Source organism: Rosa rugosa, chromosome 3 (assembly GCF_958449725.1).
Source record: "Rosa rugosa chromosome 3, drRosRugo1.1, whole genome shotgun sequence".
Taxonomy (NCBI): Eukaryota; Viridiplantae; Streptophyta; class Magnoliopsida; order Rosales; family Rosaceae; genus Rosa; species Rosa rugosa.
In genome coordinates, this window is record NC_084822.1 from 35,425,892 (window position 1) to 35,497,980 (window position 72,089).

The 72,089-nt window shown below is 40.6% G+C and overlaps 2 protein-coding genes, 2 long non-coding RNA genes and 1 pseudogene across 8 annotated transcripts in view; 4 read left to right on the plus strand and 1 right to left on the minus strand.

Annotated features, from left to right (window-relative positions):
* The window catches only part of LOC133738660 (probable flavin-containing monooxygenase 1), a 2,179-nt gene extending 1,560 nt beyond the window's left edge, over window positions 1-619 (minus strand). The window contains exon 1 of the mRNA XM_062166238.1: window positions 82-619. Coding sequence (XP_062022222.1) covers window positions 82-519 — 438 coding nt within the window. The 5' untranslated portion in view covers window positions 520-619. The remainder of the gene's footprint in view (window positions 1-81) is intronic.
* Window positions 620-20,032: 19,413 nt separating this feature from the next.
* LOC133739824 (protein DETOXIFICATION 45, chloroplastic-like) lies at window positions 20,033-31,838 on the plus strand. 3 transcript variants are annotated; one of them, XR_009860832.1, is made up of 5 exons: window positions 20,033-20,183; window positions 30,981-31,052; window positions 31,163-31,279; window positions 31,367-31,466; window positions 31,567-31,835. XR_009860832.1 is itself a non-coding variant. In XM_062167631.1 (4 exons), exons 1-4 carry the CDS (start codon window positions 20,061-20,063, stop codon window positions 31,397-31,399), a joined length of 345 nt encoding a protein of 114 aa, XP_062023615.1. In that variant the 5' UTR covers window positions 20,033-20,060; the 3' UTR covers window positions 31,400-31,838. The 3 variants fall into 3 exon arrangements, 1 of the variants encoding a protein (XP_062023615.1); XR_009860833.1 differs by lacking the exon at window positions 20,033-20,183 and adding an exon at window positions 30,196-30,409 and having other exon boundaries at window positions 31,567-31,832; XM_062167631.1 differs by having other exon boundaries at window positions 31,367-31,838.
* Window positions 31,839-32,325: 487 nt separating this feature from the next.
* LOC133739825 (uncharacterized) lies at window positions 32,326-33,903 on the plus strand. Of its 2 annotated transcripts, XR_009860835.1 has the most exons (4): window positions 32,326-32,662; window positions 32,735-32,949; window positions 33,245-33,302; window positions 33,574-33,903. It is a non-coding gene; the product is annotated as an uncharacterized LOC133739825 (long non-coding RNA). The 2 variants fall into 2 exon arrangements; XR_009860834.1 differs by having other exon boundaries at window positions 32,328-32,949; window positions 33,574-33,885.
* Window positions 33,904-52,305: 18,402 nt separating this feature from the next.
* Window positions 52,306-55,161, plus strand: LOC133737639 (cytochrome P450 CYP736A12-like; annotated as a pseudogene).
* A 15,018-nt stretch (window positions 55,162-70,179) lies between these two features.
* Window positions 70,180-72,089, plus strand: part of LOC133740169 (uncharacterized) — a 5,334-nt gene continuing 3,424 nt past the window's right edge. Inside the window, exons 1-4 of one of the 2 annotated variants that reach the window (XR_009861052.1) lie at window positions 70,180-70,566; window positions 70,687-70,776; window positions 71,298-71,363; window positions 72,028-72,089. The exon at window positions 72,028-72,089 is cut by the window's right edge and continues 28 nt beyond it. This is a non-coding gene — a long non-coding RNA (uncharacterized LOC133740169). The remainder of the gene's footprint in view (window positions 70,567-70,686; window positions 70,777-71,297; window positions 71,364-72,027) is intronic. The other variant, XR_009861053.1, reaches the window with a different exon arrangement.

The following is a 72,089-nucleotide window of genomic DNA, read 5'->3' on the forward strand; positions in this document are numbered from 1 at the left end:
AAAATGTTGCAGTTTAACATCATATCATTCTTAAACTCAATTAAATATATACATGACATACATACATGAAGTGGTACATACCTCAGTTGAAGGGCTTTGTTTGTCTTCTACCATAACTTTCCATTTCCCTTTCGAGCTGAAAGGCTCACCGGTGCCGCCCCAGACACTCCATGATTGCATCTCATCCTCAGATGGGCCTTCATACTCTATACCACACACTTTAGTACTGAATTTGATGTGCCTGAGCAAGTCGAAATGTTGAGCGTATGATTGGATGTAATCCATAACTTGATGCTGGTTTGGAAAGTCCTCTGTCAATGAAGAAGGCCATGGAAAATCCGAGAATTGGTAGACTGCTTTAGGAGTTTGGAGCTTGGTACTCTTAATAGTTTTGGTCCATACCCCTCCGATGGTGCTCGAGGATTCGAACACGATGGGTTGAAAGTCCTTTGAAAGGGTGTACTTGCAGGCAAGAAGGCCACTGATCCCAGCTCCTATTATGGCCACCTTCTTCCCCATCAATTCTTATCTAAGCCGTTGCTATGTGTCTTGATTTGCTTGCTTTTTCATAGAGAGCTTTTGTATTTATATAAAAACAAGGGTGGATTGAACCGTTTGTGTTGTGTTGCAGTAGCAAGGCAAAAAACGAAAAAAAGGGAGGATTGATGGGTAGCTGGGGGATCACGTGCCTGCTCAATTGCCTTGTTAGAAACCACCAGCGAATGGCACGTGCATGGTGTTTTTGTGTGATCAAAATCCACATATGGAATGTATCCGTTCTCTCGTCTTACCGACCAAACAAAAGGGCAGGGGAAATTCAACGGTCGTCTTTATTTTTAATTCAAAGTTTGATTTGACATATGAATTAATTTTGAGGGTTTTGTTCATTTACCCCATTTTTAGAGATTTTTTTTTCCACTTACCTCATTAAGTTTTTTTAATTCCCTCTTACCTAAAACACTCTAAGGAAGTCTTCCCTAATACTCCATTAAGATTTTTTTTTTGTTTTTTAATTTTTTTAAATATCATTTTACCCTCACCCCTTTGAAACTTAGAGAGAGAGAGAGAAAATGGAAGAGAGAGAAACCATAGGAGATTCGCCGGAGCCCGGTCACATGTCGCCGGATTCCGGTCACTGGCCGCCTCCCACCGGAATTTGCTGAAAATCTCACCGGAAATGTTTTTTTGCCCGCAATAGACGTCTATTGCCCCGATAGTCTATTGCCCCTCAATAGACGACTATCAACCATGTATTGCCCCCCAATAGACTTCTATTGCCCCCCAATAGATGTCTATTGCCCCGATAGTCTATTGTCCCCTAATAGACGACTATCAGTCATGTATTGCCCCCCAATAGAAGACTATCAGCCATGTATTGCCCCCCCAATAGACTACTATTGGGGGCCAATAGGCGTCTATTGTCCCCCAATAGAACTTTCGGTTGTCAGAATATGAACTAATCTCTCAAAATTTAGACAAATAAAACTTTAATTAAAGAAAAAAATGAAGAATTTACATCATTTCAATAGACCTCTATTGGGGGGCAATAGTCGTCTATTGCCCCAATAAAACTTTCTATTTTTCCATTTTTCTTTCCCTTTGGCCTTCTGCCCCAATTTTACCACCAAAAAAAAAAAAAAACGAAACAAAGAAATTTATATGAGCACCCAATCTGATTTCAAGACCGTGAACGTGATCGTTGGGTTGCCGATAGGAATCAGACTCAGATCGGAATCGCTGCCGATCGGAATTGGAGGCGTTGGGTTGCTGGGCCTTGGCGATCGGAATCAGACTCAGATCGGAATCGAAATCGGGGCTGGACCTTTGGAATCGCAGCTGGGCCTTACAGTCAAGTGTCTTCGCTACAACCGGCGAAAGCTCCGATCTCTTCCTCCAAGCCCGGAGCCTCCATGACGCGGCAGTGTCGACGCCGTACTGGGAGAGGGAGAGAGAGAGAGAGCTGCCGGCATAGTGCGGGAGTGAAGAGAGAGAGCGTCGTCTGGAAAGAGAGGAGAGAGAGTTCCGGCGTGAGAGAGAGAAGAGAGTTCCAGTGAGAGAGGAGAGAGTTCCGGTGAGAGAGGAGAGAGAGTTCCGGCAGAGAGAGGAGAGAGAGTTCGCGTGAGAGAGAGGAGAGAGAGGTAAGAGATGAGTGGCATAAATTGTAATTTATTAATTAGGCTGAGGGTAAACTTGTCTTTTTATGTTAAATTGGGTAGCTGGGAATAAAGATCTGTTGCTGGGGTAAATGAGATAATTTTGTCCAATTTTAGGGCTTTGGGTCAAGGACCCTTAATTTTGATAGAGCAACAGTACCATACGGATCATAACCAATAAAATTGTGATTTCGCCTTTATCAAAGATATATATATATATATATATATATATATATATATATATATATATATATATATATATATATATGTGATTATTCATTTAGGAATACGATCATATTTTAATGTTACACTGTTTTTAGTCATCTGAGTGAGTTTTAACGACTTCATTGCCATTAATAACAGTGCCACTTCTCCTCGACTCAAAAAAAAAATTTAATTTTAGTTTTAGATAAAAATACCAAAAAATCAAAAGATATCAGCAAATCGATTATTATCAGTTTTATTTCAGGGCGGTAGCTAGACATATTGACATAGCTTATAGTATATAGACTAACAACAGTATCTGCGCTTTGCTGCAGGATGTGAATTGCAACCATGAAATATAATTAAGCCTAGGCAACTTTGTGTTTGCACTAAAGGCTTCTCGTTACTCCATAGTGTCTTTTCCTACTTCCTATTGTTCGTCACCTTCAATTAGTATAGAACTCCTTGGGGGTATAGATAACAAAATATTTTACATACATATACAAAGCCCACTCATGTTATAAGACAAATGCACTAAATACTCTGCCAAAGAAAGATGTGTCGGGAAAGCTCCCTCCTACCTAAACTTTTTCTATCCAATAAAAAAAAAAAAAAAAAAAAAGATGTGTCGGCACTTGAAAAGTACTATTTAGGAAAGCGATGGTGCAACTAATGCATAGGACGTCCAAGACCAGCCCATGCATATAACAAGAACGAAAACATATCGAATGCTGGGGCCTACCTACGCGATGAAATTCTCACTCCTAAGTCATACCCACTTTTTTTTAAAAGCTTTTAATTGGCTTTTCCGTGTACGTTACCCGCCGGCTCTCTGCTATTTGTTTGGCTGAATTAATTGTTCTAATAGTAATATTTGTCTTATAATTGATCTTTATTGGAGGTATTGACTTGCATTCTCCGGGTGCATCAAAATTGGTGAATAATGCACAATTGGAAAGTCAGACTCTTCTTTTTACCTCTGTATTTAGCGTCTTACAGTGCATTTTCTCTTAGGAGTGCTAGGCTCACACTCATGGCTCACACACGGGTGTGTGTGTGAATCAGATAGTGTGGGTCCTAATAGATTGAGTTGTCCTTCTCTGGAAAATTCCCGTTGTCCTTATCTGGAAAATTGTAGACACGGTACTAGAATTGTTTGGTAGGTGAAACTGTGGTAGGATAATCAGGAGGTATATATAGTCAGAGATATTCTGTAGAAAGTTAGCTCACCTTATTATTGGTGTCTATAATTGTTTTGTGGGGACTCCAATAGCTACATTGTAGACAGCTAAATCAAACAGGGTGTTTATTGCTGGTGATATGTACTGTCGCAAATAATTTGTGTGAACTTTATTGCTGGCTTCAAATTGATCAGGTTTTGTTTGATACAAAGATAGACTGCATTTGACTGTTTAACAGTTAGATCAGGTTGTGAGTCACCTCTTTGCAGTATCATTAGTTTCACTTACAAAATGACTGATGTTTCAAATGTGGATTTGGCAGCTTGTGCATCGTCACTGCGAAATGACTCGTTAGGTTCCCCGTTACTTGTTCCTAATAACACCTATGTCTTCACTGCTTAGGGCATCTCCAACGGTTGTAGTCAAAAGCCAAAATGGCTTTGGCTTTTCCGGAAGCCTTCTCCAACCATTCATTTAGCTTAGTCATTTTGACTTCTTAGTCAAAAGTGGAGTCATTTTGACGAAGGGAGCTGGAACGAAAGCCAAATTGGCTGAGGACGGAAGAGGCTGGGCCCCAGCTGCACATGCGTTTGCGTTGGAAGATAGAGGCAACGCGCATAGGGAGACTGACTCCCATAAACGCGCAAAAGGAAAAAATCACGTCCGGAGGGGGGAGAAACGCACCTTACACGCGCAATACCTTGGCCGACACTGGGCCCCTCCAGTGACAGAAGCCGTTGGGGGTTCCAACGGTCCTCAAACCGACGGACGAGATTCATGCATGGAGAGAGAGATTTAAAATGAAAGGCCGAGATTAATTGGTTCTAAAAATCAAAAAGTAAATATATATTTACTGAATATCTAATCTGACGGTTCAAAAAAATGTTTGGATTAAAATCAACGGTTTATAATAAAGTAAATGTGTTTTAAACCAAAAAAAAATTGAAAAAATAAAAGAAAATTTTCTAAAAAATCAGAAAAATGTTATATAAATATTTTTTTTAATCAATTAATGACGATATATTATATAACATAATTATGTATGATATATAAATTCATATTGTAGTTAATTAATTCTCTAAAATTATTAATTTATTAAATGACTTTGGCTTTTGACTAAACATGGTTGGAGATGGAAAAATTGAATGAATAGTGATGACACTAGGGGAGTCAAATTTTGCATATGGCTTTGGCTTATGACTAAATGGTTGGAGATGCTCTTACAATTGTGTGAAGTGCCAATGTTATTGTTGCAAACAACTGGACGTGAGTGCATCTCTAACTACTTTGTGTTTTTTTTTTTTTTTTGGAAATAAGGGCGGTGCGGCTGCCCTCACGCCTTTACTAATTAAACGGATGAATACATAGGGGGAGATATGATGCCTAAACCCCTCATTACAATACATATCAAGAGAAATTCCGGAATAATACCAGCAGTCTCTACAACTACAATGTATTCAAACATGCACCTGATAGCAAAGAGTGTCCAGAATTCTCTTCAAGTTTCAAGTAACTGTAATTTTTGTTTTGTGGCCAGATTACAATGCGAGCCATCAAATCTTAATTCTACTCTCTGGACGACATGCCCTTCGATGCAATGCCAAGATTCAAATCAATTATACATTGGCAACACCACATCTTCCTCCTCCTGCAATCAAACAACTTGTGCCTATAGGGGGTACAATAACCAAACCATTTTTACAGATCTGCTAGCTCAGTCCACCTGTTCAAGTAAGTGCACCCGTTCTTGTCGAATAAGTTTTCATGGGAATAAAAAAGAGGCTCTGCGCTCTCATTTCTGGTTGCCACTTTCTCGTTTTGCGTTGTTTGTTAGCATTGCTATAGAGGTTTTGCAGTTATGCTCTGTTTTCGAATGTATTACCGTTCTGTTTCCGAGAGGGAGTTTATAGACATTTATTTATTGTGTATAGTATTTGTTAACGTTAGTGACCGAGAGGTCTCTAGTTAGCTTTAGAGAGAGAGAGAGAGTGACACAAGATGTATAGTGGTTCATCTCCCGCCTTAGCGGGAAACTACGTCCACTTGAATGTTTATACTAGTGTGTTGAGCCTTGCGGCCCAAGGGGATTACAAAAGATGTAATGGGATTGGTTGTAATGGAATGGTGTTTAAGTGGGAGGAGGCATTCCTTTTATAGGTGAAGGAAGCCATCTCCTTTACATGATTTTCGATGTGGGACAAGCAACCACCATCTCTAGTCTAGAAAGCCTATTTGTGAGGGCATGTTGACGAGGCCGGAAAGGTGGCTTCCCGGCGACGGATTTGCGACTTCCGGATACCGTAGCGTAGCTTGAACATAGGGCTTCACGATGCATGTCTCGGTTGGGCCTCACCATGGCTTGTGGGTGTCTCAAAATGGGTGTCACTTATGCTTGGTGATGTAGAGAACTAGCTTGCTAATGTAGGTATGAACAGTATTCCTGTGTGAGCGTAAGTTTGAACATCAGGAAGTTGACCACAACCTTGCATCTGAGAGAACAGCTTTTCTGCTTCTTTTATTCTCCCCGCTTTGCCAAAACCATCGATAAGAGTGTTATAAGTAATGGTATTAGGAACAAGCTCCATAATGTGAATAGTATTTGGTGTTTGGTATCGGAAATTATCATTTTAATGTGTAAAGTTCCTTCATTTTTTTTTTTTTTTTGTGGTAATAATGTTTGAATGTGTGGAATTGGGTATGATGTTATGAATTATGATTGTTGAATTCTTAATATTGGGAAATTCTGACATGTTATTTTGAATTTGCTAAGTGATTTTGAAGAAATTTCAAGAATTGATGAAAATGACGGCGACCCAATTTAGAGGTGGTGCACCTTCTACCGGGTTCAGGAACAGAACCAGTGACTACAGTTCAGTAACTAAGAAAGAAGGGTGTATTCATTGCGCCAAACGGAAGCTAAGTTTGTGGCACTACGTAATAGAAAGGATTTGAGCAATGTCAGTGCTGTGGGGGTTAGCAATCTGTCATCTAAGCATAGATCACATTACTCGCGGCTAGTTACTCATCGCAGAAGGACCCGTTTTCCGGTGGTGGCTAATCAATTGAGTTCGGAGTTTGGTGTGGGTTGCTCTGAGGTTGAGGAAAAGGTGATTCTTAAGGAAATGCTTGCATTCCTAACTATTGATCGTGATGAACTGTAAGACCTTAACTTTTGTTATGTGTAGATTTTTGCTTGATTCTCTTTCCTGAAAATGCTGCTTTTATCATTTTGCTTCTATTTTATTTTTCTTCTTTGATGCTTTCAATTTATTAGTTTGCTTCACTTTTTCTAATATATTGTTATTATGCACAATTTGGACATAAGGTTGGCATACATTAAGGACTGAATTACTCTTTCCCATACAAAGAAATTTTTATTCTTCTTTCAAATTCACTAGATGCATCTGTAAAATCTCTGATTTTTTTTTTTTTTGTAGGGAATGGTAAATATGAGCTTGATATATTTTGAAAATTTATCGATTTTGAAATTTTTTCTCTAATTTAGTGGAAGCCTCTCCCTCACTTTATCTGCCAGTTGCTCTTTTCCACTTCCCCTCCGTTCTGATATTATCTGGGCATGGAAGCTAGTTTTATATGAAGTTGATCTGGAAACCATTACTAGCAAAAGCTTTTGGGGGTCGGTCTACTTCAGATAGTTTCTGAAATCCTCAAGTAGTGTTAGGTGATACAGGATTTGGACTTTGCTGCCTTCTTATGACATCCTTGGTTTGCTTGTTTTATGTGTATGATTCTTTTGTATGTCTCTTGTTTCCCCCTCCATGAATCACAGTGAGTTGAGTGACATTCCTGTCCCTGAAGCATATTCTCCAAATGTGAAACGCGAGCTACTGATGCTTTCCTTACCTGCAATTGATCCCATAGCAATGCTGATGGAGACTGCTTATATTGGTAGACTGGGTATGCTTCACTCCTTGAAACAAGTTTGAATCTAAACTTATATTAGTTCGGAGCTCTCACTGTTTTGTTTTTCTTTTTGCGTATAATTTTTTTTTTCCTTCTTCTTCTTTCTGCTGTTTAAGTGTGGACTCGATCTTGACCTGTATCATATAGCAATCTAGATGAAATTTATATTGTTCGAACAAACCTTATGCACTTCATTAGGACACATTTATAAGTGATTAGCTATTGTAGTATGGAACTATCTTGACGATCAAAATCTAAATGATAGTCTAATTAGTTGTCTATTATAAATCCAATTGTCAAGTTAGACAAACGAGATGGGAAATTTTTTGAGTTTCTAATACACCAATTAGCTTGTAAACTAAAGAGATATATTGCTATGACAAGGGAGAGAGGTTGCAAATGTAGTAGTTTAGTGAAACTATAAATATATTGACACACATAATACATATAGGATCATTAGGATGGATGTAGAGAACTAGAGAAGGCGTCCGAAAAGAAAACTTTTGTTGACTTTTCCTTGTAAGACACCATGCTCATGTAATTTAGTAATTGTAACAGTTCATTACTTTAACTCAACATTTCTTTACCATCCTGCGGCAATTCGGCAAAGAAACCAACCAAAACAAAAGGCATTTGATCATATAAAATGTGTAAATACTGTATGTTGAATAAAATTAATTAATAAGACACAAGCAAAACCATTAAACAACTTCCGATTTAATTTGCAACAATTATTCTTGGTGGAGGTCTCCATTACTGCTGTTGGGAAGGTTTCGAAGAAAAAAGACCGTCCTCGTAGTCATTGGAATAAACCCAAGGCTACAAAGGGGGTAGCTGTGGAGAAGCTAGAGGTGAACAACCTCTTCCAAGGGCTAGGGTAGCAGCCCTACATTATCTTAGGCAGAAGCTTTGTTGTGATGTTTGCTGAGATGTACATTAAGATGGTCTTAGGTGTGGATGTTTCATGTCAGTTGTTTTGTTTGGGATGGTGTATGTCTGCGGTCTTTTCTTTTTCTGCTTTTGTTTTATATTTTTATTTTAGCTAGTTTGGTTTTTTGCTTTTGGATTTGAATAATTTTATGTGGGTTTTGAGAAATAATTTGAAGAATCTACCTTAACAGAGAGACGTTGTCGACTTGTAATGAAACCTAATTCCGTTTCTCTAAAAAAAATACCTCAAACTACCCCTTTTACGGACCTTCCATTCAGAACAAGACTATAGCTAACCATACTAATCTTTTGCGCCACATACACTACATATTACTTTAAAAACAAAAATAGATAACAAATAATTTAAATTGATCACATTATTGTCTACAAAGTCAAAGTATTACAGGAAAAGATAGAAAAGAAGAGCAATGAGTCCAATATTTAGGTATACATATATTCCAACATTTTGGCAAAGATCTGGATCAGTTTGGGCATCATGTAACTTTGCCTAGCTTGGTCATGACTCATGCATGACTCATGCTAGGCCTCATCAAAAAGCCCGCGGATCAAGTGGGCCGATGGAGGCCCGCCGGCCCTGAGGGCTAAAAGCCCGGCCCGGCCCGTTAAAAAGCCCGCAAAGCCCGCCTCGGGTGGGTAGTGGGCCGGCCCGCAAAAGCTCGGCCCGGCCCGTAGGCCCGGCCCGCCAAAGGCCCGCTAGGCCCGGCCCGTAAAAGCCCATAAAATATTTTATATATATATATATATGTGTGTGTGTGTGTGTGTGTGTGTGTTTATATATATATATATGTAGATATGTGTGTGTGTGTGTTTATAAATATATACACACACACATATAGATATATATTTGTGTGTGTTTATATATATATATGTGTGTGTGTGTGTGTGTGTTATATAGATATATCTATATATGTGTGTGTGTTTATAAATATATATATATATATATATATATATATATATCATGTATGTGTGTGTGTTTATATATATATAGAGATATATATATATATGTGTGTGTGTGTGTGTGTGGAAGTTCTTATACTTCTATATAAAATATGTGCATATATATATATATATATATATATATATATATTCTAAATATCGGTTGACCAATTCGATCGGATTCGAAAATATGGTGAAATTGGCTAAATTTTTTACCACACTCATAATTTATTGTAATAAACTCATCCAACGGTCGGTTTTTCCATTGTCTTTGAATTGATAGGGGTTGCTCTTAGGAGTGTATGATATATAAATATAGGTTTATAAGAGTAACTACGTTTGACCTAGTTGATCGAATTCGAAACGATAACCAAATTTGCTAGATTTTTTACAACCACCATAAAATATTACAATCTCTCAATCGAGCGGTTGGTTTCTCCAAATTCATCTTCCACTTCATGGTTGTTTTAGAATGGACCTCAACAATTTAAATGCAATGTATAAGTCATACAACTTTAGGAGACAAATTAGTATAGGCCAACGTATTTGTAATTAAAAATTAAAATTTTTATCTTATGTCCACACACATCCATCGATGAATTATTTACAAGCGTGATGTAAAAAAATAAACAAGTTTTGCGTTCATCACGCCATCGGTCAACCAAGAAAACATGCAAGTGACTACAGTTGACCAATCCGATCGAGTTCGAAACTATGGTGAAATTGACTAAATTTTTAACCACACTCATAATTTATTGTAATAATCACATCCAATGGTCGGTTTTCCCATTTTCTTTGAATTGATAGGGGTTGCTCTTTGGAGCGTGTGATATATAAATATAGGTTTAGAAGAGTAACTAGGTTTGACCTAGTTGATCGAATTCGAAACGAAAACCAAATTGGCTGTATTTTTTACAACCACCATAAAATATTACAATCTCTCAATCGAGCGGTTGGTTTCTCCAAATTCATCTTCCACTTCATGGTTGTTTTAGAATGAACCTCAACAATTTAAATGCAATGTGTAAGTCATACAACTTTAGGAAGAAAATTGGTATAGGCCAATGTGTTTGTAATTAAAATTAATTTTTTTTATCTTATGTCCATGCACATCCATCGATGGAATATATACAAACGTGATGTGAAAAAATAAGCACGTTTCGCGGTTGTCACGCCATCGGTCAACCAAGAAAACATATAAGTGACTACGGTTGACCAATCCGATCGAATTCGAAAATATGGTGAAATTAGCTAAATTTTTTATCACACTCATAATTTATTGTAATAAACTCATCCAACGGTCGGTTTTTTCATTTTCTTTGAATTGATAGGGGTTGCTCTTTGGAGTGTATGATATATAAATATAGGTTTATAAGAGTAACTACATTTGACCTAGTTGATCGAATACGAAACGATAACCAAATTGGCTAGATTTTTTACAACCACCATAAAATATTACAATCTCTCAATCGAGCGGTTGGTTTCTCCAAATTCATCTTCCACTTCACGGTTGTTTTAGAATGGACCTCAACAATTTAAATGTAATGTATAAGTCATACAACTTTAGGAGACAAATTAGTATAGGCCAACGTATTTGTAATTAAAAATTGAAATTTTTATCTTATGTCCACACACATCCATCGATGAAATATTTACAAACGTGATGTAAAAAAATAAGCAAGTTTTGCGTTCATCACGCCATCGGTCAACCAAGAAAACATGCAAGTGACTACAATTGACCAATCCGATCGGGTTTGAAACTATGGTGAAATTGACTAAATTTTTAACCACACTCTTATTTTATTGTAATAATCACATCCAACGGTCAGTTTTCTCATTTTCTTTGAATTGCTATATGTTGCTCTTTGGAGTGTATGATGTATAAATATAGATTTATAAAAAATTAGTGCCTTTAAAAATTTATTTATCAATAAATTAGTATCTATATATAAATAAAGATTTTTTTTTGGTACAATATAGAATTATAGATATGTTATCTTTGATTGTATTTGATCATTATCCAATGAATTTCCAAAGCTTGATTAAAAAAAAAAATATTTGTGTCTTTAAATATTTATTTATACATAAAGCCCGCAAGGCCCGGCTCAAAAAAGCCCGCAAGGCCAAGCCCGGCCCGGCCCGAAAAAGCCCGCAAAGCCCGCTTTATATGGACGGGCTTGGATCCGTCTATTTTTAATAAAGCCCGGCCCGGCCCGGCCCGCTATTATTTAAAAATATAACAAGGCCCGGCCCGGCCCAAGCCCGCTATGAATGGCCCGGCCCGGCCCGTTGATGACCCCTAACTCATGCATGCACGTTAATTGTATATATGGTATGGACTGTAGAATTGATTATGACACTTATAAAACCATGTGGTTATGTCCTTAAAGTAATATATACAAATTTGGACGCATTGCATTATTGATCTCAGTCTTTTGAGAGTTACATTTTTAAATCTCCGTAATAAGTAACCAAATGGCTGTTACCATCTTTGATAAGTGCACAGTTATGGGAAGCTGTCAGCTTTCTATCATATCTGCAAAGTGCAAACCCACTATTTATGTTCCCTTGACAAACTCTTTATAGTTCTGTCTCCATGTTGTTAATTTCTTTTTGCTTTTTCATCTTTCCTGTTAATTGATGTTTGTTTGTTCCATGTGCAGGTATTGGTATGCGTTCTTGTTTTTTTTTGGTCAAGGGGATCGATTAAGCTGCCCCAAAGCTAGCCCAATAGGCAGATAATAAAAACACTTAACCAGTCTGTTGGACAGGCCCAACCAGACAGAAACTAGAAAGGAAAATTAATTTCCTCCTGAGCTCCAAAAGAGCCAGAATCAGGAAATTAATCCTTAAAACAATGAAAACTAAAGCATAGGCCCGATAAGAGGCCCAGCCCACTACTGAAACCCTTGCTGTCCAACCCGCGCCACCAGCCACGAACCATCGTCGAAGTAAAGCCATAAGAAGAACAACCAGAAATTCTGTAATGGTGAACCGTTGCCATTCAACTCCTACAACACAAATCAAAATAGAACCAACAACCAAAAGGATGAGATCCCTCATAACAACATCGTTTCCTCCACCATCAAGACCAAGAAGAAGCCATGGCTGAACAGGATCAGAGATCCAAAGCAAAGAACCAGAACAAGAACAGTAACAATGGAGAATGGGGGTGAAAAACCCATGCGTGAGCACCCATACTCGCCTAGGTAAGTGACTTGCACTTTTAAATTGCAGCCATGAGATACCTGTTAGAGGTTGAGGATAGAGGGAAGAGATCTGATATGGGGTTGGTTGATTTTTGACCTGGAAACGTGAGGGATCTTCTGACAATGAGAAGAAAAATAAAGAAAAAACGAGGAACAAAATCCTCCCTTGCTGGACATAGCCAGGATATACACCACAGAGGGTACAAAATCACCACAAGGGTGAGAGAAAGCTCGAAAAGCTTGAGGAAGGAGATGATGAACAGTGTCGATGGAAGGACAGAGACTCAGAGTCCAAGCCGTAGCTAGAGTGTCCTCCCCCATCTCTTCAACCGTCAATCTAGATCAGGATGGATCAAGATCTGGGTGAGAGAGTGGGGGGAGGGGATTTGAAATTCAGATCTGGTTCCTAGAGAGAGAGAGGCTCTGGTTGCGGGGAGGATGAGAGAAACCCTCTGCAAGTTTGAAAACACTCTGTGACTAGCCTGGTATGCGTTCTTGTTACCAACACTAATATATTATTTTCGTTTGGGTGTAACTGGTGCAACAATTTCTACTATTATATCTCAGTATGTGATTCTTGATAGTTTTCTCATATTATACCCTTTTATTTTGGCTTTACTTGGCAAGTGAATGGTCTTGAATTTTTGGTTTCAGATACACCGTCACATTTTTAATGATCTGGTTTTTAAATAAGAAAGCAGTACTATTGCCTCCAAAGATTTGATCATTGTAATTTGGTGGATACATAAAATCTGGTAAGTTCTGTCACTCATGCTGATAAACCCTCCCCATGAAGTTTAGACATAAAACTCTTGCTGTATTATCTTGGCCATGACTCATATAGGTAGGTAAGAGAGCTGTTTTAGGGTTTAGGTTTGGGGCCATGGGTATATAAATTATGGAATTTGGTCTTCCCGGGGGCGAGGTAGGGGTTTTCGTATGGCATACACGAAGATGTTTTGGTTTTAGAAGGCTTGGTTTGTTGAGAGTCAAAAAGAACCAAGAAACAAAGGAATTTTAGGGTTTTCTAATATGTGTTATTAATCTTCTCCAAGAATGGAGTATATATACAAGATACAACTGTCTATGTCCTATTAGGAAACAAAACAGAAGAGAATATTCCTAATAATACACAAGATATACAACCATAATAATACACGGTATAACTCACGCCAACACTCCCCCTCAAGTTGGTGCATACAGATCATGGATGCCCAACTTGGCGAGTGAGTCATAAAAAAACTTTACTTGAGAGAGCCTTTGTGAGAATATCTGCCAACTATTCTTCAGTAGGAACGAAAGGAAACAAAATGACCTTTCTATCAAGGTTTTCTTTAATGAAATGTCGATCTACCTCCACATGTTTCGTACGATCATGCTGAACAAGGTTGTGAGCAATTTCAATTGCAGCCTTATTATCATAATAAAGCGGCACAGCCTTGTTCTGCTTGAACCCTAAATCTCTCAACAAATTTCTCAACCACAACATCTCACAAAGTTCTCGGGCCATTCCTCTATACTCTGCTTCTGCACTAGAACGAGCCACCACCTTCTGTTTCTTGCTCTTCCACGTAACCAAGTTACCACCTACAAATGTGAAGTAGCCCGAAGTAGACCGGCGATCTGTAATACTACCTGCCCAGTCTGCATCTGTGTATCCAGAAATATCTAGGTGACCGTATTTTGAAAAAATTAACTCCTTCCCTGGAGCAGACTTTAAATACCGCAAAATACGAAATACAGCACCCATATGAGCCTCACTGGGATTATGCATAAACTGACTCACCACACTAACTGCATAAGCTAAATCCGGTCTAGTGTGAGACAAATAAATCAACCGTTCGACTAACCTCTGGTATCTCGCTTTATTTGTAGGTACTTGATCCAAATACTCTGCTAATCGATGGTTCTATTCGATAGGAGTATCGGCAGGTTGACAGTTAAGCATACCTGTTTCTGCCAACAAGTCTAGAACATACTTTCTTTGACTCAACACAATACAATCCTTCCCACGAGCAACTTCAATTCCCAAGAAATATTTCAAGTTACCCAAATCTTTCATCTCAAATTCAGAAGATAACTGACCTTGTAACCTTTGAATCTCCTCCAAGTCATCACCTGTCACAACCATGTCATCAACATAAATAATCAAGGCAGTCACTTTACCATACTGGCGTTTGAGGAACAAGGTATGATCAGAATTGCTCTGCCGGTACCCAATTTTCTTCATGAACTTGGTAAACCGGCCAAACCAAGATCTGGGAGACTGCTTCAGACCATAAAGAGACTTCTTCAATTTGCACACCACTTGCTCTTTAGTGGAAGTACCATAGCCAGGAGGCAAATCCATATAAAACTCTTCATGCAGATCACCATGCAAGAATGCATTCTTAACATCAAACTGTTGCAAAGGCCAATCAATATTCGCAGCTAACGAAAGAAGTACCCGAATTGTGTTAATTTTGGCCACTGGTGCAAACGTCTCATCGTAATCCACCCCATACTTCTGAGTATAGCCTTTAGCTACTAATCTAGCCTTGTACCTGTCCACCGATCCATCCGAATTGTGCTTCACGGTAAACACCCACCGACAACCAACCGTCTTCTTTTCGGGCGGTAATGATACTAATTCCCACGTAAAATTCTTCTCAAGAGCATCCATTTCGACTGTCATTGTTTGCATCCACTTCTCATCCTGCATTGCATCCTGCACTTTACTAGGAAGAGACACAGAAGATAATTGATTCACAAAGGCAACATAAGGTTTAGACAGCCTATGGGTCGACACATAATTAGCAACAGGGTATTTAGTTTTTGCATTGAGTGTGGGTTCATAGCGTTTGGGGGGCTGACCACGGTTTCACCGACTAGGCACATGTTTGGTGGGAACACACTTTGACATAGAAGATGGATTAGACAAAAAAGGAGGAGAAGGTACCTCAGGTGACGTGGGGGCAAGTGAGACCTCTGAAGAAGAAGGGGGACTGTGCAAAGCAACTGAATCAAACCCACTGGTATCAACAACGGAATCGGAATCTGGAACTGCTGCATCTCCGGCCGACTGGATGGAATCTGGAAGCGAACTGCTGGATCGGGAACTGCTGCAGCTCCGTTTCGGATGCCTATCTTCTGCCGATCCCCCCAGGTCTAGATCCCCATCTCCGGGCGACCCAACTCCCGACGCGAACTGCCGTGCCCGATGCCCATCTCGGGCCGACCTGATATCCATATCCACAGTCGGCCCATCTCCAGACGACTGGACGTTCTCTCCCGGGTCGCAAGGTCCAAAGCAGACCCGAAGCTCCGTTCCCGGGTCGCGGGGTCCAAACCGGACCTGTTGTGGATCGGTGGACTGGGTAAGTGGTCGATCTGTGTTATGCGGTGGCCGGAGTTGTTAGGCTCCTGTTGGAGTGATGTGCTGCGTTTGTTAGAGGGGGGACCAATCAGTGGGCAGCTGTCCTTGGAGGTGGGACCCATCAGTGGGCAACTATCCTCTTTGTCACATTCAGTTCCCAAAGTCTCTGTGTCACGTTCAGTGCCCAAATACTCCAGACCATAGAACTCAGGCCTCCCATCTTGCCGACTGAACAAATCTTCATAGTAACAAGGCTTCTCCCCCTGACGATGAGTCACAGGAGGTGAAAAATAACAGGCATCTTCATTGAACGCAACGTTCATAGTGACATAAAATTTTTGTAGCCTTTCTGATGAGAACCATATCCCACAAACACACACTTAAGGGCTCTGGCATCCAATTTTGTCCTCTGATTCTTATACAGATGAACATAAGCAACACAACCAAAGACACGAGCAGGAAGGGTGTTAGATGATGGAATAGAAACGTTGTGAGACAAAACCTCAAGTGGGACATGACCTTGAAGAGAGGTAGATGGAAGACGGTTGATAAGATGAGAAGCACACAAAATAGCCTCTCCCCAAAGATACGTAGGCATGTTAGCACTGAGTAAAAGAGACCAAGCCATGTCGAGAAGATGACGGTTTTTCCGTTCAGACACCCCATATTGCTCGGGAGTTTGTGGACATGAGGTTTGATGTATTATGCCATGCTGTTGGAAATAATCATGAAAAGAATGATTGACAAACTCACCCCCGTTATCGGAACGAAAAACCTTAACATGAGCATCATATTGAGTACAAATAAGACTATGGAATGCTGTAAAAGCAGTGAAAACAGAATCTTGGGACTTAAGCAAAACAACCCAAGATAATCGAGTAAAGTCATCAATGAATAACACAAAATATCGCATTCCAGAAAGGGTAGAATGTTTAGAAGGACCCCACACATCTGAATGAATTAACTCAAAAGGCATAGTACTAGAATGAAAACTTGAAGGATAACTAGACCTATGACTCTTAGCCAAAGCACAAGTTTCACAATGTAGGTTAGACTCACTAACTCCAAAAAACAATGAAGGCATGGACTTCTTCATAACTCCAAAAGATGGATGACCCAACCGCTGGTGCCACAACCATAGTTCACTCAATCGGTCAGAACTCAACGTCAGGGCCAAAGGTGGTTCCGGTGCTTGTGTTGGCTCTGCGTACATGTAATCCAAGTGAAACAGTCTTCCCCTCAGGTCTCCCTTGCCCATGATCACCTTGGTGCACAGATTTTGAAAAATAACGTACATTGGGTAAAATGTTACAGAGCACTTATTTTGTGACCCCAACTGGGAGACAGATAAAAGATGATGAGACAACGAAGGTACATAAAGCACATCATGCAATACAATGGATGGTGTAACCTGAACATACCCAATACCTGAGACCGGAAAAGATGCACCATTCGCGTTAGACACATGAGATATAGAGGGGGATGACATAGACATAAAGAATGACTTATCATAGGTCATATGGTCAGACGCACCAGAATCAATTATCCAAGTATCACTACCAGTAAAGTCAGAAACATGTAAAGCAACACCAATTTTACCTCGAGTTTCCTTAGTCAAGGAAACATTACCCTTTGAGGGATCTTGTCCCTCAATGCTATAGAAGTCAGGTTCTGGCACTAATTGAATTGCAACTTTGCCTCTTTGACCACCACCGCGTCCTCCACGACCTCCAGAATTATTGCCTCCTCTCCAACCAGAGTTGCTGTAATTAAACATTCGTAGCTTAGGGCATTGATTCTTGAAATGTCCAGCTTCCTTGCAATAGTTACAAGTCATTTGGTTATAATTCTGATTCTGCTGATATCCCTGAGTCCGTGGTTGATACTGGTTCTGAGACGGAACTAGGGTAGATGGGGATGTAGCATGGATTGCCAAACTAGAAATTTCAGTATGAAGGTTCTGAGCGACAGCCTTGTTACCTTCATCTCTTCGGATATAAGCAAAAGCTTGCTCCAACGTAGGTGGAGTTGCAAGACGCAATAACTCATTCTTTGCCCCTTCAAAGTGAGGGTCCAAGCCAGCAAGAAAAATATGGACACGCATCTTGTCCTGCTCATTCCGATAGGAATTAATATCCGCTTCACAAGTCATAGGATTAGGGTTCCTCTGATCAAGTTCCTGCCAAATTGTCTTCAAATTTGCATAAAAGGTTGCAACAGGCTGTCCACTCTGAGTTATTTTGAAAGCTTTGACATTCAATTCATGAACACGAGCAAAATCACTCCCATCATAATATGTAGCAGCAACAGAATCCCAAATTGCTTTGGGAGAATCATAGTTAGCAAATAATCTCATCACCTCCGGAGTCATAGCTAGCTTTGAGAAGAATTTCCATCACATTATTATTTTCCGTATCCCATTCATCAGCTTTTGGACCTGCAATAGGTCTTGCTGCACTACTGGTAACATAACTCCACTTTCCAATCCCCTGAATATGGATCTTCATAAGTCTCTACCATAACTGATAATTGGTACGATCAAGTTTGACACCAAAACTGGAGTTATCTGTGACATTCTGAACAATTAGGACTTCATGGGCCACAGAACTTGTCTCTCCAGACTCACTTTTCCCGTTAGTGATCTTCAAGTCCACCATCTCTTTCTTCCGTAAATGCTAAATAAAGTTGTGACAATTGTAGCAACAGAGGGCACTGACCAATGAATATTCAAAGAAACAAATATTCAAAGAAACAAACTGTTGGCTTTATTAAAGATTATCTTCTCCAAGAAACCAAGGTGTCCAGCAACCAATCAATACAAGGAGGAGGTCAGCAACAATAACAATCAAGGCCAAAGAGGGGGACCACCAATCAACAGCCACGAACTAGATGGACAGATTAATTCCCAAAAGAACAAGGACCACCAATCTCAAACCAATCGAACCAAAAGAACCAGCAAACAAATCCAAAAAAGGCCGAGAGACAAAAGATCAAAGCAAACAAAGTTTCTCGCAGCGGAAACCGAATAGCACAACCGAGTCCGAATGGATCTCGACTCTGATACCAAGTCAAAAAGAACCAAGAAACAAAGGAATTTTAGGGTTTTCTAATATGTGTTATTAATCTTCTCCAAGAATGGAGTATATATACAAGATACAACTGTCCATGTCCTATTAGGAAACAAAATAGAAGAGAATGTTCCTAATAATACACAAGATATACAACCCTAATAATACACGGTATAACTCACGCCAACATTGAGTTCACCACAACCATCTGCAAATGTGAAAATGATCATAGCAGTCATTTTACTTTATCACCATACAATTTAGATGAGAAGAACTTTTGAACAAAATGCTTGAAGTAAAGAAGGAAATATAATTCAATAGAAGACTATGAGTTCATTCATGCAGAACAACCGAATTATATTCAAAGGTAATCCATGAACTGAGGGGTTGTCTAGAGTACTTGGATGTTTATCATACACTCATTTACATCTAATTGAACCAAAATTACAATTAAGTTGAACCAAATTTACAACATTAACAACAAAGTTATCACATTTGTTTTACAAATTTACATATAATTGAACCAAGTTACTACATCGACAACAATTTGTTTATAAACTTGTAAAAATATCGTAGGTGGAGTAATTACCTGTAGTAGAACTAAAATTACGCAAAAAATAACTCTATTTACCACAATGACAACAAAATTGTTGTCAGATCTGTAAATGAGTGTATCACATACATACAGGTACCGTAGAATTTCCCCATGAACTTATTCGTGCAAAGAAAAACTAAAAAATTTGAAATCTGTCTTTTCATTTATCCAGTATCAAAACTCATATAGGAAAATACCATCTTTTCCAGTGATGTTTCAATTATATCATTGGATGAATAGCAATACAGAATTATTATAGTAGTTGAATTCGATTGTGGATTGAGTAATCTGATTGTTATATTTTGATGTTTCACTTCTCATTGTATTGTGGTCGAAGTACATGTAAAACTGTTTCTTTTCTTCGTAAATAATCTTCTCGGTTACGTTCCTTTTTCAAAATTCTTTACCTAATTGCCTTAATTTGGAACTCTGGGATGAGATAGGTGGTTTTCTTCTGGGAAGAACTCTTGCTGTTCCCACGACCATGACATTAGGAACATCAATGGCTGCTCGTCAAGGTCCAGTAGCTATGGCTGCTCATCAGATATGTATACAAGTATGGTTGGTTGTATCCCTTCTAACTGATGCACTCGCTACCTCTGGTCAGGTATTAGCTTCGTATTCATCATCATAATTCGTTCTCATTTGATGTTATTGAGGAAAGAAATCCTTCGTGAGTTGGAGTCTTAGTTGTCATGATCTGCAGTATCACACTATCACCACAAGTTAATTAGAAGATTTGAATTACTATAATTAGTCCTACAATTGTGGAGTAGGAGACTTATACTTCTTGTATAAAAGCTTGTAAACTGTTTTGTATCAATTAAGAGAATTATTATATTCTTCACACTATCAAATTCTTTATGGTATCAGAGCAATCGCTCTTGAGTACCTAGAAACCTATAACACAAATACCCTATGGCTGGTGACAAAGAAGAGAAGTCCCTGGATTCACCAAGCAAGGGCTCAGAGACTTCCAAAACCTCAGCACCATGGGAGAATGTAAATCATCCCCTTTTCCTCCATCACTTGGATCAACCGGGGGCTGTTCTTGTCTCACAGCCGCTGGTGGAAGACAATTATACAAACTGGGTCCAGTCAATGACTATGGCACTCACAATCAAGAACAAGAAGGGCTTCGTAGATGGAACCCTCACAAAACCTACACATAACCCCGATGAACAGAGGCAGTGGGAACGCTGCAATACTCTTGTTAAAACCTGGCTACTAGGTGCGATGTCGAAAGAAATTTCAGGCAGTGTCATTCACTGCAGAGATGCAAGAGGTATGTGGTTAGAACTGAAGGAGCTAGCGCTTTTCTCACACTAACACTGTGTCCTTGTTCCAGATAGAAAACGTCATCCATGATTGTGAACAGGGTACAAACTCTGTCACATCATTTTTCACAAAGCTCAAGGCCTTATGGGATGAAAAAGATGCTCTGTGTGGTTTTCCTCCTTGCAACTGTGAGGCTGCTACTAAAGTTAAGGCCTACATCGAAACTCAGAAAACCATGATGTTTTTGATGGGGCTCAACGAGAGCTATGCGCAGACACGGAGCAATATTATCAGCATGGATCCTCTCCCATATTTGAACAAAGCCTATGCAGCAGTGTTACAGCATGAGAAATAGACAGCAGTGTCTAATGTGAAGCCGGCGTCCTCATCTGAAGCTTCGACTTTCTTTGTCAAAAGGACTGCACGTGATTTTCAAACAATAGAAGGAGAGGCCAAATTTTGTGAGAAGTGTAACATGACTAACCACAATACCAAGAACTATAGGGCACATCTCAAGTATACCTATTGTAATGGTAAGGGTCACACTTTCGAGTACTGCCGTAGACGGAAGAAGATCATGGGAGAAGGCCAAAGCAGTTCCAGAACCAATCATGTAGGGTTGATGAATGAGAGCAAAGAAGATATGCCGACCTTTCCATTGTCACAAAGTGAATGCCAGCAAATGATAGGGCTCTTGAGCAAAATTAAAACAGCAACTACCAATACCAACGATGGGCACCAGCTACTAGAGATGTTGAATTCGAAACAGCCCTCTGCCAATTTCGTTGGTAACATTCCTAACTATGAGGACTTGTCAGGTAAAGCTTTTTCCCTCTCTCACGATAATAAAGATGTGACATGGATTCTTGACAGTGGGGCTAGTGACCACTGTCACGCCCCTGATTTTTTACACAAATAAAAATCGATATATAATCTCATAATTATACATGCGTGAACGTCCAGTCATCAATATCAATTACCTGGAAACTTTTTCCCTTTAAACTACACACATATTGATGCCCTGAACCTACTATGTCAATATTGACCCACTCCACAGAGTCATATATTATATAAGCTTACGAATTAAATTGTCAACAACAAGATAAAACGTAAATGCTCCTCAGAGCTCACTACAAGCGGAAGTCTTTATAACAGTAAAGTCACAAAATTGGCTTCCTACCGTAATGCTGCCAGCACGCCACCTCAGGTTCAGCCACGATTACCCTGACCTGCAAGATTAACCCCTACACTGTTTGAATGGTGCACTGGGTTGCCACACAACAAACCAGGTAAGCTTTTGCAAGCCCGTATGAGTAAACTCAAAAATACAAAACATAAACACATTCTTAAGTCACCTCAACCTAACCACGATAAGCACATAACTCACAACTACAACCATCTGTTTCAAAATCTTCCATAACATGCTTACGTAGGTCAACTCGTGACTAAACTACATGCTCAGATTCTCAACCTAGCATCCCATTACACAAATTTCCCGTCAAACAAAACCTCCTCAGATAATGTTTGGAAATCCCTTGACGCACAACGACAAATCACAAGGATCACACTCGTTTCCTTCCCACCGGAAGCCTTTGTCATCAACATGACATCAAGGTGAAAACAATGAATCACCTTCCTATCCTCATACAGAGCACAATCGTCACCACTATGGTCTTCAAGATAAATCAAACCATCAATCAATAAAATCAAGAAGAAACAAGGCAATCACAATTCAAAACAAGCAAAACAAGTCATAGTAATCGTCATAACCCCACACTCTGACTTCCATAGGTAGCTCTGACTATCACAGCAGTCCTCTCGATCTTTGTTAACTTAATAACAATTCAACTCCGCTACCGAGCTGTCATCACACAGATTTCACCGATCATCACACAGATAGCCATCATCCTACTGATCATCACACAGATAGCGATCATCCAACTAATCATCACACAGATATCGCCAGTCATCACACAAATAACGATCATCCAACTAATCATAACACAAATATCGCCGGTCATCACACAGATATCGCCAGTTATCACACAAATAGCGATCATCCAACTAATCATCACACAGATAGCAATCATCACAAAGACTCATTGCTGGTCATCACACAGATAGCAATCATCACACAGACTTCACCGATTTTTCACACAGATATGCCTACACAAGCTTTACATGATAATCATCACAAAGATTCATCAAACTGATGTCATCAATTCATCACACAGATATTCCTACACAAGCTTTACCATATCTTAAATCTCACTTAAGACGGTCATATTAGACCCATGGTATCTCAACACATGATATTCTACAATCACAACTCAATACACAATTTCACCAATCATCACACAGATAGTAATCATCCAACTCATCACACAGGTTCCACCAATACATACATATATATATATACATATCACGCAATATATATATACATGGTCATCCACTCAGGAATGCCACTAATACCACTATAGTCACAGTTAATCCCATAACTCCAAGACAATATGGTAATTTGGCTCATAACGAATATCGTGAGATTTACTCACCTCTGAATCCCGCTACGTCTTCACACGCTAACCAAGACAAGAACAAATCGTCGCAATCCGCTCAACACAAGCCTGTCAAGTACCTAAACACATAAGGTCTCTACTTAGTAACAATTCACAAACGATTTAAGTCTGAAACCCCTGTTTTGAACTAAAATCCCCAATTTGACACCAATCGAGGCGAAACCACATCCGAGACCACCCAATGTCTCCGGAATACTTCTATGATCGATATGTCAAAACCACAAGTTGATCGAACGCTCGAATCCTCACGGATCGAAACATCGAACGGTCCGAAACAGTAAAAACCCTAGCATGCTCATACGATCTCCAAAAATTACATATTGTATATCGAAATGCTCGTATCGACAAGTAGATCGAAATCAGGAACAAAAACTATCCTGAGGTGGCCGGAAAACACTAACACTGTGGCGGCGCTGCCGCCAAACCAAACTCGGAATTAGGCAAAACTTCCAACACCAAAGTTCTTCATCTCAACCCCAATTTCAACTTTCATAACTACAACAAAGTGCAATTATAAACCAATCGATCGAATTTTACCTTAGAACAAATCGGACCGATTGAAACCCTAGAATTTCAATTCCAAAATTCGACCTCCACGAGTTGAATCGATGCAAGTCACTTTGGGAGAAGCATCCACGTCCTCAGGGCTCCAAAAGCCCTCAAGAACCACCGGCTATGGCGGCCGGAATCGCCGACTCCGATCAAGGTGATATGCAGCTCCTCCGCGGCCTCTTCTCGACCTTGCCATGCTCACCACAGCTCGACCCACAATGAAACACCTCCACAAACGTGTAGACGAGGTCGAGGCGAGCAAAATCCCCTTTTGAATCGAAGCAAACGGTGGCCGGAGGAGGGAGAACGACGCCGACGAAAATGGAGGCTGCACACGGGCTCGGGAGAGAAGAAGGCTCGGGTTTCCTTTTTGGGAAATATGGGCTCTTTTGCAATTTTCCCAAAAATTCGTCATTTTATACTAAAATGGAAAGTTTTTCCGAAGCCCATAACTTCTTCATACGAACTCCGATTGACGCGTTCCATATGTCCACGAACTCGTATCGACGCGCTCTACAACTCTCATAAAGGAAGTTTTTGGAGAATCCCAACGAATAAAAAGTCAAACTTCACACGACCTCCTAAACTGTGAGATTCGAATAATTATTCGTCCGAAACACTTCCGCTCTATCCACGAGCCACAAAACCGTCCAATAACCACCAATTAAATTCCGGAAAATCCTCGAAAAATAAATACAAATTTCCGGGGCATCACACATAGTTTGTAGTTATTCTTTCCTTACATCCCTCCAACCTGTGTCCAATCGAACAGTGAAGTTGCCTGATGGTACCACGTTACCGGTTTCCCACATAGGGACAGTGAAATTTTATCCACACTTTGTTCTTCACAACGTGCTTTGTGTCCCATTGTTTCACCTCAATCTCATATCTATCAGTAAACTTGCTTTTGACTCTCTTTACATCACCATATTTCTTAAGCAAGTTTGTTTTATACAGGACCTTCGCTCGGGGAGGATGATTGGGACGGGAGCTGAAAGTGAGGGACTATACTGTCTCAACATGCCAAGGAAAGGAACGTGCAATGTGGTGGAGACCAAGACACCTGACATATGGCATCAAAGACTCGGACACCCATCCAGTAGAGTATCATTGTTGTTTCCCTTCCTGCAAAATAAATCTTGCGATGCAAGTCATTGTTCTATTTTCCCTTTAGCTAAACAAACCAGAAGACCTTTTCCTTTGAGTATTTGATCTAGTAATTCTTGCTTTGATTTAATTCATGTGGACATATGGGGCAGCTATCACATCCCGTCTCTCTCTGGAGCACAATATTTCCAAACTATTGTAGATGATTACTCTAGGAGCACTTGGGTCTATCTCATGCATCACAAATCAGAAGCATGAGCTCTACTTATTCATTTCGTCAACTTAGTCGAAAATCAATTTGGTAAAAGAATAAAAATTGTTCGGAGTGACAATGGTCCAGAATTTAAGTGCATAGATTTTTATTCTTCCAAAGGCATTTTACATCAGACTAGTTGCATCAACACGCCACAACAAAATGGCGTAGTTGAGCGCAAACACAGACACTTGTTGAACGTTGCTCATGCACTTCTTTTTCAATCACATTTGCCAAAACCTTTTTGGGGTGATGCCATCCTCACCGCTGCATATTTGATAAATAGAACACCCACACCCCTTTTGCAAGGAAAAACACCTTTCGAAAAATTATTTTCCAAATCACCAACCTACTCGCACCTACGTGTTTTCGGTTGCCGTTGTTTTGTGTCTACTCATCCTATTCGTCCTAGCAAATTCGATCCACGTTCTACTGAATGTATCTTTCTAGGTTATCCTCATGGTCAAAAAGGGTATAAAGTCTATAGCTTGAAGGATAAGAAAGTAATGGTGTCCCGTGATGTAATCTTCTTTGAGACAGAGTTTCCTTATCAAGGTGTATCTTCTCCATCTTCGTCTCCTATTAATTCTCCATCAATCCCTCCAATCTTTCCTTCCTCATCCAACTTATTTCCCATTGATAACGACACATCCTTTACTTCCTTATCCAACTCACCACAATTAAATGACCCGTATCTCTCCTCAAATCTCTCAGAATCATCTATTAATCCTCATCCCATAACTTCCGCTGCTGATATTCCTACCAATCCCACAAATAACTCGGACTCTTCTGCTCCTACGTCTTCTTCCCCTTCTCCGTCCAACATTGAACCATTGGACTCATCTATATCCCAAACCACACTTCTACCAAACAATGCACCTCCTTCACTACTTCAGCCACGATGATCTACACGACTAACTAGAGCTCTGACCGCATTGCAAGGCTTTCACATTGAGACAACCCTTCCTTCACGCACTGCACCACCATCATCCTCGAGCGAGGTCAATCTGGCTAACCCCTCAGGTACTCCTCATTCCATTGCTCATGTTCTTTCTTATGACAGACTCTCTCCTCAACTAGAGCTTTCACTAATATCACCCTCGAGAAGGAACCCACATCTTTTTCTCAAGCTATTCTTGAACCACGCTGGAGAGAAGCTATGAACAAAGAGATTCAGGCACTTCAAGAGAACAAAACATGGAGCTTAGTTCCTTTGCCCTCTGACAAGAAACCAATCGGATGCAATTAGGTGTACAAGATTAAACACAATCCAGACGGCACAGTAGAGCTGTATAAAGCTCGTTTGGTTGCGAAGGGTTATAGCCAGGTTTCCAGGATTGATTACCATGAGACTTTCGCTCCAGTTGCCAAACTCACAACAGTTCGAGTATTGCTTAGCCTTGCGGCTTTACAGGATTGGTATCTCCATCAATTAGACGTCACTAACGCCTTCCTCAATGGCGACTTATATGAAGACGTCTGCATGAAGTTGCCTCCTGGTTTCGGACGAAAGGGGGAGAATAGGGTCTGCAAATTACACAAATCATTGTATGGCCTCAAGCAAGCATCAAGGCAATGGTTTTTGAAACTTTCTGCTGCCCTCAAAGCTGGAGGATTCAGTCAGTCCTGGTCAGATTATTCATTCTTCGTTCGAAACGTTGAAGGTAGGTTCATAGCCTTGCTAGTATATGTTGATGATGTTATAGTGGCAGAAAATAATTTGCAAGATATCACGGAGACAATTCAAAGAAATTTCTTGCAAGTCGGTTTAAGCTCAAAGACATGGGCCAATTGAGATAATTTCTTGGTATAGAGGTGGCGAGATCAAAACAAGGCATGGCCTTGTGCCAACGAAAGTATGCGCTAGAGGTTCTTGAGGATGCAGGCTTTCTAGGTGCCAAACCGTCGAAATTTCCTGTTGATCAAAACTTAGTGTTAACACAAGGTGAAGGAGTGGTGTTGAAGGACGCAGCTTAGTATCGTCGATTAGTTGGGAGACTCATATATTTAACAATCACGAGACCCGACCTTGTGTATGCAGTACATATCCTAAGTCAATTTATGGATAGACCACGACAACCTCACTTAGATGCAGCTTACAAGGTGTTAAGATATGTTAAGCAAACTCCAGGACAAGGAATCCTCTTGCCATCCACTGGTCAGCTGGAAATCAAGGCGTATTGTGATGCAGACTAGGCACGTTGCAAGGAAACAAGAAGATCGACTACAGGCTATTGCATTTTCTTAGGAAACGCACCCATCTCATGGAAAACCAAAAAGTAAGGAACAGTATCACGCTCCAGTGCAGAAGCGGAGTACAGGTCTATGGCAACAACATGTTGTGAGATTACATGGATTCAAAATTTGTTAAGGGATTTGAATGTTAAACATGCGCATGCAGTCAAGCTTTTCTGTGATAATCAGGCGGCAATACATATCGCATCAAATCCCGTTTTCCATGAGCGTACAAAACATATTGAGATTGATTGTCATGTTGTACGAGAAAAGGTACAGAGAGGACTTGTTAAAACCATGCACATTCAAACAAAGGAGCAGCCAGCTGACTTGTTCACCAAGCCATTGGGTTCGAAGCAATTTTCAGCACTTTTGAACAAGTTGGATGTAATTAACATACATTCCAACTTGAGGGGGAGTATTGAGGAAAGAAATCCTTCGTGAGTTAGAGTCTTAGTTGTCATGATCTGCAGTATCACCACAAGTTAATTAGAAGATTTGTATTACTATTTTTTTTTTTTTTGAGAAACTGTCAACTCAAATTAAACTAGGAGGAAAACTCCTTTGAAAGTACATCAATAATACAAGAAGGAGGCTCTGAGCCCCAAAATAAAGAACTAGAAGAAGAATGAGCAAAACTAGCTAAATTGTGAGCCACAACATTGGCTTGACGATAAGCATGAGTAAAATAAGAACCTTGCATCTGTTGAAGATGGAAGATAATGTCATCATACACACGACCAATGAAGGAAGTATGGGGGATGACTATATGCTTTGTAGCATGCAAAAGAGTAATAGAATCTGTCTCAAAAATCACAGGAGAAAGGCCTCGCTGAATAGCAAGTGAGACAGCCTCTCTCCCAGCCAAAGCTTCTACCTGCTCAGCAGAAGAAACATTAGAAACTGGAGCATAACAACCACCCAAGCACTGCCCCATATCATCTCGAATTATCACTCCAATCCCACCAGTACCAGTAGCCCCATGATAAGCTCCATCAAAATTTACTTTCACCCATCCTGCACTTGGTGGTTTCCAAGGTACAGCTCTTCCATTCCCCCCATTCTTATTTTTACGATGGTGTCGTTGGTACTCCTGAAGCCTGACAGAAAGAAGCATCACAAAATTGGCCACCACCGTATGCTTATTATCCCATACCCTTGCATTCCTTTCCCTCCATACTCCCCACAAAGTATGGACAAAAATTGCCCATAATTGAGAGGACAGATGAGAAGCACAATACCACAGCCAATCCACAAAATGGAACTGCATTGCTGCACTAGAATAGCCAACCCGTGCTAATCCAGGCACTGCTGCCAAAGTCTCCATCACAAAAGGACAAAACCTGCATAAATGCTCAGCTGTTTCATTCTCCACCCCACAAAGTATACATGTCCCTGACTCCAATGGAACCTGTTTCTCAATTAATCTCTCCACAGTTGGAAGACAATTATTCAACACCTTCCACAAGAAAAATTTAGCTGTACCTGGTAAATTAGCCGACCATAACTTCTTCCATGAATTACGTACCTGGTCAGGAACAACCTCAGCCCTAGCTTCCTCCATTAAAAGTCGGTAAGCACTTTTAACAGAGAAGAGACCCTTGGTATCAAAATGCCAAATCCAACGATCAGTTACTCGCCGGCTACTTAAAGGAATAGAAAGAATAGAAGGTATATCATCACCATGACAAAACTGATACACCAACTCCTCATTCCATTGCCCTTCCCTAGTCAACAAGTCACTAACATGCCAGCTCAGGTCCCTCCCACCCTGAATAGGTAAAAGTCGAAAAGGAGCAGCCTTTGGTACCCACGGGTCAGACAATAAAACATCCTTCCCATCCCCTATTTGCCATCTAGCTCCTTTTTCCAACACACTCCTTGCAGTAAAGATACTCCTCCACGAGAAAGAAGGTGTGGGATGACTCTCAGCTTCCCAGAAGGTAGAATTCGAGAAGTACCTTGCTTTATACATTCTTGCAATCAAAGATGTCGGATACTGCAGAATCCTCCACCCCTGTTTAGCCAACATAGCCATATTAAAAACATGTAAATCTCTAAACCCCATATCGCCCTCCTCCCTAGGCCGGCACAAAAATTGCCAAGACTTCCAATGAATTTTTCTCTTCTCTGTTGTACTTCCCCACCAAAACTTAGCACAAACCTGCTGAAGATCATCACAAATTTTTTTTGTTAATTGAAAACAGCTCATAGCGTACAATTGTGGAGTAGGAGACGTATACTTCTTGTATAAAAACTTGTAAACTGTTCTGTATCAATTAAGAGAATTATTAGGGTCCGTTCGGTATCATTTTGCGATACTGTTTTTTATTTTACTAATTCAAAAACTTATGTAATTTGCGTTCGGTACATTAAATTTGAAAAACAGGGAAAACAAATTTTAGGAAACAATTTAGGAACTATGAATAAATATGGGAAATGACTTTTTGACGTTTTCATTGTTTCCTGAAAACAACCCACCCCGAAATTAGAGAAAGTGATTTATTTATTTTTACCTTTAAGAACATAGATCCACAAAATCTTCTCCTCTCTATCGATCTTTCTCTCTTTCTCTCCCACAATTTCCATTGAGACTTATCTTCTCTTCTCATGATCTCATCTACTTTATCTGCTGTTTTAACTTTCTTCTTCCCTGTCTTTTTCAATCAATTGAAATTTGCAGAATCATGCAGTAGAGAAGAATGAAGGATTTAGAAAATCCCTCTTTCATGTGTCAGATCTAATTTATACGGATGATTTAGGGTGAAAGCTTTGTATTTATGCTTCAATATAATTGGATTATCTCACGGGTTAGAGGAATTAACAACTAAGGTTGGGACATTTGATTGAATTATCTTTTTGAACTAAAGATTCAAGAGCTTGCAATTTCATATGATATATTTTATAAACAAAATTGGGGGATTTGGTTCTTCTTGTTCAATCTCCTTCACAATACTCTGTACCGAACATGTATTTAGATCTTAAAAACTTGTAGTTTAATTCTCTGTTTTCATTCTACAATTCAGTATTTCAAAAAAAAAAAATAGTTTCATAAAACGTTACAGGACACACCCTTATATTCTTCACACTATCAAATTCTTTAGATGTAGTTCAATCATTGTTTTCCGCTTTTCACTTGATCCGAGTTTCACAGATCTAAATTGGGTAACGATTTAAAGTGCATTCCTGCCTACATTTACACATTTGGTTTTGGAGGAATAATTTAGGAGTCAAAGAGCTTATGGATTTAAGTATATTAAACAATCTAAACACCTCTAGGTTTTTTTTAGAACTCAGAAGCTTTTACTAGACTTTCCAAATATACTTTATGGGTCTTTCGTGAAAAATATGTGCCTTTGGTGCATATCACATCAAACTTATAAAGCTAAATTTCTATCTGTAGGCCCTGATTGCGAGTTATTCATCAAAAGGCGAATACAAAATTGTTAAAGAGATTACTGACTTCATGCTGAAGGTAAACTTTAATTGTATGGTTTATAACCTATTTAGTAGATGGATGCTCCCAGATTTTACTGATCTTATTTTATCGTTTATTCATGTTGCTTATTGTGGATGTTTTTCCAGATAGGATTGTTTATAGGTGTTTCATTGGCTGTAATTCTGGGAACATCTTTTGGTTCTATAGCGACCTTGTTCACCAAGGATGCTGCAGTATTGGAGATCCTTAGATCTGGGGTATTGGTATGTATGAAAATTTATGCTTAGTGATTTTACAGAAACTGCAGTTAGTCTTTTATAACAATGCTGATGTTGTCAAATTTGCCACAGTTTGTCAGTGCTAGTCAACCTTTGACTTCTTAATTTAGCTTATGTTTTCGATGGTCTCCATGATGGTGTTTTTGATTTTGCATATGCAGCTCGTGCCATGGTAAGCTGCTTGAAAGAAATCCAGAATTATTGGGCGCTGCAAATGATAGTTGTATACGTTTCTTTTTATTATCTTTTGACAATTTTTAGTTTTACAATAGATGGTCGTGGGTGCAATATCATCCGTCTTTCTGCTATATGCTCCTTCTGTTATCAGTCTTTCTGGGGTTTGGTTGGGTTTGACCTAAGAAGCACCGATACGGGTACGCGTACCCGGATATGATGCGATCGGATACGTGGAAACGGCAAATCTTAAATGTAATTGGATACGGGTACGTGAAGGATACGCCAATTATATATATATATATAGGGCCTCTCAGGTGCGGATATCCGCACTTTTTGCTTAGGTGCGGATTTCCGGTTTGTACCCACTTTCTGATCACATTTTCATATCTTAACCGTTCAGTTTTTAGGTCCTAATGTATAGATCACCTCTGCAAAATTTCAGCCAATTTGGTGATCGTTAAGGCATTCAAAACAGCAAATTACAACAATATATACGAACGGTTCCGGTTCGACAGATTCGGTTCGTTCGTGTAAATTGCAGTTTTGGATGCCTTAACCATCACCAAATTGGCTGAAATTTTGCAGAGATGATCTATACATTAGGACCTAAAAACTGAACGGTTAAGATGTGAATGTGTGATCGGAAAGTGGGGAAAAACCCAAAATCCGTACGTTTTTGCTTAGGTGCGGATATCCGCACCTGAGTAAGGTTCTATATATATATATATATATATATATATATATATATATATATATATATATAATTAGGAAAAAAATATGAAACATAAACATAATTTACCCAACAGCTGTTAGAACAAATATGACCCATAATCATAATTGACCCAGCAGCTGTTATCACACTCATAATTGACCCACAAATCCACAATCATAACTACTAGCACAGCTCCACACTCCCACAGCGAATAACAAATATGAGAAGAAGAGTAGAACAAACGTACACGAAGCGGCTAGAAATTGAAGCTCCAAGCTTCAAGGTCCAAGCGAATCGAAGATGAGGAGAAGTCTTGAGCAGAAAAGATTCCGACTTGCGAAGAAGAGCAGACGAGCAGAAAAGATCCGACGAAGCTAGAAGACCAGACGAGCAGCAGAGGAACTCCGAAGCGGCTGAGATTAAGTCTCTCTCTCGATCTGGGTCTGAGATTGTAACTCTCTCCCTCGATCTAAGATTAGGTGTCTCTCTCTCTCTCTCTCTCGATCTGAGTTTAGGACTCTTTTTTTATTTTTTATTTTCTATTTTTTCAGGGTAAAAAGTCAAGATTACCCCCACGTATCCGATTTATTTACATTCTTACGTATCCAAATAGGATATGGACGTATTCAAATAAGGATACGCGTTTCCGACGCGTTTCGTACCCGTATCCCGTATCGGTACCGGATACGGAGGCAATTTGACGTTTCCATGCATCATAGGGTTTGACTCTCTTCATGGGCTTGCGTGCTGTGGCTGGATTTGTTAGGTGACTTTCTAATACTATATCAAATTTTGGCTGTTATAATCTTTTAGATACCCGTCCTACCTTTTAACTAGGTTTCTCGTTTATGGCTCTGATGGAAATAAATTACCTGTTGCTAATTGTATGTCTACTACAGTATCAGCCTTTTGTCTGGGATAACCAGTATGCGCATTATCTATCTACTAATCAAAAATATTTGAATAAATTGATGACTCAAATGATTTATCCATTTATCATTGCAATTATTGCTTTTGTATTCTTTTACCTGGCCTCTTTTACATATCTTCTTTCCTTTCAGATTGCTTTCAAAATCAGGTCCATGGTGGTTCCTGCATAGGGACACTGAGACATCTCAGGTCAGTGCATTCATAAATTTTGTGTGTTTTAGGTGAGTCTCTAATGATCGCAAATGTATGCATGTCTTCAAGAATGGATTTCATGTTGGTCTATTGACTTTTTTTTCTTCTCAAATTATGCATGATGTGTCAATGAAGCTGTTGTCTCAGTTGCTTTCTTTTTTCATGGAATTCTTCTTACAAGCCTAAATTTTAGAGAGGGGGCTTTCTTATGGACATGTTTTGCAGATTTTAGAATGTCTGATCCTTTTGTTTTTTTTTTTTGGGTTAGCTTGTAACCAGCGGATATTAGCAAAATCTGGATTTGGTTGAATGACATCCTAGGCTGAGTACCTTTCATAAACTGGCGACAGGTTGCAGGTGTATTGCAGCTTTGGATTCCCTAGTCATATCAGCTGATTAAACAATTTTTGATTCATTGGCAACATCTGGCAATATTCTTTTATTGTATATATAAAAAGTAAGATCTTTATTAATTGTTTTAACTTTTATGTAATCATATCACTCGGTTCAGTAGAGTTTTCCCTATTCTTGCAACAAATTATCTTGCAACAAATTAGAGCATCTGGCAGGTGGTTCTATCTGTGTACACTGTATAAGATTGAGCCTAGGGTTTCCATTGAGCCAAGTTCACCGGAGGCCTTTGTGCCCGGGCACCACGTCAAACGGTGACCCAAGTCACCAAAATTCCACTGTTGTTCCTTCCACCGGGCCTAGGGCAAGAGAGCAGTAGGTGACCCAAGTCAAGAGCTCGGGCAGCATGGTGACTGAGTTCATGACCCAGGCCTCCACCGTGGCCCAAACAGTAGAGACGAGGATAGACGCGCCTGGCAATGGGGGTGAGCCGCAGTCTCTTGTCGTGTAGCGGATAGGAGGCTGCTCGTGCGTGGAAGCCCAGAAGCTGTCGGCTAGTGGCAAGTGGAGATATGACGTGGCAATTAGCCGTTGGGTGCTTTGCAATTTAAATGCAACGGTCCACAGATCTGGACCGTTGGTTCTAATTATATGAGGGATCTGATGGTATATAATTAAGGAGATATAAACCATTTGGTGCGGTGATTTAAAAAAAAAAAAAATTTATTAACGGTTACATTTACAACGATAACAAAAAAAATATAACCAAAATTTCCTATAAATACCTCACCTCCTATTTTACTTCTCACACCAAAAAAATCATCTTTCTTCCTCAAATTTTTTTGTTCATTCTCCTCATAGCTTTTATATTTTGAAATTTTTTGATTCCAATATGAGCGTACGAGGCAATACGATTGTCCAACCCGTAGCAGATCCAAGTATTGATGGGACACGTTGGCAGACTAATGAAGACATTCAATTGTGCAAGTCTTGGAGGGCTGTTAGCCAAGATCCGGCAAAGGGTACGGAACGAAGAAAAGATGATCTATGGATAGAGGTACGCCAACATGCACTATGCCGAACATTGAGATGGATATGTCCGATGATTGCAAGCTTTTCAAGGGAGGTGGAAAACCTTGAAAGTCGAACTTTTTGCTTGGCATTGTGCGTTAAGGCAAGCGAAAAGTTGGTACAAGAGTGGTGCAAATATGATTGATGAGGTATGAATTTGTAGTGTAACATGAATATTAATTTTTATGATTCTTTTAGTGTATATTAAAATTTAATTAGTTGATACATCTTACTTTAAATTATTAGTTGAAATATTTTGTTGATAATTATAGTTTAAATTATTAGTTGATATATTAAAATTTAGTTGATAATTATACTTCAAATTAGTACTTCATAATCATTCTTTAGACTTAAAATTATTAGTTTATACATTATACTCACCTTATACTTAAAGTTAGTAGGTGATGTAGGATGCTTACAAATTGATACATTGTACCTCGTTTATATTTGTACTAATAGATTTATATTTTTTTGTTTAAATTAACATAGCGACGTCAAGCACAAGATTTGTGGAGAGCTGCGATGACCAAATCGAAAGGAAAACAAAAAAAAAGGTGATTTCATTAGTTTAGAATGTTACGAGCTGATTGTTAAGGGGTTTCAACAATTTGGTGACATTCCAAACCATTCCTCTTCGACTGGAGGAACCTCCAGGGCAGGAACTGAACGGATGCACACACAACAATCCGTTCCTGATTCTCATGTCCAGTTGGACATAGATGCAGATGAGGTAAATGTCGATGCAATTCCCAATCATTCGGTGAGGCCTCAAGGAAAGAAGGCTGTCAAGGAAGCTATTCGGAAAGGAAAGAAAGCATCTAATGATTCCAGTCCTCTGACAGCCACTGTGGAGACTATAGCAACCAACCAAACATCAATGCTGTCTGCCAAGGAGAAACGTGATGAGGAATATGCTCGACATCTCCATGACCAACAACAACGAGATTATATACGCTTGCAAATGGATATTCAAGAGAGGGAATTCAAAATTCAAAAGAGGGAAGAACGAATTATGGAGATGGACACAAGTAAGATGACGCCAACCGAAAAGAAATACTGGCAAAGAAAACAAAAAAAAATTGCGGAGAAAGAAGATGAAAATGCAACCCGTGGATCTAACATCCCACAACCACCATTCACCGGTGGATATTATCCACAACCTCCTTTCCCCGGTGGCTATCCACAACCACCATTCGCCGGTGGGTATTATCCACAATCTCCTTTCCCCGGTGGTTTTCCACAACCAACATTCACCGGTGGCTTCCCACAACCACCATTCACCGGTGGAGTCCCTTCCCCACCTTTCTCTTCGGGTGAATCCACCAACCCCAACCATATGGATGACCCCTCAACACAAATTGGATTCCTAATGAAGATGAGGATTAGGAAAATTAGGGAGTTATATATTTTAAATAATTGTATTGTGATGATTTCAATGCTTGGTTTTTCATTTATGTAATATTAGATTGATGAAATGAAAATTTATTTGAATAATACCCTTACAAATGAAAAGCACACATACATGATGTATCACATAAAAGCTAATTGAAAACCACACAAACATAATTAAAAACATAAAAACTAAATGAAAACCACACAAACATAATTAAAAACATAAAAACTAAATGAAAACACACAAATAGCAGATCTAGATACGCCTATTGCCTTGAAATTCCCAAAAGTGCTAAATGAGATCTTCCTGAAGGTTGGAGTGACTGTGCTCAGATCTAATTCGTTGGTAGCGGTCCATGAATCCGTTCATATTATGACCATCTCTACCAACATGATCAAAGTCTCTACAGGTTGGTCCCTCCCATACCTCAGCAATCCTGGGCCTCATATTGTTATCCTCTTCATCATCAGACTCCAACTTATCATCGCTGTCTTCAGGTCGTTCATCCTCGACAATCATGTTGTGTAATATAATACAAGTCAACATGATGTACGTATCAAATGTCCTCTTTATGCCACCCATGAGCAGCTCCTCTAACAATACCAAAGCGTGACTGTACCAAAACATCTTTCTACATCCTTCCTATACCCCTCTTGAGCCTTTGCAAACTCGATTTCCTTGGGGCGTGTAGGATTTCGAACTGTTTTCAAGAAAGTCGCCCATCGAGGATAAATACCGTCAGCGAGATAGTACCCTAAACTGTGAAATCTGTTATTAACTTGGAATTGGATCTGAGGTGCTCTACTGGCGGTAAGCTCATCAAACAACGAAGACTTTGCCAAAACGTTGAGGTTGTTGCATGCCCCGGGCATTCCAAAGAATGCGTGCCAAATCCAGGTGTCGTAAGATGCGACTGCTTCCAGGATGATAGTGAGGATCTGTTTCCTACCACTATATTCTCCAGCCCAACCTGTCGGACAATTCTTCCATTGCCAATGCATACAGTCGATGCTCCCAATCATTCTTGGAAAACCTCTCCTCTCAGCTTTGGTAAGAAGTCGTCTGAGGTCGACAGCAGTAGGAGCGCGGAGGTATTCTGCTGAGTAAAGATCAACAATTCCTCTTATAAATCGTTGAAGGGCTGCGACGGAGGTGGATTTCGCCATCCGAAAATACTCAGCACATTGATCTGCCCCAGCACCGTAAGCAAGCATTCGCAAGGAAGCTGTCATCTTCTGCTCCGGAAGCAGTCCGACTTTGCCGGTAGCATCTGACTTTTGAACAAAGTAACGATCATACTGACAAAGGTCAGTAGATATACGCTTGAAGAGATTGAGACTCATCCTGTAACGTGTTCGGAACTCACAATCTTTGAACACTGGTCGGTCGACAAAGTAGTTGGCCATCATATTTTTGCCCCTTTCTTCTCTAAGTCTTTCCTCATTTGGTGCACGACCTGGATGAGAACCGCGCCCTCGGTGTTGGTTTCCAGATTCTTCTGCGACTGCAGCGATGACAATAGCGTTGGTGGCCATCATCTCTTCATCATTTTCATCCTGAGACCGTCAAATTTGATCCCACAACCTATTCATTGAAACGAGGGAAATTGAGGAAATATGTAATGCTAGAAATATGAAAAGGGTGAAGGTTTGTTAAGCTCGGATGGTGTGTGTATGTAGTGAAAACATCATGTCTATTTATTGAAAATTTTGATACAGATAAAAGTGTCGGTGGGTTATCACTCACTCATTTCAAAAAAATTGTCGGTGGTGTACATGTGATAAAAGTGTCGGTGGAGTTTTAATTTTTTTCACACTTTTCAAAAACTTTGTCGGTGGTGTGCATGTGATAAAAGTGTCGGTGGAGTTTAAAAAAAAAAAATTTTGGTGGACATATAATTTGTCTACCAATAAAATTTTATTTGGTTGCATTTCCAAATTGTTCATCAATACTATTTATTTACATCATACATTTCTCATTTTCCAAAAAAAAAAAAAAAAATATTCGATGAACAGTAACTGACTGGTGACCCTGACCCAACGGGTGCAAGCAAAGATCCAGTGGCAGTGAATAGTTTCCTGCCCTGGTGACCGTGACCTGGTGACCCAACGGGTGAACTTGCTCTTGGTACAAATAGAAAGTAATTTTTGTCCTCTTGAGGAAATTTATACTGATTTTGGGTGCGGCTAGTCAGACCTCTTAATTTAATACAGGTTTTCCATTTGAAGGTACGTTCTTACTTCTATTTACAGTCAAATTTTTCATCCCAGCCACCCAGACACTTTTCTTTGTATATATCAAAATCTAATTTACTTTCAAAGTAAAGTACACAACAATAACTTAGAGAAGATCACAATTTGACGGTCCTTAGGCTCCCTTCATCTTTATTATTTTACATTTTTACCTGCTATTCTCCTTCCTAATATAACGTTGATTGTTTTGCAAGCATATCCCTAAAATTTCACTTCTCGAATCACAGTAGATCAAAAAAGCACCATGGTATTAGACTATTAATTAGGATTTGTTTGAAAGTTAAAAATATATTAAAGATGCTTTAGTAACTTGATCTGTGGTCGATTAATTTCCCCAATTTGCTCAAATTGAGATGTTGGAAGAATCACACATGCAGACCTAAACCTAAAATGACTCCCCAGTATTGCACGTTTTCGTTATCAGAGGTAGGCCAGTAGTATATGACACGTATTAAGTAAATTAATTAGATCAAGAGCTAGAGTGATCAGCCTTTTTGTGCTCAAGTGCAACGAATCTTATAATTTGTTCTGTAGCAGTAGCTATCTTGTCCCTCAATTAATTAATAAACTGATGCGGGAATGGAAATTTTGTTCACACATGTTCAATTACTCGGTGCACATCCTTCCAGCTATATAAAGTTTAGCATGGAAGCCTTTTTCTGGTGATCTGGATTGTTTGAGCCCAAAAGTAATTTTGGCAAGATCCTTTAGTGGATTTAGCACAGCGGGCCGATACCTGCGGCCCAAAAATAAGCCAACTCGGGTTTGGGTTACAGCTTCACCCGTTCTGTGATCCATAAGGAAAACGAAACCTTATTGGAGTCGGGTAGCGGGGATTGAATAGGAAACTTCAATCAATATTCCTTCTATGACAAGGAGCAGTCGAAACCCTAGGTATATATACCAGGTTTCAAGGACGAATAGAGGACCCCTCCCAAATCAATCAATCCTAGCGATTACAAAGCCTCCCCGGAGCAAACCTTCAACCCCGTTGAAACCCGGTGACCGCGCGCCAGTCCCAGTCTCTCCAAGAGCCGACTGTCAGCATCACTAGATCAACCCGGCGACCGTACTTCCAGTCCCAGTCTCCTCAGGAGCCGACTGCGAGCGCAACCGCCACCGTTACTACCAGCGAAGCAAGGGTAACGCCCTCGCAACCCAGCGAAGCTAAAGTCACGCTTTAGCGCAACCCGTGCTTTCTCCAAACTTCCCAGTGATTGCTTTGCTTAGTCTACAATACAAAGTATCGATTCGGTGACGCGAAGAGATCACACCCAAAGTCCTTATCCGTCAGGCAGAAAGTCCTTTCTCGGAAGGCTAGAGAAGAACCTTGTGGCGAGGTTGGTGCTCTCCTCGTCCACAAACGCTTGAAGAAGAAGTCAGGTCAAGGGACTCCCCCGACGACTGCACCCCATGGTGCTGGCACGCCCGCGCAATCACAGCAGCAAAAGAGACAGTTTGCAGGCCAACTGGTTTCCGCGTCAAACATTTTGGCACGCCCAGTGGGACCAACTAGTGTCTCTTCCTCAGCATTAGCCATTGGGAAGTGAAGCGAAAATCCTTATCAGAAGGTTTACGCTAACTGCTCAAAGCATAAGACCTCCAGTCACAAGCAGCATTCTCGCGCGGATTGTCGTGGTCTTTCTGAAGAACAAGTGACTCAAAGATTCTCTCTTCATTCCCAATCCTCCGATATGTCAACCGAACAAGGAGAGAATCACTGGACCGCTATCGAGGGTTAAACTGTCACTACTAACCAGGCCAGCGAGCCTGTTAACACTACCGCTGTCTCCAACACAGTGGGAAGTGAAGAAAGAGAGGCTTTTGTTGCGAAGCCTATTCCAGAGGGAGCGACCTCCGAGGTCAGTTTCTTGATCATCCTGGAGAATATTGAAAATCATCGCAAGAAGGTAGCTGCTGATCTTGAAAGGGAAACCGCGAAGACAGACCGGATCATAGCGTAATAAACCAGCGTATTTCCCGACAGGCTGAGGATACTAAGCAACAGATTACACAAACAGAGAGTGCATTAAGGGCTCATGCTACAGGTATCGCAGATGAGCAGAGTCAGCAGCAGAAAGTAATCATAGAGGCTATTGCGAACCATACCAAGCAGACCGTATCAGATATGGCAGGTCTTCGCAGGGATGGAGCGAATCTCGCAACCGAGGTGGCCATGCAAAGAGCTGAGTTGAACCAAGCTAGAGAAGTGTTGAATAAAACATTAGGAGATCCTAACGCTATCCTTGGCTCCCTTGGTTTCCTTGGCCAACCATCTGGTTCGGGCAAGTATGTGCCGCCGAATCAGCGAGAGAAGGTTAGCGGCAATACAGCTACACCTTCCGCAACCGTTGCTGCTATGCCACTGAAAAATAAAGAACAAGCACTGGTTATCGGCGGCAGCAAAGAAAAGGGCACGTCGTCAGGTGGACAGTCCGCCAGACAGAAGCAGCAGGCATCGAAAGGTGGTGAAACTTCGTCCGATTCCACCGTGTTCGTTCAATACGACAGCGATGGGGCAGAAAACGTATATCAAGAGCTGCTAGGAAGCTATTACGGGATTGACCAGGCTGGTAACCCGGTCAAAATAACAGCTTTAGCAAAAGAGATGCCTATGCCAGCAGTGACTCTTCAACAACCAGCTACAACTCGCGTTGTACAGATAGGAGAAGGGGCAACAACTGTAAACCAAGCAATACCCTTGCAGGCTGCTCGCCATACGGTGGCGACACCTCCTCCTCCTCCTCCGGGCCCAGAATATGTGAGACGAGATGAGGTGGAGGAGATGATCCGGCTGGCTAATCCTAGGGCCCAAATGGACGGGGTTTATGAGGGGCCTTTCCCACCGCATATAATGCTTGCACCTTTCCCCAGGGGTTATAAAAATATCATATTTTCTACTTTTTCAGGGGAAGACACCGAGAATGAAAAAAATCACCTGGCCAGGTTCAAGGTGCAATGCGGCCAGTACCAGAATGATGACATCCTCAAGTGCAGGATCTTTGGCACTTCTTTTTCGGGAGCTGCCTTTAGATGGTTTTCCAAACTCTGACCAGGAACAGTGGCAGATTGGCCCGCAATGGAAAAGCTCTTTCGAGAAACTTTTGGAGCCACTGAGCCTGAGGTTGATTTGGCTTCTCTCACTCAGATGGCCCAGCAGCCTACTGAGTCCGCTGTTGCATACCTCCAAAGCTTCCAGATTCAGAAGTCCAAACTGAACGTGATCCTGCCTGGGAAAGAGTTGATCAAATTGGCAATCAAGGGCTTAGAGCCTCGCCAGCAAAAGAAGCAACATGGCAGCATGATCCAGTTAATGGGAGAGCTTATCACAGAAGTGGGCAGCTTTGAACATCTTCTCAGAGAAACTGACGCGAGAAAGAATGCGTCCAAAGGGACATATGTGCCGGGAAAACATCGCACCGTTGCAGCCCTGCACTATCAGCCAACTACTTATGACCCTTATTACCATCATCAGGAAGAAGAGATGGTTCAGGAGGAGGATGAGGAAGAGGAAAATGATATTGCTGCTTATGAGCCAACAGGGAGAAAGAATCCGGCCTTGAAACAACTGAAAATCGCCAAGGAACCTGTCAAGCTCAAATCAATGGCTTTCACCAAACCTGAGTTCGCGACATATACATATGATGCCAATAAGGCACACGAGATTCTAGATGAGATGATCGCCGTGAAGATGGTAAAGACCGACTTTGGACCATTTCCTCGACCAGATCAGCTGAAAGGGAAGAAGTACTGCAAATTCCACAACCTGTGGAATCATAATACAGCTGACTGTGTGAAACTCAAAAACCAGATTCAGGTATGGCTTAACAATGGTAGTTTGCAGGTAGAAGCCCCAGTAACAGCGGCAGCGCTCGTAGACCTGAACCCTTTTCCTGACACTGGGATCAATATGGTTGACGTGAACTGGTCAAAGTAGAGCCGGAGGAAACCAACCCTGGATTTGAATAAAAAGGGGCAAGGAGACCAATCTGACAAGGATGAGGCCCCTGCAAAGAAGAAGGCTGAACCAGTAAGTCAAGCCTCATCCGTGGTCCTCTGCTCGCGATGTAAGGAAGAGTGTGGCATCCAGGTGTCACATGAAGAGGTGGAGCAGACATTTCGTTTTGGCTCTCTCCCGCCCATCAAGTGGGCCTCGCCATTGAGAAACTATCAACCTTCTAGCCCTAGAGAAAAAGATAAACTGGAGTCAACATCATCCCCAAAGGACGCCAATCTGTTCAAAAAGCTGAGAGCTACCGCGGTTGATCGGAAACAAGAGGAGAAGGCTACTACCAAGCATAAAGACATTCTGAACAAGCCCTATATCCCACCTGCTTCAACCGCCACCATCAAGGAAGGCAAGTGGTACACTAGGGAAAAGGGGAAAGCAGTGGAAATAAGTCCTTCCAAGAAGAGGAAACTGCAGCGCAGGTTTGGGGAAGCCAAGCGCGCGCTAGAGGCTCTGGACCAGGGCCTGATCAAACCTTCGCAGTTGGTCAAATCACCTGAGCAGTATCAAAAGGAGATGGAGGCACTAGCTGCTAAGCCATTAATGACTCCCCGCAGCTTCCAAAAGCAAGCGAGCTCAGCATCAGGGGCATCTAAGCCCAGTGTTTTTTGCAGGATCACCGACGAAAGGAAACCTCCTCCTGCTCGAAAGGAGAGTTCGCCAACTAGGCGACCACATATCAGGCGCAAGTTGTTTCGTGAAGACCCAGAGGCCAAATCCTCAGTTTTTGAGAGACTGGGGGGCAAGGACAAGACTACCGATACTTTACAGTGGAAACCTAAAAAGGTCCAGACTGTAGTAGTCGCCCCTTTTGAGGTGAACGTAGCAAGGGAACCAAAGTCAAGCTCTCCTAAGCAGGTTACCAGGATACAGGAACATGAGCAATGTGAGGTAAAAGGTCTTACAGAGGAATCATTGGTAGACCGGCTGGCTAAGCAATTCAACACTGATACCCCTGTCAACGAACCCAAGCTGAACCTGGAAGAGGACATGGATGAGACAGTTATGATTGATACGTCCTGCAACATGGTTTACGTACTGCCCGCGAGGTATGCACTACCGATCGCCGCGCTGGATTGTGTGGAAGCTGAGGAAAGTAGTGCACAACCCTTGCAGATTACGTCAGCGGTCACGGCACCTGTGGAGGAGGCTGTTTTTCTTGAAACAGAGGATGCCAACAGCAGAGAATTCTTCATGAGCTTCACCAGGTCAACACCTGCTATGGTCCAACACATGCGACCTTTATACATCACAGCAGAAGTTGGCGGTACCAAAGTTAGCAAGATCATGGTTGATACCGGAGCTGCTGTTAATGTTATCACTACCAGGACCATGCACTTGCTCGGGATCAAGAAAGAGAAAATCCAGTCTACGTCCCTTACACTCAAGAACTTCGCGGGGACTGTAACAAAGACCCTGGGGTTACTTTTCTTGTGCATCAAGGTTGGCCCTGTAGAGGGAGTTTATGATTTCTTTGTGACAGATTGTTATGCAGCCTATAACGCTATTCTGGGCAGAGACTGGATCCACAGGAGTTATTGTGTTCCGTCAACCCTCCATCAGGAACTCATTATGTGGAACAGGGAGACAGATAAGGCCGAGGTGATCAAGGCGGATCCTCGTCCATTCCCAGTTTCCGCGAATTATGTAGATGCCAGATACTACTTGGAGCCTATTACTCCATTGCAGGTGAGTGGCATTGACAACAAGGGCCGCCCCACAGGGGTGACGGCCTCAAATCTGGCACAGTGGGGGCTCACGCTCGCAAAAGAAGGCCTGGAAAGTCCTGGCCACGCTGTGCCCAAACCCTTAAACGATTAATGGATTACGACCTTCCGGAAGAAGGGATAGAGGCCCTCCACTCGCTGTATGAGCGGCTATCGTCGTACTTAGTGGAAAAAGAGGCCTATGATCGAATCGCGACCTTAGAAACCGTCAAGAACAGGAAGATGAGGTAGAAATTCAGCTTGCTCCGGCAGCGCTGGACGATACACCCCTTAAGGTCAGGGACCCTACTGAGAAGGTCAATCTTGGAACAATAGAGGAGCCTATGAAAGTGGCTATCAGCGCTTACTTAGAGCCTAGCGAGAAACAGAGGCTCATTGACCTATTACTGGAATTCAAAGACTGCTTTGTGGAGAAATATGAAGATATGCCCGGCCTGTCACTGGGCTTGGTTTGCCATCAGCTGCCAACACTCCCTGACAAGAGGCCTGTGAAGCAAGAGCCGCGACGAATGAATTCAGAAACCCAAGTCCTAGTCCAAGAGGAAGTAAAAAAAATGCATAAATCAGGCATTATCAGGGTGGCCAAATACAATCAGTGGCTATCCAATACAGTGCCTGTTCGCAAGAAGAATGGCAAGATGAGGGTCTGCGTGGACTACAGAGACCATAATGTCGCTACACCTAAAGATGTTTACCCCATGCCGGTAGTGGATATGTCAGTAGATGTCGTAGCAGGACATGAATTGCTGTCCTTCATGGATGGCACAGCAGGGTATCACCAAATTCCGGTCGCAGAAGAGGACAGACATAAAACCGCGTTCAGGTGTCCTGGGTTCGCGGGTGTTTTTGAGTATGTGGTTATGCCTTTTGGGCTAAAGAATGCTGGGGCCACTTATCAGAGAGACATGAACCTAATCTTCCACTATATCCTGGGAAAGATTTTAGAGGTTTACATCGATGACGTAGTGGTGAAGTCTAAGAAGAAAGGGGACCACATCACAGATCTCAGGAAGGTCTTCGAGCGCATGCAACAACACAAACTCAAGATGAACCCCGCCAAATGCGTGTTCGGAGTTCAAGCAGGAGATTTCCTGGGCTTCATTGTCCATCAAAGGGGAATTGAGGTCCCTGAAGACAAAGCAAGCGCAGTCATCAACGCATCCCCTCCGCGAACGAAGAAGGAGCTACAACGCCTGCTGGGTAAAATCAACTTTCTCAGACGTTTCATTTCTAACTCTGCAGGTAAGATCCAGCCCTTCTCTCCATTGTTGAAGTTGTAAGGACAGAACAAGTTTGTATGGGAATCTCAACACCAAGAGGCTTTTGATAAAATCAAGGCCTATTTGGCGAGCCCACCAGTGCTTGTTCCCCCTCGGGCTAGATTTCCACTGAAGCTATATATTTCAGCAGCTGAGGCTTCCATTGCCAGCTTGCTCGCCCAAGATGACGAGGAAGGTGTCGAGCATGCCATCTTTTACCTCAGTAGGACACTTACGGATTGCGAGACAAGGTATACTCCTATGGAAAAACTGTGTCTCACATTGTACTTCTCCGCTTCCAAGTTGCGACACTACATGTTATCCTTTACTACATGCATTATAGCTTAAACCGACCTGGTTAAGTACATGTTGTCGCGACCTATTCTGAGAGGTCGCATTCGCAAGTGGGTACTGGCTCTATCCGAATTCTCGCTACAATACGTTCCACAGAAGGCAGTGAAGGGACAGGCTATTGCAGACTTTCTGGCCCATCACCCTATGTTGGATATTCCCCCAGTGAAGGAATTAGAGATAGCGACCGCTACCACAACTCGACCAGATTTGGCGCGCATTCCAGAGTACGCCATATGGTATCAAGCCACAGTCTCCTTGCAACCCTGGGTATTATTTTTTTATGGCTCCAGAACTGAAACATTAGCAGGGGCAGGGATTGTTCTGGAAAACCCAGCGGGTGATCGTTTCTCTTATTCTTTCCAATTGGAGTTTAAGTGCACAAATAACCAAGCAGAGTATGAGGCCCTTATTATTGGCTTAGAAGTCTTACTGGAATTGAGAGTAAGGGACGTTCAGGTACGCGGTGACTCTCTGCTCGTGATAAATAAGCTCCAAGAGAAGTACAGGTGTGCAAGCTGTTTGCTCGTCCCATATTTGAATCGCGCCATTGAGCTTCTGGATCAGTTCGATGACGCGGATTTGGAATACATACCTCGTGAGCGCAATTTTGCGGCCAATGAGCTTGCTCAATTGGCTACAGGCATTACATTGAAATATGGGGTTCGCAAGCGTATTCTGAAAGTCGAGCGCCGCACGCTGCCCTCGTGGCTCGCGCGGCCTGACCCGCCTGACGATCCGGTCATCGCAGTCCTAGAGCCTGTTGACGTCGATTGGCGAATCCTGTTGATCGATTACCTCAAACAGCCAAACCCTACAGCAGACAGGAAGATTCGTTTTCTTGCCTTAAACTATTTCCTCAGGGGTGACGAGCTGCGCCGACGAGGGGAAGATGGCATAGACTTCCGATGTGTCTATGGCCGCGAAGAAAAGCGATTAATGCGAGAAGCACATGCAGGAGTATGTGGCGCCCATCAAGTGGGCCCTAAGATGCATTAGCTTATCCGCAGACATGGGTATTATTGGCCCAGCATTTTGAAGGACTGTATCACGTTTGCGAAAGGATGCCAAGATTGCCAGGCATATGGTCCAGTGCAGCACATCCCCAACATTCCCATGCAGCCTATTATTAAGCCTTGGCCTGCACGAGGCTGGGCATTGGACTTGATTGGGATGATTCACCCTCATTCCTCTCTCCAACACAAGTTCATCATTGTGGCCATTGATTTCTTCACCAAATGGGTCGAAGCTGAGCCTTTGAAAGAGGCTTCAGGTGCCACCATTAGACAATTTATTTTTCACAACATCATCTGCAGGTTTGGTATCCCTGAAGTGCTTGTCTCAGACAGGGGGGCAGCGTTCATGGGCGGTGAGGTAGAGAAACTTGTCAACGAATTGGGCATCCAGTTCATCCACAGCACTCCATATTATGCTCAGTCCAACGGTCAAGCAGAGGCTAGTAACAAGATTATTATCACCATTCTAAAGAAGATGCTTGTTGGAAACCCTCGCCTGTGGCACAACACGTTGTATGAGACACTTTGGGCCTATCGCACCACCAAGAGGAATCCTACTGTTACAACACCCTATGCACTAATCTTTGGTCATGACGCAGTTTTACCCTTAGAACTCAACATTCAATCCTTGCGCGTCCAGGATCAGCATCACTTGATCGGCGAAGATTATGTCCCAGCGAGTGGCAAGAGCACGAAGACTTGAGCGAGCAGCGCTTAGCGGCTTTGGATCATTTAGTGATGGAAAAACAGCGTATCGCCCGCGCCTATGATAAGAGGACGTGTGCCGTAGTTACAAAGAGGGTGACCTTGTTTGGAAAGTTGTTCTGCCTTTTGGCGAGAAGTTGACCGGTCAAGGTAAATGGACTCCGCGATGGGAAGGACCCTTTGTTGGTCACCGCATTCTGGAGCGCGGGGCCTTTCACCTCAAAGATTTGGACGGCGACATCCATCGCAATCCCATCAACGGGCGGTTCCTAAAGAAATATTACCCTAGTGTTTGGGAATTCGAGGACCCCCCAGATCCACCTTCTTCCCAGATTGGGGGGCAACCATAGTCTTCATCGGCTCCCATCATCCCTTCCTATTCAGGTCTCTCATGTGGCCTTAGTTTCATGGATTTGCTTCACCTACGAACACTAGGGGGCAACATTCTATACATCTAGGCCTTAATTGCGGCCTTATAGCAATTTCAATTATTTCAAATTCCTTGACAATATGTGTTAAGAATATATGTAATGGCCTATGCCATGAGGCCAATTTCAATTATTTCAAATTCCTTGACAATATGTGTTAAGAATATATGTAATGGCCTATGCATGAGGCCTTATTTTATAACAGTTTTTTTTGAAACAATACTCAGAAACTTTCATTCATAAAGTGGCTTTGCGGCCAGAAGCAGTACAAATCAAAACAATTACATTTGCTTTACAAGGCCAAAAGTGGCTTAAAAATCAAACATTTATCTGCTTAGAATTTCTGGATCTTGTGGTGACAAAGGGGGGCTGTGCTATGATCATGTATACTCTCCCTCTCTTCACCCACATCCCTCCTCTGATGTGAGTCGCAGCTGCTCTCATTTGTACCAGAGGCAGAAGGAAGGAAATAATCCATCCCAATCCTTCTAGTGGCTTACCGTCCGGGATGGAGAGGGTCTTCAGAGAGAATTCGACTCACAACCACATCTACCTCCAGGGGAAAAAAAGAAGTCTGACAGTCTGACCCCGGAGGTAGGCTGCGGAAGAAGAACAGCCGGCCTCGAGTGGCCTTCCGCCCTTCTTCTCCCTGCTCCACGCGAGAAATCTGAGGAGAGGGATCCCTCAGAATTTGGTTCCGCCGCGTGTTCTTCAGCCTCACTGACACCGGGGAATCCCATCTGGATTTCCAGAGACCAAAGACATGCGGATGGACCTGAGATTAGGCCATAAGACCTACCCAGGCATTGAGATTAAGCCATAAAACCTAAGGATTTGGGGTTGAGGCTGAGATCGTGAGGAGAGGATTTCAGAAACAGAAGGAAGAGAAGTAGGGTTTGTGAAACTATTACTAGGGAAGCCATATTTGCTTGAGTGTTTATTCTCCAAAGTACAGGTATTTATAGGACCAACTTCAGTGGCCTCAACTGTGCGATGGGCAGTTGGAGTATTTTCAACGCCATCAATAAGAGTATCGATGGAATTGAATGCAAGGATCTCGGAAATGAAGATAATTGAAAACGCGTGGGACGCGGGGCAATTTTCAAGGAGGTGACCGCTTTGTTTCGAGATTATCTTTTCAAACAGTTTCAATAGCAATAAAGGCAAGTTAAATGCTAAACTGCCTGAAAAATTTGAACATATATTTGGGCCAAGCAATGTGGGCTAAATATTTAAATTATTAATAATAATATTGTTCATACAAATATAGGCCTGATACTGGAATACTAGAGGCCCAAAAGTCTTCGGCCTGCGTGGGTCAAACGAAGAAAAAGCTCGTCCAGGCGAAAGCTAGCATCCGCAGCAGCTTGTGCGGCTTGTTGGGCTGCTACACGAGCTAGGGCCAGTTCTTGAGACAACATCTCGAAGGCAGCAAGGGGTTGTTCTAATTGAGGCTCCGCATGGGCAAGCCTAGCAGTGACATCAGTCAACTGGGCCTGAAGAGCCTGATTCTGGGACCTCAGGTGGTTCCTCTCGATCGTCAGATCCCTGATGAGATCATCCTGGTCACCCAAGAAATCACGCGCAGTGTCCGTTTGACGAGTAAGGGTCTGGTAGTGTGTTTCGGTCTGCCTGGCTTGAGCGTTCGCGACCGCCCTCTCATTGAGCCCTTGCGGGAGATTCTGCAGCAGCTGGTCAACCTCTTGAAATTGGTCTTCAGTGACAGCGCCCTCGCGGAGAAGCACTCTCAGATACTCCAAAACTCTCGCGGGCGCGCCAGGAATTAGAAAATCAGGACCTAAGAGGCGACGAAGGCCTTCTCTGGTATCATCTACGACCCCAGGTGGGGTTACCTCGAGCACACGAGCTAACCGTTCTAAAGTGGACGGAGTAGGTTGCTCAGCGACAGGGGCCTCAAGAAGCTCCGCGACAGGTACTGCTTTTGGCACTGGTTCAGGAAGTTCTCCTATTTCTTCGACTTCAATGACTTGGGGGGCATGAGGAGCAGGTTCCTGACCAACCACATTGGGAACAGGTTCAGCAGGATCCTCGTCCGCTACTTCTCCGGCTACCGCTTCCACGTTTGGACCCTAGAAAGGAACATCTTCAGAATGACCAAGTCAAGGGTAAAGATAAAACATTTTTGTTAAGAGAGGTACCTCTTTAACTGGTAGCTCGCGGAAATTTGCTATTGGTGCTGGGGCAGTCTCACCAGAGGTTGGACCCGAATCTGGCACTGTCGATTCCAGAAGGAGAATTGGTTGCTCGCGGGAAGTATGGAGGAGCGGCATCCCTTCTTCAACCTCAGGCGAGCTGTCATCTATGACTTGTGCCGGGACTACAACCAACTGCATGTTGTTTGCAGCATTGATCGCAGAGGGAGAGTCACCATTGGTTTCTTGGGCTTGTGTGCCAGACAAAACCTCGCGTGCAGCGGAGGAGCCTTCCCCAACTTGCCTTGAAAACCTACGACGAACCTGAAGCAGAGAGACGTTATAAAACCATACATAGCAAAACAAAGTATCAATGCTCACTTTAGAGGAGTATTACCAGTCGATTAGCGACTGGTTCATCTTCTGCCCATGGAGCGGTCCGGAAATCAGCGCGACTGCATTTGCGTGCTAGACCAGCAGCAATCTGTCGGGATTTAAACAAAGTCAAATTAGAATTTGAGAAGGCTGTTAAAATATACATGCTAAGAAGAGAATCCTTACAGTTTGAGGGTCATCATCATCAGAGGAAGAGTCCTCTACTTCAGGCTTGCTCAGTTTTGCTTTCTGTTTAGCGGCTGGAGGAACACCCAACGCGATTGCCTGAAGGCGGTGCGCGTCCTTGCTATAAACTTCGAGTTAAGGGGAAGAGTTTGGAGGTAAAAAATGATCAAGGAAACAACGAACACGCTAAGGCAATTACCTCTGGAGGATGCTCGAGAATTACAATTCCAGCTTGAACCAAGCGCGGGGCTCGCGTTGGTCGCGGAGCCGGTTCGGGTGGTGGAGGTCTTGTTTCATCTTCATGTAAGTGAGCAAGTTCTTCAGTATCAGCGTCGTAAGGATATCTCAATTCTGGAGGATGCTCGCAAATTACAATTCCAGCTTGAACCAAGCACGGGGCTCGCGTGGGTCGCGGAGCCAGTTCGGGTGGTGGAGGTCTTGTTTCATCTTCATGTAAGCGAGCAAGTTCTTCAGTATCAGCGTCGTAAGGATATCTCAATTCTTCAAAGATGGCCGTGAAGAGTTCGTCATCCCTTTGCCTCCAGCAGTTAACAGATACTTCCTTCCACCATTGATCATAATCTTCGGCGGTCCCGTCCATGGGGACGAGGTTATCAACCCAATCAGGGAGATCGACCAGTGCAAGCATGCTTTGTTCAGGCGGAGGTCCATTTAAGGGGCCAATTCTGCGCCAAGAGGTATTGTAATTCCAGGCATCATAGAGGGGAAATGGCACCAATTGGATAAGACCAAATTGGCGAGCAAAATGGTTGGGAACGTAAAGTTCATAACTGAGTTCGTCAGCAGCGAGCCTGATGTCTGAACAAGAGATCGCGCAGCGGAAAGAAGCGCGCGCGATCACTATAAGCAGGAACCCCAGGAAGGAACCCATTTTCAAGAGGAGCGGGGAATCTCCTATTAAGTATTAGATCGCAGTAGGGCATCTCGTGCAGGAGGTACAAATATGAGAAACACTCAGAATATGGTGGAGATATGTACCTCGCATCGCGACAAAACCACTGACCAAGAAGGGCATCAGCCGGTGGTAGCAGTGAAATGTCGTCGCGGTGGAAGAATGGAAAGTAACTTTGAATCCAGAAATCGAGGATCCAAAATGGGCCAGAAATGCTAGTCTCAAAAGGATGCATCGTGGCCTGGTACAGAGTACGGTAGAGGGCACCCAACACTGGTTGTCCTAACCCCACGCGGCGGCCGTTGTAGAGGGCCGTTGCCAGAAGAGTCCATGCGCCAGTGGGCTTACAGGAAGAAGTACAAAATATGAACTTGCAGAGCCAATACTCCAGAAAAGCAATGCCACCAGTCTCATTGTGCTCTTTACGATAATAGGCCAGCCACCGCGGATAGGAGCCGCTATGAGCACTGCGACCAGTTTGGTCCATGGTTGATGTGAAGGTGTCAGAGTCGAATTGGCCATGCAGGTAGGGCTCGCCATCGATGGGCAATCCAGTAATGGTGAGGATATCCAACAATGTTATACTCATTTGGCCAAATCGAAAATCAAAAGTATTGGTAGCAGTATGCCAAAAGCAAAGGAAGGCAGCGAGTGGTGAGTGATTCCCACCGCGAGGAAGGCGAAAGTATAAATCGATAGTGTGGGTAATACCTGCCACGTTCCAGCGAGCCAAATCTCGCGCTCTTACTTCACGATACCAGGAAATCTCATCTGCGCTAATTTTGGATGGCCAATGGCCTATTTTTGCCCGATGATTCTGCGCACCCCAACTACTGAAATCCGCAGGGGTCCTACGGAGGACCTGAATGGGTCGACGGATGGGCAGGCTATAAAGGACGAGAGCGTCATCAGGAATGGAATCTCGTGGTGCCGAACCCAGTCTGGCGTGATGGTTTGGAAGCCTGAGAAGCAGAGGTCTCTGGACGGAAGTATGGATGCGACAGCGGGCACCGATGTTGGTTTCCCAAGTGCGAGAAATGTTATCAGTAAGCTCTTCTTCCTGATCGATGATCACCTTCTTTGGGGGAGCCATTTCTGGGTTTCTGTAAAGTGGGTATGGAGCGAGAGATTTTCTGGGTTTAGGAGACTGGAAGGGTTTCTGATGTGACAGGTCTAGAGTGGCTGCGGTATTTAAATAAAAGATTTTGTGAGGGAAACGATGCGACGAAAGGACATTTTGCCAAGCGAATAGACGCAACCTTCATTAATTACATCGTTTCGATCATCATACGTGTCGTTTTAGTCCCCTTCAATCAGTTACATTTTCGTGGGCATGATATCGGGGCCTGGGGGGCAATGTTTGAGCCCAAAAGTAATTTTGGCAAGATCCTTTAGTGGATTTAGCACAGCGGGTCGATACCTGCGGTCCAAAAATAAGCCTACTCGGGTTTGGGTTACAGCTTCACCCATTCCGTGATCCATAAGGAAAACGAAACCTTATTGGAGTCGGGTAGCGGGGATTGAATAGGAAACTTCAATCAATATTCCTTCTATGACAAGGAGCAGTCGAAACCCTAGGTATATATACCAGGTTTCAAGGACGAATAGAGGACCCCTCCCAAATAAATCAATCCTAGCGATTACAAAGCCTCCCCGGAGCAAACCTTCAACCTCGTTGAAACCCCGTGACCGCGCGCCAGTCCCAGTCTCTCCAAGAGCCGACTGTCAGCATCACCAGATCAACCCGGCGACCGTACTTCCAGTCCCAGTCTCCTCAGGAGCCGACTGCGAGCGCAACAGCCACCGTTACTACCAGCGAAACAAGAGTAACGCCCTCGAAACCCAGCGAAGCTAAAGTCACGTTTTAGCGCAACCCGTGCTTTCTCCAAACTTCCCAGTGATTGCTCTGCTTAGTCTACAATACTAAGTATCGATTCGGTGACGCGAAGAGATCACACCCAAAGTCCTTATCCGTAAGGCAGAAAGTCCTTTCTCGGAAGGCTAGAGAAGAACCTTGTGGCAAGGTTGGTGCTCTCCTCATCCACAAACGCTTGAAGAAGAAGTCAGGTCAAGGGACTCCCTCGACGACTGCACCCCACGGTGCTGGCACGCCCGCGCAATCACAGCAGCAAAAGAGACAGTTTACAGGCCAACTGGTTTCGGCGTCAAACATGGATCTTAGAGTAGATAACATAATAGAATAACATGCATATGCATTGTACTCTGGAATCTTAATGATGCAATAATTCCTTTCTCCCAGGGATTGACCAAGCGCTTAAAGAAAGTTAGCAAGACGATCGATCAACTCCTGGAGAAGATAATAGACGAGCATGAACAAGTTGCCAACACTAGGAGTGGGAAACAAGGCCATGAGGACTTTGTAGACGTGTTGCTTTCGTTAACGAACCAACAATTGAACCCGAATGATGAGCAAGTACACTTTCTTGATCGAACAAATGTGAAAGCCATCTTACTAGACATGATCACCGCGGCTTTTGATACTTCGGCCACATCAATTGTTTGGAGCCTTGCCGAGCTCTTGAGGCATCCAAGGATCATGAAGAATCTCCAAGAAGAGCTCCAAAGTGTGGTTGGTATGGACCGAATGGTGGAAGAATATGATTTGCCCAAGCTGGATTACTTGAGTAAGGTGGTGAAGGAGAGCTTCAGACTACACCCAGTTGCACCGTTACTAGTCCCACATGAATCCATCGAGGACATTACAATCGATGGATATGACATTCCCAAGAAGTCGCGGATCATAGTAAACATCTGGAGCATTGGAAGAGATCCTAATGTTTGGTCCGAAAATGTTGAGGAACTTTATCCTAAAAGGTTCATGAACAACAACATAGACCTCCGGGGACATGACTTTCAGCTCATCCCATTTGGGTCTGGGCGCAGAGGGTGTCCGGGTATGCAATTAGGACTAACCACAGTTCAGCTAGTTCTGGCACAGCTGGTGCACTGCTTTAACTGGGAGCTCGATCCCAAATGGCTTGGTACCTCAAGACTTGGACATGTCCGAGGATTTCGGCTTATCACTGTCAAAAGACAAACACTTGCTTGCTAAGCCAACGTACCGTCTTATGTAGGTTACTTTTTCAATGTAACCTTTTGATTATGGAATCTTATGTAGTGTGTTGGATCTCAACAAACATTCATCCATAGTTTGTTGGATCTCAACAAGCATTCATCCATCTATCATTCTGCAGCTTCAAGAAATGTGCGGAATGCAATTGGTAAAATGATTTCATCAGTAATATTGTTTGCATCATGAATCAATACTAGGTAATGTGCCCGCGCTTTGCTGCGGGTTTTGTAGTTGATTAATTTAGCTGTAGTGGTATACAGAAGTTGGATTGTTCTTAATATAAAAAATAGGACACATTGCTCATAAAGACTAAATCTCCACATGATCTTCAATAAATCTCGTGTAAGCAAACATTCAAGATGCTTTTGTTAACCCCAGCAATTAGAAGTAAATCATAAAATCAATCATATATTCAGGTGATCAGATTTGAAAATTTTTAATGTTTGAAAGGGATGCTGCTACAGAACCAAAATACAAAAGGAAAGAATGGTATTGAGGCTGTTGAAAAGTAATTACAAGCTCCTAGATGAGTTTATAATTACAAGCTCCTATCTTTAGCTACGTCTTCTTTCTTTCTTTATTTTCATAGACTCCGCTCCATGGTTTTCATCAATGCATCAACTTTTTTCATCAGCATCTGGAAAAGTTATAATATGTATTAGTACATTTAGGTTACAGAGATATTGCATTGAGGTTACTTAATGGCACAAATTATTATCTCTGACTTGTTTGACTTGTTGTGTTCATGAACATATTTTAATTTGATCTGTAATTCTGTATACAACCCTGGAATGATGTACTCTGTAGAATAAGGAAAGCAGATATGGTGGAAAAGGCTTGCAGATAAAATCCCAACATTCTATATGACCAAGCACTAAATCCTTGCTAACATGGGGTTTCAAGTGCTCCATTTAACTCAACCTAAATAAAAGGAACAAATGTAGTTTTATTTATACTTTCAATTCACCTGTTGACATATAATAGGCTTAATATTTCTTCAGCATAAGTTTGTCATCAGCAATGTTTTGATTTGGAAATGCCTTTTAGTAATAATGCTAAACAACCTACAGGTTCTTGTTCCATGTAATAAACTAACAATTATGAAACAGAAATAATATGCACTGTACAATCTAAAACATCAGAAAGCAATTGTACTACAGGACTGTTTAAATTTTAAGATATCAGGAAGATCAAGTGTGCTTATTATGACATGTGGAACTGAATAGGAGCATGCTTTCTGAGGACTTACCATCAAATAACAAATTCATGACAGTAACATGTGTAGCTACTTCATAGCATGACTTTTTAAGGGAGCATCGTATCCATGCAAAAGGATGAGTATGTGATGCCTATTGTTACAAAAAAAAAAAAAAAACAAAACAAAGACAAAAAAAAAATTGTCCACTTCAACTTTACCTGAATTGGTTCTTTCTCAAACGGCTCTGTAGTTCAAAGAGTATCCAAATTGTAGGAAGCTCTAGCATTTTCTTCAAGAGCACGAACTATCACTTTCCCTGAAAAAGTGAAGATCACTATTACAAACCCAAAAACCCACAAAAAGAAAATCTATCGTCCCACATCAATGAAGGGCTTGATCACTGTGCACACACTGTGAACATTGTAACATATGAAAGATTTCAAAGTAGTTTCAAAAATTTACAACAGGAAATACAAAAATAGAATTCATTATCCCTAAAGCTGAACTGACAAAAAAAATATTAAACAAATTTGAACTGGCTAAGCACCTGCTCACTTACCATAAGATACCATTCAAAACAATTGATAGCATAATTCAAAGGTGATCACAAACTTGAGCAAAAATATCCTAACTGACCATAAAGCAAAGGGTCCTGCAATCCAAAATGCAGCAATGGTAAGAATGCAGCTCTCTTTTCTGCCACCTAGTTTGAGAAAATATTGCCTTTTGAGGCAGAAAACCAGTTAAACAATAGACTAACTGACCAGCCATCTCATAGGCTACCACCAAGTTACATCGAAAACAGCTAATTTCAATTCAGTTAATCAAGAAATGAACTTCAATATTCTAAACTTTCCAACTTTGACTACAATAAACAAACAGACAATTTCTGGAATTGTCACCATGTTAGCTCATCGGACTGGCGAATTAATCTGCATTTCTGCTAACTAACCACATAATGAAAAAAAAAAAAAAAAAAAAAAAGGACCTGGAAGTATCAAGAAATCATAGATATACATAAATCTATTGCTAGTAGCAGCAGTATAAATCTTTTCCTCAAACCTAACAGTAATTTATCCACTCAGCAGTGTAATCATAAGCTTCATACTGACTGTTCTGAGCCTCTAATTGCTTTTTACCATTTGTGTACAGATCACATTCATGACTTGTATGCAATAGCAAAACATCGTATAACTTTTGATAGTTCAAACATAGTCGGAGAAGGAAAAAAAAGCTACCTTACATAAGCATACAACGTCCAAGAGTTGAGCAATTTTTACAATCCAGCAGTTCTAGGAGCTTTGTATCGCAACTTCCTATTATGAACTTCCTGCAAAGCACACAATTGACAATATCAAGCATTCAAAATGGAAAACACTACCTTAACCAAATCCGACTCAATTTGGTCAATAATTGAATCAATCATTATCAAGGAAAACTCTAAGCAAGGGAAAGCCAAACACACACCTCTTTTCCCCCAAACTCGATCTCCGGAAATAAACCCAAACTCTTCCCCCCAAGTCCCACCACAATCTTGAATCCCTCCTCTTCTCTTTCCCACCCCCCAGCAACCCACGACGACATCAAATCAAAAATTGAAAATCTCAAATCTGGCAAATTAGCATAGAAAACCAACCTCTCCTACTCGTCCTACGTATCTCAAAGCCTCTCTCTCTCTCGCTATATTCAATTATTCATAATAAAAACTTCGGGGGCAAAACCGTCATTCCACTGCTGATATGAACTGGTTCCTAAGAACAGTACAGTTACAGGAGCTCTAGTATATAGTAAATAAACTAGGCATCTCACCCGCGCGATGTTGTGGATTTGTATTTTTTGTCATGAATTTTATATGCAGTAGGGTAGAAATGACAACACAAAAAATGTTAACTAAATATATTATCATTTTGCATATTATGAAAGCTGGTATTTTAACCTAACTTTAAATGGAAGTGTTGAGTATGAGCTGATATTTTAACCAAACTTCTCTATTTACATTTTTCAAAAGAAATGCATAGTCTAACAAAAGATATTCTTTACATACAAATTAAAAAAGTGGTTAAATCTCACCAAAATATCATACATTTCAAGTTGGAACTAATCATCCTCTGATGTATCACTTATTGGTTCATATGGTGTTGAAGACCCTTCATTTGTTTTTGGATACAAACGATCTAATATAAGGAGCAGCATATGAAACTTAGCAGTGAAGCTTTCAAAAATCTTTATAACAATTTACTGCTCTGTGATAAACATATAAAGTTCTAAATTTAAATTTAAGAATTACTCAAGACATAATACCATGTTTATTGACTTTTTCTATTTCTATTTTTTAAATCAAGGTTTATGTTCTGGGCTCAGGTTATTGCACTTTTGACAAACTTAAGCCATATATAAAGACGGATAAAAAGTTTGTATAATCCTACTAAGCTAAAACTATGGATTCAAGAACAAATAAATTTTAAGATCATAATTATCTTTCACTTCTATTTGTAATAATTTAATTGAGCTAATATTGTGTGTTTTTTCTTTAAAAAAAAAAAAACTGAGGAACAAAAGCGTCAAAGATGAAAGAAAATAGGGGCAAATCCGGAAATTACTGTTTTACTATTCATTGAACAGTAAAATCCATTCTACTTTTGTATATGTATAAAAAATATGGACCCTCTTCCTTTTTATTTTGACACCAAACACCCAATTTTTCCCATATTTTTTTTTTGTTTCTACACCTCCTCCTCCTCTTCCAACCTTAACAATAACTTGACAATGATATTTTTTTGAATAAGATTTGTGTCAAAAAGATTAGTATGGAGTATGTTAGGGGTTTAATATATCTTGTCAAACATTCAACTTCTCACCTCTCTCACCACCACCACGATGGCTACCTTCACTGCTTCTCTCTCTCCTTTTCTGTCATGGCTGCTAGGAATTTAGATCCTAATTTTTTCATCAGCATTTTGTAGAGGGGTAAAATTGAACTTAAAAATATTCAAAGAAATTGAGAGGTCCATATATTAAATTTGTAAGCTAGGTATGATTAGAATCACCATTCTTTGATTACATGCTGTACGTACAGTTTTATTTCACAGAAGGTGAAAGGAATTAAACCAGGCTTCAGCATTGCTAGCAGTGTCTACTGCTATGCACTTTGTACATCCTGCTACAAAATTATAAGAGCAAGTTCACCCGTTGGGTCACTTACTATTCACTACTTTTTAGTGTATATTTTCATTCTCTAGGTCACGAAATACACTGTGCCCGTGACTCAGGGCACGAAATATACTGTACTCGTGACCCAGAGGGTGAAAATAACACTAAAAAGCAGTGAATAGTGGGTGACCCAACGGGTGAACTTGCTCTAAGTGGTAGTAATGCAATGATTAATGAAAAGATTAATTATATATCTCAAAATTGCTGAGATTACTTTTTTAAGGAAATGGGCAGGAACTCACTCTAAGAACATAGAAAATCCATTGGGCCATAAGTAGAGCACTATACGTGGATGTTGCATCCTTCAAAGTAAACCAGCCGTTAATAGATGTTCATTAGCAGAATTGCTAGGAACTCGGTTTTAAAATTACCATTCATGTATGAACACTCCATTGCAGTATCAATAAGTGCAGATTTCTGAAGCCCAAAGACTTGACTTTCACAAATTTACGAGTTGTTCATAGTCCATTGCAATATAATCCATTGAGTGTATAACCTTCCCATGAAAATGCTTCTGGGCCCTTGTGGGGTAGGAATTCGGGAATGTTTGGAACACACTGGTTTGTTAGCCAGGAAATCAAATATGGAATATGAAATAGTTTCCCATTCCATTAAATTCTCATGTTTGGTTAAATCATAAGTCTGGAAAGGAAAGTAAAATAAATGAGTTGACCGGAGTTCAATTCCATAAAAGAGGCGGAATAGAAATACCATCTAAAGTGTGGTATTTCAATTCCTTCACTCAATGGAATTGAAAATTTACTTGTTTAGCCCATCATAAAGTCTGGTCAATTAATAATTCTTATCTCCACTCATTCATTTTTAATATTCCATATTTAATTTGATTCATTATTAGAAAATCATTAACAAATTAATTCTCTCAAACCATTTTCTAATCTCAAGTCTTGAATCCTTCCAAACACCACAAATGGAAGTGCTAAATCAATTACATTCCATCATTCAAGGAAAATTAGTACAATTCATTTTCTCACGGTAACATTTCGGTCAACCAAACGGGGCCTGATTGTGTGTGATCAAAGATTGACAGTCGGGCAACATACTATAGTTAAACTGTAGATTATACCTTAGTTGAAAGATGATCATCTTCTACTATAACTTTCTATTTCCTTTTGAGCTGAATGGCTCTCCAGTTCCAACTCACAGACTCCAAGATTGCATCTCATCCCACGATGGTCCTTCGTACTCTATCCCACAAACTTTGGTATTTTACTTTATTTGCTTCATCAAGTCAATATCCTTATGCTTAATCACCCCTGAAATTTGGGAATCCAGTAGCCAATATAACCAAAACAAGATGCAATCAACCACTCAGCAAGCCAAGATCAAACATCATTAAAATAGAAAGAAACCAAAAAGCTATATCCTTCTTCAAAGCTTAAAGCCGAAGATAATGGCATACATTAATAGCTATATCCTTCTTGGGGATAAATAGGCCTCGCATGTGAGCCCGTGACCTGCAAACCCGCCCGAAACCCGCACGGTTAAAGCCCGCACTAACCCGCCTATTTATTAAATTCGTGCTAAGAAAGCCCGCACGCAAAAAGCCCGCAAATTAACGGGCCTTGCGTGCTAAACCCACTGGAACCCATTGGAACCCGTTTACTTCCAAACAAACCCACTTCGACCCTTTCCTCTCTGGAACGTAACCCTGAAGCCTGAATGATTCAGACTGAATCTGAGCACAGCAGCCTCCCATTCATTTCCGTCACCCAAATCCCAACTCTCTCTCTCTGCGCGCCCAATTTCTCAAGGTATTGGATCTGTCTTTTGCTTTGGGTTTTCTTCGATTCCTTGCAGTTTTTGTATCTGGGTATTGCATTTTTTATAATATGAAATCTGAGTGTGTTCTGGGTTTGAATGATGGAGTTTTTGTTGTGATAGATTTCTGGGTTTTTGTTGTGATTTCTGGGTTTTTGGTGAGCTCTCACTCTACTCTACTCTAACTCTCTTTTTGGTGATTGAAAAGTTTGAATCTTTGAGTGAATTTGATCGAAGATCATTGCTAAATATGATTCATTTGATGATAAAGTTTATAAATCTTTATCGAACAATCAATATATTGGGTGTGGACTGTAAACCTGAGTTGGTTATTTTAAAACAAAATTGATTAATGGTGGTGGAAGGTAGCAGGGATAAATCGATTACAAGTTGGAGATAGAAGAAGGTAAATGGCTATGTGTTCTGTTGAATCAGTTTGGGTTCAGTGACCCTAAAACTGCTGTAATTGGTTTGGTCAGTTTATTGAATTGATGGTAATATTGGTTTGTTGTTGGAATGGTTTCAGCTACAGTTTGGGTGGTGTTATGCTTATGCAAAGTTATTAAGTGATGAGTTGGTTATTATTGTGGAAATGTCTTAAGAAGTGATAATTAGTTGACCAATAAATTTGGGAAATGAGCAGATTGTATCTTTTGCCCAACTATCGGTGATTATAAACTGTGACTTTATATCCAGAAATTGTGATTACTTGAAATCTATGCAACAGTTATTTGAAGCATCTGTTTGACATTCTTCATGGTGTCTTAGTGATGGATCCGCTTGAATCCTCAAATATGATAAGAATGTGACAGCCAAGGGAAGATACTTGTACGTGAGAGGTGTGAAATGAACAAGAAAGCATTATCAGATCCGAGAGATACTCAGTAGTGATTTACCGAGGGTTGGAGTCTTGCTTGGACAGTTTTGGACATTGTAAGTTGATAATGGTAGTCTTCTGTCCAGTGATTGAGAGACAAGGTTGCTTCCTTTCTGTGAACTTGAGGACTGCCAAACCTCAGAAATGGTATTAGATGAGTTTGACAAAAAGTCTTATAAGAATGTGCTAGATCTGTTAATATGCTGTATGGACTTCAAGGTTTGAAGCTAATTGAAATAAGAGCACCTTGTAGCTGTCCTTGTAGGATACTCAAATCGAAGTTTTTGTTTCATTTGAAAAGGTAGATTTGAATTATACTTTTTATTGAATTTTTTACTTGCATCTGGAAACATAAATTAAAAAAAAAAAATTTAAAAAAAAAATTTAAAAATAAATAAATAAATCTGTTAATGGGTTTTACCGGGTTCCAACGGATAACCCGCAAACCCGCCGGGTTTAGTCCGGGAAACCCGTTAACTTAACGGGTTTTACCGGGTCGGCCCGTTAAAAACCCGCACCGTACCCGCACTATACCCGCACATTGCCAGGCCTAGGTCATATCATGATAATATTGACTTTTTTTTTCTCTCTCTTTTTTTTTTTTATCCTTTCTTTTTCTCTTGCTTAATTTCTGGAATGAGTCCATTTTTTTTTTCCCCTTTCTCTTTTGTTTTGAGCTTTAGCATGAATTCTTTGTAAGCCCAGCAGGCTGTCAAACCAAAACCCAATTCACTACTCAAATCAAAGAGTCAGACCCCAATACAAGCAACCCATTTAGAACCAATGAACAACATAATCTATCTTATTCGAAACTGAAAACCCAGATAGAGACAACCATCTCCATAAACTTAATCACAGAAGCAATAATCAAAGCAACCAAAAGTCTTGTTTTGAAGTATCACTCTCTTTCTTTGAGTTGAACCCAAAAGTATATAGACACCTTACAAATCTGCTTTTCCTTTGATGAATTAAACCCATATGTAAATTCATTTGGGTTACAGCTGTGAAAAAGATGATAGATAACGGTGTAGGCTGTGGAGAGAGAAAAGCAGAGCTGATGATGATAGATGATTTGGGTTATTGCTTCAATTCTTTCTTCTTCTTTTTTTCCTTTTTGTCTGGATTTTTTTTTTTTTAAGTCAAATCCATCCTCATTTCCTCATTCAAATCCAAAAACTACAACTAAACCCATAGCATGTAAGCTGAGCTATTTAATTATTCATATCAAAGCTCCCAAACTACAAACACGCTATCTTTTCTTCAAACCAGTAAACAAGCAAACAAACCTAGGGTTTCCAATTGCAATTTCTGCCCCCAAAATCACTCCAAGTCCTTCACCACCTGAATCCCCATCGTGTTCGCTGTCCCAATAATCGACTTGCAAATCAATTCCAACTGTACACTGGCAGTACGGATCCGACTGCTTCACCTTCATGACTTATATATGTGCCTCACCGACAGCGTCGATGCCACCACGTGCCTACGGCAACTTGACGGTGAACTCAAAAGTGTTGTCCTTGATCGTCGTGATGGTCACCACCATAGGAGTGTCGGGTTTGTACTTCGCATTTGAGCGTTGAAGTTTTTGCAGAAGGCCATCAGGTTGAGGCGAGGTTGACCTAGAACCGGACCCAATAACAAAGGAAGAAGAAGAGGAGAGAGAAAATTATTTAATTAAATAAGTTGTTAGTAGAAGTTGAGGGTAATTTTGATCATTTGACATCTCTGTTTTCTTCAAGCGCTTGCCACGTCAGCTCTTTAACGGAACCGTTACGGAAATTTAACGGAAGTATGTCGTTGATAGCATATAAGACTTTAGGTATCAGATTGATAGTTTTGTGAGTATGAGTACCAAACTAGCCGGTGCACAAGACTTGAGCGACTGTTGGTGCATTTTTTTTTTTTTTAAACGATCAAATAGGGTGAAAGTACAAGAATATATGGCCTACAAAGGGGAGGGGTGAATAGGCAAGACATTTGAAACCACAAACTTATCAGAACATTGCTAAGGAATTGTAAAGAGTTTGCTATCCCCTATGTACGAAAACAAATTAAATTAGAATTTAAAAACTCAGCCAACACATATCAAAACAAAGAAACAAATGGGTAAAACATGAGAATCATTTGCACAGTAAAACCCTCAATGTGGTTAAGGTCAAGTGCGTAAGCACACATTGTATATAAGAAGTAAGCAAATTACAAGGAAAATTTACAACCTCTTGGATAACTTTCGACACGGTTACCTCTAAATAGACTCCTTCTAACTGGTTGAACAACCTCTCACCAATTTGCTCACTGCTTTTAGATGTGCTTCCACTCGTCTCAAATTCTTCAAACATCAATCCTTGAGCATGCTTGATTCCCAACTGATCTCGTAGGACACTCAAATATGTAGTATGATATGAATAAATTATGAATGAACTTTTTATTCGCTAATGCAATTTGACATGGAACAAGTGAACTATCAACCTAGATACTACTTTGCCTTCAGAGAGAGAGAGAAAAAAAAAAAAAAGCTTTATCTTGCAAAGCGTAAGTCGGAAAACATGTTTGCAAAACCTATATATGCGTCAAAAACTCCCCCTAAATCTGTTAGGGCATAATCAATTTCATTGAAGAATTTAACACCTAATAGGAAATATATTTTTCTAAAAGAATAACTTGACTTAACAATATATTTTATCCTAAAAACAGGAGATATGCGTTAACTAAATAAGAGTGTTAATTAAGACTTCAAATCTGGTACAAACACTCAGTATCCACTTGCCTTTAAAAGACAAGATATCATAGCTACCAGATCAACGAATGAGCAATCAAGACACCACACAGACTTCTTTGGAATTGAAGCACAGCTATCAATCCCTACACTCAATCATGCAATGTGATGAATGAAACTTACCTGAAGTGTCGTACGATTCAATTAGGCTTTTGACTTGTTCTTCAAGGTTGAGTTTCACTTCCATCTTTCTCATCCATATCCATATCTTCTAAACTAGGACTCACTTAGTTTGTATAAAGGAATGCCAACAAACACTTCCTACATTAACACAGGGTAGGGGTTACTTTACTATATTACAAAAGAAGCTTTACTATAACTACTACTCTATATGTGTGTGTAAATATTTACACACACACACACACACACACACACACACACACACATATATATATATATATATATATATATATATATATATATATATATATATATATATATATATTATGGACACATTATTTTACACCTCTTGTGAGCTCTTAGATTTAAACAAGTTAGATGGTTTAAAGTTTGCTCTTTGAATGATGTTAACACACTACAAAATCACTACTGCGCCTTTTGTGTCCCATGATCCGGACCCATATATATCAATATTTTTAAGTTACTCCTATCACTCAGTATGAAATTTGCATCTGAGGTGTATGTGACATGGATCATAAAATTGCAGTACTACAATTTCTTAACTGATAAATTTTGAGGGTGCACACATTTTATGAACCCTAATCTGTGTTAAGAGGGTTTACATCGCCTCAACACTGCTTGATTTCAATTTTTTTTTTTTTTTTTTTGGATTTGTCTCATATGACCTTGACTCATAGAAAGAAAAAGAAGAGTTTCAAGCTTTAGTACTATGCTTGACTCCTAACTTATTAACTAATTATGAGTAGATCATGTAATGTAATACCCCAAATTCTCGTTATTAATTTCGGATGATTTTCTGAAATTAATAAGATGTTTACTTGTACGATTATTTGTTTTGTGGTGAAGTGAAAGTGTTTCGAACGAATAATTACTTGAAACGTTTATTTTTCGAGGGGTCAAGAGTTGACTTTTTGGCCATGTTTGTTTCCCGGAAAGTGGGCATTGGGAAATGAAACATTTTCCTTTCCTGCGTTTGGGACAGCAAAGGAAGGGAAACATTTTCCCAAAGGAAAGGAAAAAGTGAGGGAAATTGGTTCCCCCCCCCCCCTTCGGAAACATTTTCCCAAAGGAAAGGAAATTGATTCCTTTCCTTTCTGGTTACCAAACATGGCCTTTATTCATTGAGTTTCTCCAAAAATTTCCTTCATGAATGTTTTATAACATGTCGATACGAGTTCGTGGACATGCGGCACACTATTTCTTTAGTTTTGTTAAGTGTTGGAATGCTGCAGGAGTGCATGTAAAATTGGGCCTGACTTTTGGGCCTCCCTTTTTAGTCAAAATAAATAAATCGGCCTACATCAAAACCGCACCCCCACCAAAAAATAGTGCAACTAAATTAATCAGCTCAACCCATTTAAAATGCGGTTGCAGTTTGAAATATGCCCCAACCTCAAGAAGCAGTTTGGTAATAAATTTGTGCCCAAACCTAAACCTCACCATGCCCAGACCTAAACCTGACCCATATAGAGAAAACATACAATAATAAATTCAGAACAATGACTACAAAAACCAGAGCTAAAAAACACAATGATCATCTAAAGCGGAAATTAGTCATGGAGACCATGTCTCTACCATAATCTGTAGCAAGAAAATTTGGGAGATAATTTCACCAAATTGAACCATCATTTATAGCTCCTTAATGACAAGTGTATACTAGATTGTTACCCTCTCGAATGATATGTGATACTCAGAAATTAATTTGTTGTGACATGTAAATGCAATTTAGCCAAGGGTTGCGTAGTCTCCAAGGAGCTTGATGTGGAGTTTTAAAATAATGGACTACTAAGGAGGGAATCTGTTTCAAGCCAAACATGTGTCCAATATCGGACCCATGCAGCCCAAAGAGCCTCCAATAGCGGCAATGACATCAGCATCTATAGCACTTGAAATCACAGCTTTGAAAGAGAAAGCACACATAAAAACACCATCTGAGTTTTTAAAGATGCCTCCATATCCTGCCATATATTTGGGCTTTTAAAAGATCCGTCAATGTTCACTTTAACCCAATGCTGTAGGGAAGGCTCCCATTGGACTCGGATGAAAAAAGGAGCAGAAGCTCTCAACAGGGAAAGACCCAATAAATTGAAAGCCAGTATACCATTAACAGAAAAAGGACAAGAGCCGGTGAGCTGTGATCTGTTGGTAAGTTATAAATCCAACGTTGTAAAGGTGATGAGTTCAATTTTCAGTGGCAGATGTAAAGGTGGGTAGGCTAAAGGTTTTTAAAAAATAAAAAATATTTAAAAAAAAAAAAACAGAAAAAAAGGACAAGATGTAAAATAAACTAATTGAAAGTCGGCATGCCATTAACAGAAAAAGGACAAGACCTGTGATATGTTGGTAAGTTATAAATCCAACGTTATAAAGGTGATGGGTTCAATTTTCAGAGGCATATGTAAAGGTGGGTGGGCTAAAGGTTTTTCAAAAATAAAAAATATTTCAAAAAAAAAAAGAGAAAAATGACAAGAAGTAAAATAAACTGCAACTAATTCTTTAAAGCTCAAACTTTATTTAAACTTCTTTTATTTTTTTAGAAGAGGGGATCAATTAAGCTGCCCCAAGCCAGCCCAATGGGCTTTAAAAAGAAATACCTAACCAGTCTGATGGACAGGCCCATACAGACAAAAACTAAAAAGGAAAAGTAATTTTCTCCTGGGCTCCAAGAGAGCCAGTATCAGAAAATTAATCCATAAAACAATAAAAACTAAAACATAGGCCCGATAAGAAGCCCTGCCCACTTCCAAAACCCTAATTGTAGCCGCCCAGTTTGCGCAGTGAGCCACGCACTGTAGCCGAGGTGCCGCCGGAAGCAGAACGCCCGGAAATTCTGTTGTGATAAACCAATGCCAAAACAATTCCAAAATACAGATCAAAGGAGAACCGACAACCAAAGGGTTGAGACCTGTTACGACCCGGATCTTAAGTTATCGTCTTAGTGTCTTACTAGTCTTCTAGACGGTAAACGAGAGTTATTTTTATTTTCGGCTCCGTTTCGACCTTTTAGGGGCCCTTAAAAGATGACTTTTTGTTTGGGTGAATGTTTGAGAAAATTTCCTTCAAGAAAGTCGTAGAACACGTTAAATCAAGCGTGTGCATATGTGGTATGTAAAAATTGGAGTTCGTATGTGAAAGATATAAGCGAAAATGTAAAGTTACTATTCGTAAAATTTTAGTATATATTAGGATTTTCTGGGATTATTCACATAATTCCAAATTTTTTTATTTTCTTCCTCTTTCCTCTCTCGGCCACACCCTCACTATCTGAGATTTTTTATCTGACCCGACCGTACTCGGCCGACCCGTTCCGACTTCTTCGGCCAACTCCGGCCACCTTCGGCGACGGGACCGGCCGGGATAGTTTCAGACCGGCGTCGCCTACCTGCCTGTGGTGGCATCTCACTCTGATACTCAACCACAGCAGCGCATCGAAGGTGGCCACGCGCAGCCGCCTATGGCAGCGTGAGGGCGTGTCCGACCTTTCCTGGCGGCTGATGTTGGTCTGTTGGATAGTACGTGTTATTACGAATGTATAGATATGGGTTTGGTGGAAATCGGAGGAGGTTTGGGTATTAATCAGAATTTCTGAAGTTTTGGGAGTTTCGAATAGTAATTCGAGAAGATCGGACTGTTGGATTGTTTTCAATATTCACTGGGATGTTAGAATAATTAATATGGTGTGACCTTGGAAGTTAGGATTTATTCCGATGTAATTTTGGTATAAATCATAGGCATTTTGTGGCGATGTGAATTTTTCCGACGGTTATTGATTTACTAGAATTCGACTGTCGGATTTCTCTCAAATTTGTCTAGAAATTGTAAATCGACAAATCAATGTTATTAGTGAAGTATGGATAGAATCCGATGTGGATTGAAGGAGTTGAGTTTAAAAGAGACGTTTAGAATTTCGATTTCTAATTATCGTAAATTAGGTCTCGGTTCTTGAGAAACAATTCTTTATTATACCGATTGTTCAGGGCGACAGATAATGCGAGTCGAGGAAGAAATAATTGGACGGTCATAGTAACCGAAATCTGTGAGTGGACTTTTATTTTGAATTAGTGATGCATGCAAATACTTCCCGAAATAATGTTTTATTTATTTATCATTTTATTTACCGAGTATATTATTTGGTTTTGGATATTAATTTTTGTTAACGTTAGTGATCCGTGGGATCTCTAGTTAGCTTTAGAGAGAGAGAGAGAGAGAGAGAGTGACACAAGATGTATAGTGGTTCGCTTCCGCATGAGCGGGAGACTACGTCCACTTGAATGCTATACTAGTGTGTCGAGCCTTGCGGCCTAACAAGATTACAAGAGATGTAATGAATGTGTTGAGTTGTGGGAGGAGGCATTCCTTTTATAGATGAAGGAATGCCCTTCCTCTACCTAATCTTCGATGTGGGACAAGTTTCCACATATTTCTAGTCTATTTAACATGCAGAAAGCTATGTTATGGAGGCATCTTGGCAAGGGCGGGAAGGTGGCTTCCCGGTGGCGGATTTGCGACTTCCGGATACCGCTGCGTAGCCTGAACATAGGGCTACATGATGCATGTCTCGGTTGGGCCTTGCCATGTCTTGTGGATGTCCCAAAGTAGGTGTTACTTATGCTTGGTGATGTAGTAAATACTCCATATTATTGGAGGTATGTACAATTTTGACATTAATTTTCCATATGAATTTTGAATATGAAATTGTTATGCTCGTATTTGGATTTATGATTTGCCTTTGAGAATATGATTTAATTTTCGAGGATTGTTTATTATTTATTTCAATTATGATACGAAAATGGATATTGAAACTTTTGATGGTTTATCTCCGACATATATTATTATTTGATTTTGTGAATTATGTTGATTTTAGAAGAATTGCTTTCCGAGGTTATTTCCGGAATTTTACGTAATATTTATATTCACTTGACTTGAGATTTTGGAGGATTTTTGACGGAATATTAGTTACATCATAATTCTCACTTATTTTTTGGTGAATTTGAGAAGATGCTTTTGGCGTGTGGGACACGTCAATGATATATTTGACTTACTGTGTGAAAATGGAGAAACTTTTTGGATTTACTGGTTTTCAAATATTTTTCTTATGCCATAATTTGGGTGATTATTTGTCATGCTACACTATGCCAAAAAGGCCTTCAGACGACACACTTCAGACGACATAAGTATTGTTTTATGTCGTCTGAAAAAGAGTTTTTCAGACGACATAATTTTTTTTTCTGTCGTCTGAATATATACTAAAACCATACTGGTTTAATTTGGAAAAATGGTGAGCATTCAGACAACACATTTATGTAGTTGTAGAAGGTGATGATTTCCTATCTCAAATTTGGAGGGATATCCAAAAGTTGATTGAGTCTTTTCCCTCTCAAATAGCCAAGGCCTTAGTTGACTAGAAAATATTGTGACATTGAGACAACATTTAAGTGTTGTCTAAGTGTGAAGGTTGTTTTAAAATTTTCCAAGTTATTTTGACTTGGGCTTTTTGATTGAGCGGGATTTTTGGTGCTCCAAAGGTTTGGTCTAATTTATCATTTTTCTTCGTTTTTCTTACACAAACTCTCTGTCTATCTATTACTTTTTTTCTTCTTCTCTCCTTTGTCTCTATTTCTCCGTAAGACTGAAACCCAAAAAATCAGAAACGCACCAAACCCAAATCTGAATCACACATCCCTTCCCGTTCGTCTTCTTCGTCATTCTTTTTTCTCACTCTCTCATATCCCGATCCATTGCCTCTGAAATTCAATCCTAACCCCTCAGCTCCAATACCCCACATCTCTTATGCTCTCCCCTCGATTTTGTACTTTTATGTTCTGTGAATGTGTGAATTGACGACTATCTCAATTTTTATGAGGTTTGAGTTGATTTTTCGATCCATGATAGATTTCCAATTGCCCGGGCAGAAATTTTGGTTTCCAAATCGGCAAGCTGAGCATGAATCTTATTTTCAGTTCATCCTCGCGACTCTGCTTTGCCTCGTTTTGAAAGGTATTATACTACAACTAGTTTGCTTAGGATCCGGATTCTTATTGATAGTTTGTTGTTTTCTGTAATTTGGATTTTCATTTAATCGGAGGTTAATTTTGGTTAACTTTCGATATTTTATAGTGATTCTGTTGAGGAATTCAATGGGTTGCAAGTTCAGCAAATAATTGCTAGTTGTAGAGGTTTTGGTTTCCGGTACATTTGATTAAACTGGTGAGTAATATTGACAGAAATTTGGTATATGACTAGTACATTTAGTTTTAAGGCTGAGTTGTATTTGTATTTTCAGTACCAATTTGGTCAGTTTCTCAAGAGACTACTAGATGTTGGGTTGAGTGGTTTTATCAAATATGAATGATAAATATCATTACGTTTTCCCAACTAAATACCTAAATATGTTCATGCGTGGTAGAATTTGGGCCTTTCAATTGGTAGTGAGCCTTTTCTTGTGGGCATCATCAATTGTTTGAAAGTTTGGAATCTGAATGATGACACATGAAAATTGGATGATCTATGCATGTTTCCAACTTTGTTTCAATAGTCAGATGACTCGGATATAGCTTTTGTTATGTATAATCAATGGTATCAATGAAAATCATGTGTCTTCTTGGCTACTGATATTGAAAATTTGTCAGCAATATTAGTGTAGATTTGTCATCAACTTTCTTTGCTATGTCAGTTGTATACTTGAAAATTGTTCATCTAAGACTGAATTTGGTGGTCTCCTTCCACAGGGTTAGGGTTTGTGGAATTTGGCTGGTAATGTTGCTCAGTGCTCACTCTCAGATTCTTTCATTAAGGTATTTGAATGCATTAGGGTCAGTTTACTATTCTTCACTGCACAACACTAATTGATATGAATGTATTTGGCTTTGACTGTGAATTTGGTTTTCTTTTCTGTGCTTGTAGCTCCGCATTTGACTAGTTTCTTTTAGACTGGGTAAACTTTCGCTTTCTATTATCCAATTTGAAACTGAAATATATTTGAAAACAAAAACCTGTTTATTTGTTTCCATAAAAAATGTTTCTGGGTTTTGTTAATTTCAGCAAATAAAACTAAATGGTAGGAGTATTATGATTAGGTTCGGTGTGTAAAGATAGGACCTTTCATATTCTTTGAAGCATTATGGAGTGTTTATAGAATTGAGTAGTTTCATTTTCATTTTGCATCCCTATACGCATAATTTTTTTTTTCTCTTTTACTAATGTTGGTATATAGAGTTTGGTAGTCTCGGGTGTTTTGAGTTTTCTGCGTTTTGATTTCTTCAGTTGGGAGAATTACTCATTTCCACTTTTGACTGAATAGTGACAATTGTATACATTCTGCAAGTGGTCTATGTTGGTGTGTCTTCGTCTGAGATGTAATCCTAAAAATATAATAGTTTTTGCTCTTTAGTTTCCAACAATGTAACCCTTATCATATATTGGTTTTGAGATTTATGCCTGACAATTGGTTTTAAACAGGGTGGATGCATGGGCATATCGATGGATTCCAGAGCAAAGAAAATGCAAGACCAGATGTTTCA

Excerpts from the sequence above, each read along its gene's own strand:
- LOC133739824 (XM_062167631.1), top strand. The coding sequence starts at position 20,061 with ATGACATTAGGAACATCAATGGCTGCTCGTCAAGGTCCAGTAGCTATG. Across the intron at positions 20,184-30,980 it reads CACTCGCTACCTCTGGTCAG|GCCCTGATTGCGAGTTATTC; the intron begins GTATTAGCTTCG and ends TTCTATCTGTAG. Across the intron at positions 31,053-31,162 it reads TTACTGACTTCATGCTGAAG|ATAGGATTGTTTATAGGTGT; the intron begins GTAAACTTTAAT and ends ATGTTTTTCCAG.